Source organism: Aedes aegypti, chromosome 2, assembly GCF_002204515.2.
Source record: "Aedes aegypti strain LVP_AGWG chromosome 2, AaegL5.0 Primary Assembly, whole genome shotgun sequence".
Taxonomy (NCBI): Eukaryota; Metazoa; Arthropoda; class Insecta; order Diptera; family Culicidae; genus Aedes; species Aedes aegypti.
In genome coordinates, this window is record NC_035108.1 from 215,778,801 (window position 1) to 215,850,889 (window position 72,089).

Sequence of the window (72,089 nt, forward strand, 5' to 3'; positions counted from 1 at the left end):
ACTCAGCAATCACAGGAAAAGAAGACCGTCTTCGCGAGTCTCGTCTCAGGTATTGAAGTGCTTTTTATTGCAAAGTTTCAGACAATTCGTTGAATAAAAAAACTCCATGCTATAGTGAATCATGAAAGTGCCCAAGTAGTTCTTCGCTCTGGGTGGTTTATTAGTCCCTCTATTAGCAGCATTTCTTACCGCAATGATTATTCCAAATGCGGTAACTTTTTTGGTTTATCGTTATATTTGCACCTTTTTTCCCTAAATTCTCTTTAGTTTTAGGCTCTGTGTCGATTGATCATTGGTCATCTGGATCCGGAGATATTCCAAAATTCCTTAGGTACCGACGCGTAGCCATAACCCATAGTCAATTTCTCAGGCTATAGATTTTAATCGTGTTAGGATATTCACTCTTCAAAATAATATATTAGTGAGAGTATACTGTGAAAAAAGAAGCAATTTGGTGCAGCCGTCTTTGGTATTTAGGTTTCTGGTAACACGGTAACCAAATAAAGATCTTGAAAACTTCAAAAAACATCATATCGATATTCCCAAGAATATTCATCCAACTTTTTTAGAAGAGCTCCTTATTACCTGGCACTGTACAGTCCAGATTATATTGACTTCGGAATTTTGTAAGTAAAATCATACAATTCTCGTTGCTCTGTTCTTCAATTCAACCCAACCAACTCAGCTGCTTGATGTCAGTTTTTTCCGACCTTTAAAAATGCACTGGCAAGGTCAAAAGGAGTTTTCAGCTGTTGAAATGAATCGTACTACTGTGACAGATGTTGAACGTTACAAATAAACACTAAAAACTCACAAAATTTATTTACTTCAATTATTTTTAAAATAGCTATGAAGTTCACGAGTATATAAATTCAGAGATTCATTGGAAATCGAACGAACAGTCACAATCATCATATTTTTCCCAATGGAGCGTTCTACTCTTCGCCTCCTACTAACAGCAAACTCTTCAACGGCCCGATCTCAGTATTGGTACGTAATATGAAAAACTCTCCGGATGTGGATAACAATAGAACTTCCGTTCTTCAGAATGGCACTGACTTGGTAAAAATGCAAACGTTGATTAGCCAGCGCACTGATGAAAGCAAGCATGTACAAGCGCATAAGTGACTTTTTCCCCACATTTAAACTCAAACCGATCGTGATACTGACGTCGATTTGACAAGATCACCTCCCATAAGAGACAAACACACAAAGTGCAATTTTCCTCCCACTCGCGAGCGCTTGTGATGGGAGGGAAATCGCTACCAGAACGATCTCACGGGTAAATATTGACCAATACACGCAGGGGACTTTTTGTTATACATGCAAACAGAAGTGAAAATCACGCATGTAGCAAGCGTAACAGAACGCTCCACGACTAACAAAAAATAAAACCTTTATACGATTCTATGGCATGAAAAATTCGCTCTTTCATTTCACCAAATAATTAAATATGGAAAAACGCATTATAGGTAGAATATTGTCGATTTAGTAATCCAGTATTTCACGAGAACTCCGACTGGACAGACACGAGCATGTTCGGTTCGAAATTCTGGATCCCTCTCGGTAGTTTTGGGAAAATGTGGTGAAACTAAATGGATTGTGGCCCAGCAGAGCACACAGCTCAGTGAAATAACACAAGTTTTGCAATAACTAGGAAGCCAAACCGATCTGAATAACAGTGCTCGAGCTTACATCATACAAGGTGTTATACAAGCGGTGGAGTTCCTAGTAGTGCCTTGAAAATAACGGTTGTGAAAATGGATACGAATTATATTATCAAGTGACAAATAGAAGAAACCAAGATCCTACAGAGGATTGTGATATTTGGAGCGCAACTCGTGAAATAAAGAAGATTCGAATATCAATTGAGGAAGTGATCTCTACATAGGAGACCATTTGCAGTTTGTGTTGTGGGGGAATTTATAAAAAAAAGTGAAAAGGAGAAATACCACAAAATATAAAAAAGTAAGTAAAAATTAAGATACTATATTATGTAGTTCTAACCCTGCGCGTGTAGGGACGTTCTTCCGAAATTTAAAATTTATGTTCGGTAATCTAAACTACTAGCTACTACGTTGCAAAAATGTGTGTTGCTGTAGAAAAAAAAGTGAACATGAACTAACATTTCAGCAAGATTAAGCCTTTGAAACCAAGTAGTCCTAACTTAAGTTTTATGAAAAAAGATAAAAGTTTATTCACGAATTGCACTCAAACACGATCATTATACACATATATCCATATTTTTTCAATCAAACGTAAAGCTATGAAGGACTTCCACCCTCCTTTATCCTGCACAATGAGCATCTAGGTTTTCTTTTGTCTGTGTAATGAGTTCATTTTAAGACATGACACATTCTACATAAGGAAAATATTGAAGTTTCGGTAGATAGAAATTCCAATGCCGGCCAATTTCAGCCTGGACATTGACACGGGATATAAGAATTTCCTACAGTCTCCCCAAGAATCCCCTAATATAGATTCCACCAGTATTTCTTGCAGCAATAATTCCCGAATTTCTCTAGGCATTCTGCAAATAGTTATTCAAAGTATTCCTCTAAAGAAACCGAAAGAAATTTTCTTAGTAGTTTATTTCGAGATTCCTGGAGATATTTCCCTCCGGGTACTTTCGAGGAGTTCTTCCAGAAACTCCTCAATGTATTCTATGAAACGCATTCCATTGATAAAACAACTCATGCAACAGTATAAAACAAGTTACTAACATTTGTTGCAAAGAATCCGCTAACTACTCCGAAGGTTTCCCAAGTGTTTTCATGGATTCCGTTAACTATTTCCTAAAAGTTAAACTAATGAAACATCCATTTTTTAACAGGTAGCTTCAAATGTTTTCTCATGAGCTCCATCAGAAATTTCTCTTGAAAATCCACTAAGTATCGTAATAGTGATACTTTTTTTTTCAGGAATCAATTCAAATTTATTTTGAAAAATTCCTACAAGTCTAATGTTTGTATTCAGGTTTCTTCGAATATTTGTAATACATTTTCCATGATTCCACTAAGAATTCTTTCATTGCTGAGGCATTTCTTTGAGATTCTTAATGGTATTCAAGGATAGATTATTCTAAAAAAATCATTTTTTTTAATGTTTTTTTTTTAGAAGTTCACTTTGATCCTCAACTACTCCGAGAACCTAAGAATTCCTTTCAGATCACCAAAGTTCCTACATTAGAAAATATGAGAGTATCTGCACAAGCTCTTTTAGAAGCTCCCGTAAAACAGTAGTAATAAATTACTAAAAAGTTCTTTTTGGGAGACCATCAAGCATAATTTTAAGAACTCCTTCACAATTTCATCCAAGGGTTTAATTAAAATCTTGGTTTATTTTCTGAAGGTATTCACGAAATCTGTATAAGGATCATTTTGAGTCCCTAAGAGGAATCCTTAAGAGAGTAACCCAAAAAGAATGCTTGAAGAAATATAAAGAAAATTGATTCTTCACATTATGAGAATGTTATCTAAAAACTAATGACCGTGTTATAGTATACGAAAAATGATGCTTTTCACCAGTCTTCAAATTTGCCTTTGCTTTTCGTTGATTTGATTCATAAAACAACGAGAAAGAGAATGCACGATCCTTATTTTTCAATCCAACAAGGCTTTGATTTGATCCTATCATTTCTGTGAAAATACTGCATCATTTTTCTGAATCATTTGTGACTCATTCAACAAGGTAGACTAAGCTGCAGAGGGATAACAAGCTTTGCTGGTAGGCCTAGCAACGCACACTGTTTTCTTTTCATCGCGAATTCACGAAGTGCGCGTCAATGGTTAAGGCTAAGTAGCCCGTCATTCGTTTTGGCAACAATGATGACTTTTCAGCTTGCATTTCAAAGTGATAACACTCAGTCTTGATAGTTTATATTGACTTGAAAAAGTATCACTGTACGCGGTCACATGCATAAAGTATGCTGATACTTTTTCAGCTGTGTCAGTGCAAAACGAACTGATTTTCTTTGATTCGAAATCGTGAGATGAACTAGCAACAATCATCAACGACGCGTACAAATTTCAATGACGGCCTACTTCGCCTTAACAAGTGATAGTATTTATCAAAATGGTACACGATGTTGTGTGTACAGAGTTATTCAGAAATCAAGTCATCTATGGATGTTGCTCTACGCACTACTATACCTGTTATTGAGTATCAGTTGAATTTGCTCAAGTATTCTATATAAACGTTAATGCCATCATCTTTTTATTACAGCCACAATCAGTTTCCTTAGTCCTACGAAAATGGCATGATATTTTATCATTGGCACTGGCATTGGCGTCATGATCGAACAGGAACACCACCACTGTAGCGCTGTGGGAGGCATGGATCATTTCACGGAGCCCAACTATTATTGCACCGTTCAGAACAGGGCTATGTTATACGGACCCTGATCTTCAACACTCTGTTATGCTATGTTATGTTATGTTACTTCACAATATTTTATCCTATGTTTTGTGGCAATAAAAATGTTCTTGGAATGTCTGAAAAAGATCTACCAAATGAAAATATCATGGAAAAAATTGTTTATACATATAATACGGGCCTCTATTCTCACACTCAATTGAAAAAAACGTATCAAAAGTTCCCCTTTCTAAGCCCATTTAACCCAACAAACAAATTCCGTTATGCCCGGATGGTCAAGTTTGACCATTAACGTTTTTAACATATGAATTTTACATTTTGCAAACTTTTTTTTCATAGATATAGCATATATTTAAACGATTTCTGGTACTCAAAGAAATTATTAGTTTTCACCCAGGCATACTTTTGATCGAAAATCGATTTGCATTCCCGTTTACGCCAGCAAAATCAGATGGGACATGGATTCGAACGAATAAGATTCAATACGCCGTAAACAAGAATAAGGGTGATAATCTATGGGAGATATTATATCCCCAGGGACGTCAAGGAAATCAACAGGATGTTTGAAACCAGCCACCTTCAGCTGAAAACCGTTATTCTACACAGCAATTTTTTCTATGCTAGCTATGGTCTGTCTAGAGTATGCAGTTTGCTTTGCAATGATTTGAATCAATGATGCATTATTTTTGATCAAGTGAGTACAGGAGCAATTGAATTGAAAAGGCGCGAATCCTACGCGAAGCATTGATATTTTCAAAGCATGCTTTTCAAAAAATCTGTGCAGCAATGATGATCCTTGAAGACTGACTTTTCACTACTGATAACAAGCGAGCTAGCTATATTCGCCTTGCGTATCTTGCCGTGAATCGCAAGTCAGTCCAATCTGCATTTTCGTCAAAATTGAGTTGAGTTCATTTTTCATCATATTTTTCTATGCTCTTTCAGCTGTACTAATGAGATAAAATGATTTTTCGGAAAAATAATTGAAAAAAAAACAGTAAGTCAGATTGTCCCATACTGAAAAGTAACCGCATATCAGTTCCATTACTGATTTCCGCACCATGCAACACAACACAGTTTTCTAGGGAAGATATCGTGGTGAAAAGCAAAGTGTGAAAGTTTCATTATTATTTGAACATGTTTCAATCCTCTACAATGTTTTTAATACTCGTATGGAAAACGACTTTGGAAACTCCACCGCCCATTTCCTCAATGCCTACTTTTTACAGATGGGACTGACTTGCGATTCACGGCAGAATACTCAGTACACAATAGGTTTGGAAAGTTGCAGAGACCTTTACATCGTCTCACAAGAACATCACGGGGAAATGAATATTGTTATTTGAAAGGCTAACTCTATATGAGTAAACGTTTTATTTTTTTTTTGTTTTGTGTAAGAGACGGAATGGGATTGAACTCGTGATCTTCTGTTCAATCAGAAAAAACGTTACTCATTACACTGCTCTAGATGCCATTCTTTAATTGGATGCTCACTGGGTGCACGAGAAGAGGGCTATACTCTGATTAAAAATCAATTAAAGTAAAAAACATCGAATCCACTTCAATATATAACGTAAGGAGTGTGTCGATGGAAAATTATTCACTACCGTCGAAGGGGGTGACAATGCACATTGGTCCCATAATCATATCCAGGAAGACAAAAAGGTTTGCGCCTAAACGGTCATTTCTAGATATATGGTGTCTCCGAGAAAGTTCCTCCTTATTTTTCAGTGATGTGGCATTAGGGTAGCCCGCATGGTTTAGGAGATCAAACTATAAACTTTTTGTTGGTGTGATTAGAATTGTAGAATGTTCAATAATGTTTTATAACAATGAATGTAGGTATCAGGTATCATAAGGCCGGCTCCAAAGGCACGTTCCCCGCCATTTGGGAGATTTGTGCCATCGCCATATTTGAGCCTATTTCATCATCTACCCGATGGGAGAGGAAAGGGAAGGGAAAGATGGGAGGAAATAGGAGTGGGGTCCCTGGAAGAGGGAAGATCGCATAAGCGAAATGAGAGCATGTAGCTTCATACCACAATGGGTTCGAACAGCGCCCTAAAAAGGGCACTGCAAAACGCATGAGCGTAAAGAGAGCCTATAGCTCATTACCACAGCGGGTTAAGAATAACAGAATGTCCTGATGATTCAGGCTTCTGAATTCAGTTTCACTTAATAAATGTTTACCAAATAATTGGAAACGCATTTGCGCATAAACTGGACAGTTGCATATCAGGTGATACGAAGTTCCATAATCGGAGTCACAACTATCACACACAAATGAGACAACACGCTGAATATTTGCCATGTGATAGTTGAGTCGGCAGTGACCTGTCAACGCTCTGACAAAGAGACTGCAATTCTGCTTTGACAGATTTGTTAAATACTTCGCCACCCTTGGAGATGGCTCAGTTATGTACAATTTTGTTTGACGACACGACTCCAAACTATTCCAATATTGCTTGTGCTGAGTTGCAGCTTTAGAATTAATCTGAAGCTTCACCCAGCACTTCGAAATTGGAATAGCCGGCTCAGGGCCAATGAAGTCATGCGATGCTCCATCGCGAGTTAGCTCATCAGCCAATTCATTTCCAGCGATGGAAGAATGGCCAGGTACCCATACAAGGTTTACAGAGTTGACTGAATTCAGTTCCTCAATTTGAGTTCGACATGCGCTAACAAGCTTCGACCTTGAGTTGGCCGAAGCAAGAGCTTTTATAGCAGCCTGACTATCTGACATACTTTACAAACAGCCAGACGTCCACTTCTCCTGTGAAGGGAGTTGTGTAGAAAATTTACCTATAAGCAAAGTGACAAGCAATTATGAGATCACTCGAAGCAAGGACAATTGTGTCCCAACTCACCGGAAGTGGAAACATCCGAAATACTAGGATTTCCAATGGACGGAGAGAATCCATGGAATTTGGTCACAACCAATTCCCAGTGTATGTAGCGATGATCAGATAATGATTCATCATCTGATACATGCCAATTCGTCAACTTGTGACTGATTCTGTTCGAGCAGAGTATCATGTCTAACACTTCTTCACTAGCAGATACCATGAAGGTTGGGCGATTCCCTAAAATAAGTAATCCAAGATTTGAACTACTTAATCACTTTATCAGACTGGAGCTTCTCAAATTGATAGCTGATCTTCTCCAGATGATGTGATGAGTATCAGCATCACTGCCCGCACGGAACAGAAGGCCTTTTCATAGGCAGTGAACAACTCGTTTGAAATCATCCATTGGGATGGTTCATCATGTGGTAAATACACTTCATAACGAAAGACGTATTTCCTATTGAGGTCACCAACAGAAACATCAATTGTGACAGCACATACATCTCTGGTTGTTAACTCAGAAATGAGTGTAGCAACGATAGCGCTATTTACGAGCACGCATGCACGAGGCATGGCACGCGAGTTTGCCATTTCATTTTTCTGAAAGTAGTAAAAACTGGGTCCACAAGGTTACCTAGATAAAAGTTCACAAAAGTAAGGTTTTTGAACTAGCGCCATTTGAGCTGTAGCATTTGCATGAGTCTACAAAGATTGATCATTGCTGATATTTTATGCTGAAGATTGGTCTAACAAAGCTATCCTAACCGTAGCCACTACCCAAACTAGGCAGGGTTAAGCTTTTCGCAATCTCAGAACGAAAAAGACCAGCAGCGAAAAAAACATATCGGTATCTCTTAAAAGTCGCCAAAGGCGAAAAGCACGGAACACACTGTGTAATACGCATAATGCGAAACCATAGAGGTGAAAATTTAAACTAAGTTACAACGTATTAATAACCCCACCCTTATTTAGCCTCAGGCTTGAGACTGAAGAAGGGCAGCCGATTATCTCGGAGAAACACAAGGTCACCTGCACCATTGCTCCGGGTAGCACAGGAAGGGCATAATACTGTAGAGGGCGCCCTGGTACTCCACAGGGTCCGTTTGCGGTTAGGTTTTATTTAGACCCCCCTAACCATTCATTCTTAGGCACGGTAAGCTTAAAGCCACATGAATTAGGGGTCACCTGTTAGGTGGACTTTTACCACCGGAACAGGCAGTCCGTAGTGTTAATTCTTAGCCAATTGAAACAACCGCTACCGACACTACGCGGCTATCTAGGCTGATCGGGAAAAGGAAGTTAACATTGATGATTAACTCCTGATGTGCCCAAACAGCTCCCCTGTCTCCGAGAAAGTTCCTCCTTATTTTTCAGTGATGTGGCATTAGGGTAGCCCGCATGGTTTAGGAGATCAAACTATAAACTTTTTGTTGGTGTGATTAGAATTGTAGAATGTTCAATAATGTTTTATAACAATGAATGTAGAGTAACTTTCCCGAAGAGTCGAAATTTCTATGGGTAGCAAGTTATGCTATTTTTAACAAATAGGTCGAAATGGTACTAAAAAACAGGTTTGTTTTCTCAATAACTTTTTTTACAAAGACTTCTCGAAAAATCTTTGGAGTTCTGTTTGATCCTTCGACCTTTACTCTTGCTCCTGTGGGGGCGGGCGATGAAGGCTGGATCAAACATGTAGCGCGTCATTCGCGTAGCACGGTAGAATAGTATCAGATCGCGTTAGTAGTGTTTAATCCTTTGATTTTGTTGCTTGTTTCTGTAGGGCGAGCGACGAACACTTTTTCGGCGTTCAATGCTTTTATCGAGTAATATCGCGAAATTAGGTGCATTCATTTGAAATTGTATATTTATCGTTTACCAAAACGAATCCTTCACCAAAACCTTTCCTATATCCAAACTCCCAGTGTCTACTTGTGGAAGTGCAAAAGACTCTTCGGCTTCCATAAAGCAAGTAACACGTCAACATTTCCCTAAATTGTCCTGCATTCGGACGCAGCCGGCACCGTTACTTTTTGTTATAATAATGAGAGCACCAGTACTTACACATTGAAGATGCTACTGATCCCGAGTAGTGTCTGTTGGTTTTCTGTGTAAGTACAGCTGTTCTTGCAATAACAGTAGCATCTGCGGGCCGTCAATCATGCTCATGCTCATGAAGACTTCTCGAAAAAACTTTGTTCCGAGCACTTTTAGAACTATTGGATGCGCAATTAGATTAGTTGGTATTCGTTGGCTACTTACACGGAGCCACAAATCAACCCAACTTTGACTTATTTTGACGCAATTCTTCTCTTCCGTGGGATAACCCAAATTTGGGTTAACTGACAAATACCTATCATTAGGTAGTTTTCGTTTGACAAAGCGAAAAAACCAACTCAGTGCAAAAAAAACTCTACCCAGCGTTAGCTTTCGAGGTTTCCGTAGTGGGTTAAAACAACTTAAAGTTAGGTTAACTTGGAAGAACCAAAATTTGGCTTACTCCATTTAACTTCGACGCTGGGTCGTTGCGTTTCTCTCTGTTTTTGACAACATTGCTGTTGCGGGAGTGGCAAACAACTCAACCGTGGGTAAAAACTAAATGCAGTTTACCCAAATTTGAGTTTAAAGAACTTGTTTTTTGAGTAGTCTGATTTATCCGTGTAGATAAGAGAGTTGCAGATCCAGGCCCGAATTTGGGGGGGTGCCAAGGGGGCAAGTGCCCCGGGTCCCCCGATAAGAAGGGCCCCCGAGGAACCAAAATTAAAAATAAAGAACATTCGAATATATGAGTACATTTTATTCGTTTCCTTACGTTTGAATCTCACAGTATGGTTTGTTCAATTATTATCCTTCAATGTGTTAAAAAAAATCTTGAATGTTAAGCCAAAAGCTTCAAAGTTCTTCTCGTCTTAGTTTTTTTTTTTAATCTTCTTCTTCTTTCTGGCATTACGTCCTCACTGGGACAGAGCCTGTGTTCTTATGAACACTTCCACAGTTATTAACTGAGAGCTTTCGTTGCCAAAGTTGCTATTTTCGCATTCGTATATCGTGTGGCAGGTACGATAATACTCTATGCCCAGGGAAGTCAAGGAAATTTTCATTACGAAAAGATCCTGGACCGACCGGGAATTGAACTCAGACACCTTCAGCATGGCTTTGATTTGTAGCCGAGGACTCTAACCACTCGGCTAAGGAAGGCCCATGTTTTTTTAAAATATTGAAATTAAAAATGCGCCTAACGTTTTTGCATAATTAAAAATAAATAAAAAAAAACTGCGCTATTCGAAGAGTTTATTAGTTTATTATCAGAATTATAAAATTTAAACATATTTGCACTGCTATCAGAAACTTTAAGTGTTATGGGAAGTCTTTTGTGACACGGTAATCAGTATTTTTGAGTACCTTTCTATTTTGTATGCCGTAATTGTTGAAGTTTTTTTTTTCGAATTCAGCAAAGGCTTGTGGTTAACTTTGATTATAATCCAGAGAATTTGGCAATCAGAATAAAACTGGAAACTTGAACTTAATAAAACTAATAGATTATTAAAGGTAATTTCATATTTTTTTATAAATAATAGATTCATATTGGCTCGGTCAGAAACGTTCCAGTAAAATGATTAAAAACTAGAAAGAAGAGCGAAGTTTGATCAATTGAGAATATAAAAATTTTGCTAATAATTCCAAGGACAGAATAACTTGTAAGAACTCTCTATAAATTTCAAAAGGATTCATAACAAATAACATTTTGAAACATTTGATGTTGCAATAATGATGAATGCCAGAAACTTTCTTGGATATGGAATGTCGTTTTTTAAAGTGATACTAAGAGAAAAGTAGCATTAGCCTGTATGAGACAAAATTGTGGAATTCTTGAAGCAACTTTTGCTCTCATAATTTTAAATTTTGATTAGAATAGGACTTAAAAAGCATGCCATGGACAATTTAAGATAACGTGTTTGTCAAAAGGATAAAGTGTTCAAAAATGCAAATCATAAAAATCCAAAACGAAAATTCATTGTTTTGCCAAAAAAAATAAATCATTGCCCAAAACGTGTTTAGGACGATTTTAGATAACTAATAATGAGATTTAGATCGAAAATAAAAATTTGGGTATTAGAGGGTTAACTTGGACGTCCTTTTGGCTTGCTACTTGCATTCAAAAATATTGAAATAACTTGTTTTTGATAATATGGTTGCAAAACCATTCACAGCTGAAAAATATTGATGAAATACGATGCAAACAAGATGAAAAGATATCTAAGATGTTTCACAAGTATGATAAACCCACTTAAAAGAACGATTATACCAAAAAATTGAAGAGCTATGAGAAAAAATATGTAAACACAACATTCATCGCCAAGTTTACATAAATTTTCTATTTTTTCCCTCGAATTGTCTTCAAAGTCTCATCCCCATTGCCTATTCAGTTTCCCCAAAGGTGTACTGAAACAGTGATTATTTTAATTCTTCAAAAAGTTAAATTTCGGAGCGACATTCCACGATCAATACATTTCAGGCAGATGTTGACGTCATAATCACGATATTTCAGTGTTCCAACTCATTTGTACTTTCAGGAGATGTTTCTATAATATGAAAACACTGATAAATAATTAAATTAAAAAAAAAACAATCCATTTTATAAAATTTTACGATGTTGCTGCGCACGAAACACAGTTGCTGGATTGAGAAGTTGTCAAAATGCGTTGCATTGTTATTCAATGTACGGAATCCTCAAGTAGACTAGTTTGATGTTTAAGAGATGCTGTATTTAGAAAGAATAAACACATCTTAATGAAAAAGAGAACTACCGGCACCGTAAAATGTCAAAAAAGTGGACTTGCAATTTCATTTACTGTCGTTCTTGCTTGACCCAATCTCACCCCCATTTTTGATGTATTAGACACCGTACCGAAAAAAATAAAATTTTTGTTGAAAAATCAAATAGATTCCGGAAAATACGTGTGAAGTGTAATGAAAAGACTTCAAACCTTCTACTAATATAACGGTAGAGGTTAAAGTACATGCGTGATACTTTGCACAGGAGAAATTTAATGTTGTAAATTTTGGTTGGTTGGTTTGACTTTATTAACGAGATTTTTAGCCCTGGGCTAGTTCATCTCGGGACCAACGGCTTTACTTCCCTTCCGAAGGAAGTCGTCACTATAACTTTTTACGTCATAAGTGACTATGTCGGGAATGGGATTCGATCCCAGGTCCTCGGCGTGAGAGGCGAGTGTTCAAACCACTACACCAGGTCCGTCCCCCCATTGTAAATTTTATCTAATTTCAACATACAAGTTTATTGATATAGTAAACAGAAACTACTATTTCTAAAAATGTATATTGTGATGAATTATGTGTAATAATATGCTCCCTAACATATGAATTATTAATTTTAGTAATATCACCGTTATTAGCTGAAATAATTCATAAATCATATTTTTCCGTTTTGACCCAATCTCACCCCCAGACCCATTGTCACCCCCATCGACGGTACCTTTGATCTCTGGAATTAGAAGTTAATTAAAGAGCACCGAGAACAGTTTGAAAACAATACATTTTCAAATTGCCCATTTTAGAGTGTAACAGAACATCACACCTTTAGATAGATGAATTCTATTTCCAAATTTCACATGAATGTCAATCATACAAGTTGTTATATATTAGTAACATCAACGATAATAAGAAGATTAATCTTCTGCTTTAATTCAAATGTGGGCCAATTCAATTTTGTTTGACAACCCGATGGTGTGAGGATGACTCATTTTCCAAACATCAGTGAAAAATAAACAAATTTCAAATATTTCTTCAACATTTACAAATGCATGACCCACGATCATATATCCATACTTGAAATAATTTTTCGAATTACGCGAGTTATACATGAACTGGACCTATGAGTAATGAGTAATTCGCTCAAACCAGGCCGCCATCGGCACTCATCGTTAGAATTCAAATTGTATGTCACTAATCGCAAGTATAAGCTAAAACTAAAGAGTGATCGTTTCGGTTTTCTGAAATTGATGGACTTCAAGTCTGCTAGCTAGCTAAACAGTTAGCAAAGTAGTCCTTTTTTGATAAATCTTAGTTATTTCTTCACATGATACGTATGTGTCATATTTTCCTTGGAACACATAGCAAACTTAGTGCCATTGTATATAGAGGAAGCACCTAGCTTTCATTTGAATTCAAAAAAGTTTTGTGCTCATTGACCAAAATCTTGAATTTCGACAGAAAACCCGTTTGTTTTTTCACCATTAGCGCACCGCTCGTTTTGAAATCTGAGATCATCATAAAATTGAGAAAAAATTTCGGCGTATGGCGAGTGCAATCAGTGTAAAAATAATATTTTGCACAACAAAGAGATAAGTTTTTAATCATTATATTTTTCTTCGAGTCAAAGAATAGGAGTATTATTATAACTGAAAAAAAATCTGACAGCCATCTTGGATATAGCTGCTTCTCAGCTTAAAGTTATTAAACCAGGGCATTAAATAGACATTTTCTTTTAAACAAAAACAATCTCTTTCGTGTTGGCATGACTTTCACATTGGGACAAAGTATGCTCTCGTCTGTTCAATTTCGCTACTTTTCACATGTATTGGAATTCCAACAATGTGTGCCGATGGCGGCCTGCTTTCAGCGACGCCCGACGACTGTACACTGTACAGTGAACACTTCTATGCAAAAGCTTGGGGTCACCATAGAAAAAACATATAGAAAAGTTTGGACAATATCTCTGAATAGTAAACCATGAAAATTTATAATGTTCGTTATATAATGTCAGTTTTGACATCTCTCTAACGAATAAGTGGGTTTAAGGGATTAATCAATGATTTCAATATGCTATTCTAATTCTAAAGGACAGCTGTTTATTGGGGATGCTGCTTGAAACCTAGGGATTCGACGTAAACTCCTGAGATTTATAGGATGATCTGTGAATCCCTAGCAGAATACTGTGGATTTCTAGTTACATCTAGTGTATTTCTAGCACGATATTGAAGATTCCGAATTTGGGGATTGCAAGCCTGGGAATGATATACTTCCGAAAATTTCCATAGGAGACTTGAGAATTTTTGACCCTGTTGATTCCTAACGAGATGCCTCAGAGTCCTAGCATGTTACTCTTACGAGCACTTGAAGCTCCCTATCGAGCTTTTGTAATTTTATTGCGAAATCCTGTAAATTTCTATTGATTTCATATTGAAAGTTTATTACTTTTACGTATGTACCTCATCTTCCAAAACACGTTTAAAACTCTTTTAAAATTGCATTGACATACAGCTTTTTTGTGTATTCTACGAAATTCCGGTCGCATTTATGGGTCATGAGGACCACATGCGGACCGACGAACAGGTTGAACATCACTGTTCTAACGCATTTTGAAATAATTTCTCATGAACTTCCTATCTAAATTTTTTGGAAAAATCTTATTAAACGCCTAGTCAACACTCTTTGTTGAAAAATACCATAATTTTTGTGTACAATAATTGCAACACATAATTCTTAGTAAAAATTCACAATTTAATTTGGTCGAACCTGATGCTATGGCTTAAAGGATCAACTGATTGTTGTACATAAATATGTCTTTGTAAGAATATAGAAATACGTTTTATTGTATTTCTGCCAAAAACGGAATCCCACTGTATTTCTTAACAATTATCTATCTGAGATGACTTGATGACATAAATGGTCAAAAAGATGCAAATTATTAGTTTTTACGAGATGAACATTGGCTTCATATAAGTAGAACAAACAAATGATAGAATTTCAAGCAAAATTCCTGTTCACGAGGAACTTACTGATAACAATTCATTGAAGATTTTGCAACATAGGTGAAAAACGAATTACTTTAAGCATTTATGAGCAAATCAGTGGAATAAATCGAGGGTTGTAGACAAAATTGTGCCGAAAATCGAATTTTAGAACATTCTGAAAGAAAAACTTGCCAAAATTCAAAATTAAAAACAAAGAAACTCAGGCTAACTTTATGGCAAAATTTCTCTTTTTTAATGTATTCGAATCCTGTGAACAGAATCTCAATATAGAAACTTAAAAGTAGATTGGAGTAAAGTACCCCGGGGCAAGTGGGACATAAAAAAACGATAGTTCAAACAGATTGTTCAACATAATTTAAAAATGTCAATATTTTGCAAATCCAACAACACGGTCACATTTTTCCAACATATTTGCTAGTGTGTGCATGAATTTGATCGAATAATTTCGGAATTGTGAAAACCTTAGAAGAAAGATGGACAACGAGCCATTAGACGCAATTACCTCGATAAACGGGGCAAGTGGAACACATCCAGTTTCATGCGTTAAACCACATCAGTAAGTTAACCAATTTAGCCTGGGACACGGTTATATGAAAAATTTAGATACTCGCTCCAGTCCACTTTTTAGATTGCATTTAGGTCCCATAACAACTGTGCAAAATTTCAGCTCGATCAGAGAAACTATATTTTAGCGCCAGCCGTTCAAAGTTTGTATGGGATTTACTATGGGAAAACTTACTTTTTCAAAGAAAAATCGCCAGAGATCGCCCATTGTCCTCTATAAAAATTAAAAACTCAGATCTCGATAGATATTTCTACGATTAACAACATTGCCGAAGACCGCAAAGCAATCCGATGCTTGTGAAAAAAGATATTAAGCATAGACTATTCGGAAATTTTGCCCGATTTTGTTATTATTGTTATTCCTTTACAACACGTAAACGTAAATTCCTTTACAACACGTAATCAACGTCGCCTTGCCAATTGGTTTTCATTGAATAACTTTTTTCACAAGTGTCGGATTGTTTTGCGGTCTTCGGCAATATTCTTCATCGTAAAAATACCTATCGGGGTCTATGTTCAGAATTTTTATAAAGGACAATGGGCGACCTCTGGCGATTTTTCTTTGTAAAAGTAAGTTTTCCCATAGTAAATCCCATACAAACTTTGAACGGCTGGCGCTAAAATATAGTTTCTCCGATCGAGCTGAAATTTTGCACAGTTGTTATAGGACCTAAATGCAATCCAAAAAGTGGACTGGAGCGAGAATCTAAATTTTGTCCCACACTATTAACCATTACAATAATAGGATTGATAAATCACAGATTTTCAATTTTGAGTACATATTTGATGTACATAAGAGAACAACCATAAAATATGTAACGTTTCAGAAAGAAAACGTAAATATAAGGTTATGTCACATCGCATTTGATTTTTACTGAAAATTCCTCACCAAAAGCGTAAAGAGGTATAAAACATATTCAAAATTTATCATTTAAAAGTTATCAATCGAGATGCAGCACGTAAACTTTCAAAAATTGACGATTTTTTAAATACTTTTTTATTATTTGTTATTCCTGTTATGGTTTTCCGTCATAAACCACTTAATGGGATGGAACTGTTTTCCGCAATTACTGTATTTGGTAGAAATATCAAATAAAGTTCAATTAAAATAGTAAAGTAATCGTTCTCATGATGTATTTTAAATTTTATCTCTGTCTTCGTTCAATTTTAAATTCATATTTTAAAAATAAAAACAGAAAAAAAATATTTAGAAGAATTTGTAATTTTTTCTCCCAATTTAACAATTACGTAATATAAGATTGATTTTGTTTTGATAAAAATCAGTCGTTTTAATGTTTTAGTGCTACTCTCTAGGAAAATGTTTGAAACTTGTTGGAAAAGTTTTGATTCTAGTGCTTGTTTCGATAGGTCCCACTTACCCCGGGTATAAAGATATTTTGGGGTAAGTTAGACTATAGAAATGTTCATATGAAATGAAAACAAAATACCTGTTTATCAGAGGCAGCATGTAAAAATACATAGAGTTGTAGCTTACCGATGGTAATTCGATTTATAGCACAATTATTTTTTGTGAGCCAATGCAGAACGTGAAACGTGTCAAAATTTATCCTGCAAGTTGAAAATGGTGCTGAGCTGACAACTGTTACATGGAGCACATGGTATTAAATAACAATAATTTTTGTACTAAATACTTTCCTTATCATTGTATCTTCAACTTTCTAGAAGAATAACCCCGTGAAAAACTTTTCCTAAACGAGCTATGACGGAATGTCCCACTATCCCCGGATTCTCACTTGCCCCGGGGTACCTTACCTTGTACCTTTTAATTCCGCCCTATCAGGTATCAGAAGGCCGGCTCCAAAGGCACGTTCCCCACCAGTTGGGAGATTTGTGCCATCGCCATATTTGAGCCTATTTCATCATCTACCCGATGGGAGAGGAAAGGGAAGGGAAAGATGGGAGGAAATAGGAGTGGGGTCCCTTGAAGAGGGAAGATCGCATAAGCGAAATGAGAGCATGTAGCTCCATACCACAATGGGTTCGAACAGCGCCCTAAAAAGGGCCCTGCAAAACGCATGAGCGTAAAGAGAGCCTATAGCTCATTACCACAGCGGGTTAAGAATAACAGAATGTCCTGAAGATTCAGGCTTCTGTATTCAGTTTCACTTAATAAGTGTTTACCAAGTAATTGGAATCGCATTTGCGCAAAAACTGGACAGTTACATATCAGGTGATACGAAGTTCCATAATCGGAGTCACAACTATCACACACAAATGAGTCAGCACGCTGAATATTTGCCATGTGATAGTTGAGTCGGCAGTGGCCTGTCAACGCTCTGACCAAGAGACTGCAATTCTGCTTTGACAGATTTGTTAAATACTTCGCCACCTTTGGAGATGGCTCAGTAATATACAATTTTGTTTGACGACACGACTCCAAACTATTCCAATATTGCTTGTGCTGAGTTGCCGCCCAAGAGTTTATCTGAAGCTTCACCCAGCACTTCGAAATTGGAATAGCCGGCTCAGGTCCAATGAAGTCATGCGATGCTCCATCGCGAGCTAGCTCATCAGCCAATTCATTTCCAGCGATGGAAGAATGGCCAGGTACCCATACAAGGTTTACAGAGTTGACTGAATTCAGTTCCTCAATTTGAGTTCGACATGCGATAACAAGCTTCGACCTTGAGTTGGCCGAAGCGAGAGCTTTTATAGCAGCCTGACTATCTGAACAGAAGTATATGACTTTACCCATTACGCGCTGTTGAAGTGCTGATTGCACTCCACACATAAGAGCAAATATTTCCGCCTGAAAAACGGTGCAGTTTCTACCAAGTGAGTAAAACTGATTCAGCCTTAGCTCACGAGAATATACTCCTGCACCAGCTCTACCTTCAAGAAGGGAGCCATCAGTGTAACATACTATATTGTTTGATATACTTCTTTCCAAATAGCCAGACGTCCACTCTTCCCGTGAAGGGAATTGTGTGGTAAATGTCCTGTAAGGAAAGTTACAAGCAATTGTGAGATCACTTGGAGCAAGGACAATTTTGTCCCAATTCACCAAAAGTGGAAACAACGAAGTGTGTGTAGATCTACGATTCACTGGATTTTTCTCCAGTAGATCCAGTACCCATAAACGGTAAGAGCAAGAAAGTGCTTCTTGTTTAAGATATATGTGTAGTGGCGCAACGTCGAAAAGGGCCTCGAGCGCTGCTGTGGGAGTTGTAGAGAACGCACCAGACATCGCCATCAAGCACATCCTTTGGAGATGGCCCAATTTTGATTGGATTGTTCTCACTTCGCCCTTTTGCCACCACACAAGACATCCATATGCTAATATTGGTCGAACAACTGTTGTGTAAATCCATTTGATATATTTGGGTTTGAGGCCCCAAGTTTTACCAAAGGTTCGCCGGCATTGACCGAAGGCCATACAAGCTTTTTTGACTCTGAAATCAATGTGAGCTGTCCATAACAGTTTGGAATCTAGAATGACTCCGACATACTTTACTTGATCAGTCACATTCATCTCAGTGCCAAAAAGACGTAAAGGTCGAATTCCATCGCGGTTTCGTCTTTCCGTAAAAAGAACAATAGATGTTTTATTCGGGTTTACCGAAAGGCCATATTGGCGACACCAACTCTCGACTACCTGAAGAGCACTTTGCAACAGGTCGAATAGGGTGCTTATGCACATACCAACTATCAGAGCTAGATAGTCGTCGGCAAATCCAAATGTTGGAAAACCGCAATTATTGAGTTGCCTCAATAGCGTATCTGCTACGAGATTCCACAAAAGTGGTGGCAAGACTCCCCCTTGGGGGCATCCGCAAACACTCAATTTTCGAATCGCTGCTTGACGCAATGTCGAGAAGAGATGTCGGTTTTTGAGCATTTGATGAATCCAATTGGTAATCATTGTAGGTAGCCCATGGTTTCGTGCTGCTTCCAATATGGCATCGAAAGACACGTTATCAAAGGCACCCTCAATATCCAAGAAAACACCCAAGCACGATTGCTTCTGAGCGAATGCTTTCTCGATATCGTATACAACTTTGTGTAAAAGAGTCACAGTGGACTTTCCAGATTGGTAAGCATGTTGATTGACATGAAGAGGCATGTTTGCCAAATAGACATCACGGATGTGATGATCGATAATGCGTTCCAGACATTTCAGAAGAAAAGAGGTCAGACTGATTGGTCTAAAACTCTTCGCTTCCTCATACGACGCACGTCCTCCTTTTGGGATAAACTTTACAGTAATATCACGCCAGGATTTGGGAATGTACCCGGTAGCAAAACTGCTTACAAGTAGCTTTTTCAAAACATGTTTGATAGACTCAAATCCCTTTTGGAGCAGAACAGGATAAATCCCATCCGCTCCTGGAGATTTGAAAGGAGCAAAACTATTAAGTGCCCATTGAATCGATTCAGTAGTTACGATACTGCGAGCCGAGGCCAGAGACTCGTAACTACATGAAAAGACATTTGGTTCATCCGTAGATGCTATGTCCACACATCCGGGGAAGTGTGTATTGAATAAACATTCTAAAACTTCTTCATCGGAAGAAGTAAAGTCACCATTAGGTAAGCGAATTTCGTTCACTTGGAAATCCTTAGATTTTGCAAGAATTTTGTTCAGCCGACTGACTTCACTCAAACTGGAAACATTTGTACAAAGGTTTTTCCAGCCGGATCGTTCAGCAGAACGAAGAGCCTTCTTGTAAGCCTTGCGAGCTGACTTGAACGACTCTGATCCAGCTGAACGGCGTCTGTTCCAACTCCTTCTACATTGTTTCCTGAGTCTAGTCAGATCGGAATTCCACCATGGGGTCCCTCTTGTAGTCTTTACAGACCGCAGAGGACATGCTTCTTCAAAAGCTTCCATAATGTAGGATGTTGTAGTATCAACGGCATCATCCAGATCACTTGGATTTTCAATGGACGGAGAATATCCATGAAATTTGGTCGCAACCAATTCAATGTAGAGTTCCCAGTTTGTTGACCGGGGATTCCTAAAACGCAAAGTCTGCGCAGTTACATTTGAATGTTCAAAGAAGATGTAGCGATGATCAGATAATGATTCCTCATCTGATACATGCCAGTTCGTCAACTCGTGACTGATTCTATTCGAGCAGAGCGTTATGTCTAACACTTCTTCTCTATTAGAAACCATGAAGGTTGGGCGATTGCCTATGTTAAGTAATCCAAGGTCTGTACTACTTAAGTATTCCATCAGACTGGAGCCTCTCAAATTGATATCCGAGCTGCCCCAGATGATGTGATGAGCATTGGCATCACTGCCCACAATCAGCGGAAGGCCTTTTGTTACGCAGTGTACGACAACTCGTTTGAAGTCATCCGTTGGGGATGGTTCATCATGTGGTAAATATACCGAACAATAGACGTATTTCCTGTTGAGGTCACCAACAGAAACATCGATTGTGACAGCACATACATCTCTGGTAGTTAACTCAGAAATGAGTGTAGCAACGATTGCTTTATTAACGAGCACGCATGCGCGAGGCATGGAGCGCGAGTTTGCCATTTCAAGCTTGCTAAAAGTAGCAAAAACTGGGTCCACAAGGTTACCTAGATAGAAGTTCCCTCTACGAAAGTAGGGTTCTTGAACTAGCGCCACTTGGGCTGCACCATTTTGCATGAGTCTGCAAAGATTGATCGTTGCTGTTCTTTTATGCTGAAGATTGATCTGAGCTAACCTAACCGTAGCCACTACCCAAACTAGGCAGGATTAAGCTTTTTGCAATCTCAGCACGAAAAAGACCAGCAACGAAAAAACCAGATCGGTATCTATTTAAAGTCGCCAAAGGCGAATGAGCACAGAATACACTGTGTAAAACGCATAATGCGAATCCATATAGGTGATAATTTAAATTAAATGTCAACATATTCATAATCCCACCCTTATTAAGCCTCAGAATAGAGACTGAAGAAGGGCAGCCGATTATCTCGGAGAAACACAAGGTCACCTGCACCATTGCTCCGGGTAGCACAGGAAGGACTCAATACTGTGGAGGGCGCCCTGGTACCCCACAGGCTCCGTTTGCGGTTAGGTTTTATTTAGACCCCCCTAACCATTCATTCTTAGGCACGGTACGCATCACACCATAAATTAGGGGTCACCTGTGAGGTGGACTTTTACCACCGGAACAGGCAGTCCGTAGTGTTGATTCTTAGCCAGTTGAAACAACCGCTACCGACACTACGCGGCTATCTAGGCTGCTCGGGAAAAGGAGGTTAATATTGATGATTAACTCCTGACGGGCCCAAGCAGCCTTACCGATGGTAATTCGATTTATAGCACAATTATTTTTTGTGAGCCAATGCAGAACGTGAAACGTGTCAAAATTTATCCTGCAAGTTGAAAATGGTGCTGAGCTGACAACTGTTACATGGAGCACATGGTATTAAATAACAATAATTTTTGTACTAAATACTTTCCTTATCATTGTATCTTCAACTTTCTAGAAGAATAACCCCGTGAAAAACTTTTCCTAAACGAGCTATGACGGAATGTCCCACTATCCCCGGATTCTCACTTGCCCCGGGGTACCTTACCTTGTACCTTTTAATTCCGCCCTAAATGTTTATCTTTGACAGCGTTTCTGTCAAAGATAAGCAAAATTTCTGTTGAATTAAATTCTTTCTCCCCAATAAATAATAATTATAGAACACAATTGATTATTGACGAAGTTGAGACAAGCCGAATTAGATGAATGTTTTGCATAAAGAATTAGAAGATGATTTCATGCATACTTAAAATATGTATTCTTCAAGTGAACGTTTCAAAGAATGAATTATTGAAAACAATCATATCACTCATTGGCGACTCGTAACCTCACGTTTTATCTAATCTACGACGCCGAAAATGACTAATTTTGCAAACAGTAAACAGTAAAAGATAGAAATCGCATATTTGTTACTGGAATTCATGAACAGGTGGATTTGACGTTAGGGAATAGCCATTGATATTACTATTGATAAATTATTATTGTCATACAATGTTCAAGCATTCATTATAGAAACGTGTTTTTCGTATAGAAATAGTTGACCAAAGTCATGTAAAAACAGTGTCAAGGCTTAACTAATGGGGAAATGTCTAGTTCATTTGTTGGAATTCCTAATGTAATTTCTGAAATGATTTCTAGCAATTTCTAGTATTCGCATTTTAAGTCATGAGCCAGTTACTGAAAAATACATTGATATTTTTGTTCTGATTTTGTTCTTTGGATGTTCTTCCAGAAGACAGAATAAGGATTCCTTCTTTAGCTGTACATTACTGCAGAAAGTTCACTAGTAATTTATTTAGCAGGTCTGTCAGATATTGGTGCTGGTTTTTGACGAAATTTATCAAAATATTTCGGACAAAAATAAATCCAATATCGTTTTCAAGTTTTGCCAAATCTTCTCCATAACTTATCCCAGAAAATTGTTACATTTTCCATTGGAAATGTCTACGATATATTCACCTGATTTCTTGCAGAAAGTTATTCCATATTTTTCTTGAGTCAAGAATCTTGAATCAGAACACGAAAAATGTGAATTTATTGACTATTTTTCTGAAAAAAAAAAAAGTGACTTTTTGTTGGAAATAGGCCGAAAAAAGTGACCAAGTCAATAAAAAGTGCTTGTTTGATTAATTATGATTCGTGTTTTACGTCTAACCAACCAAGTTGAAGTTTAACAACTACCGAAAAACTAGACATTACATATATTTTGCAATTTGATTAAATCCACAAATTTCACACCAATTTGTCCATTTAATCCAATTGCAAAATATATGTAATGTATAGTTTTTCGGTTGTTGTTACACTAAAAAGTAACTTGCTACCAGCCCTGTTGGCGATGTATTGCAAGTTGGTGGATTCCTTACAAAACCTATGAACAATTCAAATTTAAGTTTTACGAAGGATTCGTACATTGTGTAGAATTTTGGTTTCAAAATCATTGGTTCAAGCGAACAATCAGCTTCGTTATACTAAACAATGTTCATCCAGTGCGAGTAGCGTTAGTGGAACATAAACGCGAAATTACGGAAACGCTCATCTACGAATTATGAGACATGTATTCTACAAAAATTCATAGAAGTGATTAAATGCGAGATTGCGATAAGTACAAATATTTCACATGGTGATCAAAAATGGCGTTCTATAAACGAAATGTTGGGTTAAGAAATGAATATTATATAAAATACAAAACAAAAAAAATCAGTGTCTCGAAACCAACCGAAGGAATGGCTAATTCTTTTTCGTTATAGGTGGCTATCTCGGGGTTGAGTTTCAATCCCTGGTTGAGTGGTCTATGGTGTGAGAGGCATGTGTTAGAATACACCAGGGACGTTTCTAATTATAGACTCTTGATTTGCAACACTCTTCGATAAAAACCGAAGCTATTAAGGTTTCTTAAAATTTGCTATACACAAGAATAAAATATGGTTATAACATTGTTATTTGCATACTTATATTCAGTAATGAATACACTCCCGTGCGAAAGTTTGGGTTTGCCCCCTAAAAAATATACAAAAGTATTTTGTCCATATATCTGTGATTACACTCCAATTGAACCTCTCTATGGCGTATTCGAGAGGCAATGAGTTATTCTTACTTCGTAGGATTTTTTTCCAAAAACATTTTTTAAATTTTGTGTACTAAATTTTTACTTAAAGTTGAGACATTTTTACTTGAATAAGCGTTTCATTCATCACTTCACACAATCTAACGCTCATCACCGTTCCCTATTAAATTATTAGAAACGTGGAATAAAAAGCCATCATGTTTGAAAAATCTAATCTATCGGACGAAATCTAAATACACATCCAATTTAATAATGACACCACAAATATTTTCCCACACGAATACTTCCCTATTACGGTAACAATAAGCCCAACGCATTTATGTATTCATAGAAAATTGTTAATGAAGTAATTACAATGGCAAACTTGATGTCAACTAATTATTCATAGACAAATTTCGGTTCACAAAACACCACACGCGATTCATATAACACTCGACAAAGCTTCTGCCTCAGACAAAGAACATTACGCCAGGTGCCATACGACAACATAATCATGCTTTCGGTGGTCTGCCCAACCTGATACCTGGGCGCTTTTGACCTCAATCAGCGGTAAATCACCATTCGTCTCCTTCAACAAATCACGTACAATTGTAGATATATAAAAGAGAAAAAAAAAACATCAATACGCAAAATAAAAACGTGCCACGGTTTTCAGAACCATCGAATCATGCCTCGACAGACAGATCCAGCTTCATATACCACTACTGAACTGACCAAAGCCCAAACCAGAAAGAGTGGCTACACTGGAATCTCAATTTACGAACTAGATCGGGGGTTTGTAGATTGAACTTGTTAGTAAATTGAACCTGTTCGTAAAACGAGTTTTACCAATGTTTTTGGTCCTCCAAGCACTTCATGGAATATAGGCCTTAAGATCTACAAACGTAAGCAGTTGTGTATTGATGATTTTAAATACCGGGACAGACGTCTAATCTTTTATATAACAAAACGAAGTATTGCAATGATTTGTATATTTTTTTTCGTCTTACAAGGAATCCATTGAACATAAGTCTGAGGATCTACAAGCGTAACAGTGGTCGAAAGATAGAGTTCTTAGTTATGGTACAGACCCTAAGTCATTTCCATAAGTAAACGGAGTTTTGTTTTGATTTATACCGATGTTCTCGACACTACTAAGCCTCCATTGTTATAGAAACTCTTATCATTACGATATTTAATTTTTCGGGGGTTGCCCTTTCCACATAAGATCGTTTGGTATTAGGACGTTTCACATAAAACAGTTTCATACAAGATCAGGTAGAATCATAAGGAAGGCATATCATTCTCATTATGCCAAATGTCCCTATACGAAATGTCCCACCTCCTAATTTCCCATTGAATCGTTGTAACTCAATTAACGAACTTCGTAAAAGAACAGTTACCTGGATTGAGATTACGTACAAAATAAATCTTCCTAAAACGAGGTTTCAGTGTACTTCGGAGTGATATAATTATATTCTATTTAAACCCAGCAGCACGCATTCTTTTGCCATCGCATCGGGCGGGTGAAAAACCACAAAGCGTAACAAATCTACTGTTCCAATCAGCGGAAGTTGGTTCCGGTTCTTCTCTCTCCGTGTCTATCTCTTTGTGGCTTATTCCCTTCAAAATTGAAGGCTCCGCATTGAATGCTTCGGAATTGGCCACCGCTTCGACCACCACACGGCACTGTCTGGTCACAGCGGGAAGCTTATTCCATTACGGTGCTCTTGAGTTGGGTGGGAACGTGCTATGTTGGGAGATGCTTTTTGCCGAAATTTTTGCATGACGCGTTCATTTTCGGCGATTGCATATCTGCCAGTGTTCTAAACAACATGAGCGAATCTAAATATTTACCTACGAGTGGGTGATGGATGTCCGACATTTTGCACATCCTGTGTTGCTTTATTCCATACATAATAACCAGCAATTTTGTTTGCAAATTTAGGTTAATGCAAGTATCGCTTAGAGGTACTTTGCACGGCAAGGTAAATTATTGATATAATAGAACCTGATTTCTCCTGCGCAGTGAAGTCGCAGTAACTTCAAATTTGTTAATGCTTACTGTACTGTACTATGTCATCCACAAATATATTTTTTTATATTCAAATGTATAAATAGTGTACAGTTTTGGTCCTGCATGATTCCAGAAGCAACATTTGCTCTTAGAAGAAATTTATAAGATTGGGAGTTCTGATATTTACTCTGAAGTGTATGATCTGTCCGATTACCTTGAATTATTCTAACAGTTTTTTAACGACATTAGTTTCTTTTGTTTTAATCCAACCTGTATGCCAAGTACTATCAAATACTTTTGCTATGTTTAGAACAGCAAGACCAGAGAAGTATCAGATTTGTCGAAATTTTTAAACTATTAATAAGCAATCAATTAACTATTGAAAAACAAACAAAAAATGTAAACTGGTCTCAAAAGAATTAGCCTGTTTACAACATTGTTCAAGAACTTTATAAAAAAAGCCTTTTTTTCGTAAACAAATAGTCGATCAAATTCGTCGGGAAGACAGAGTTAAAACTGGAAGAGAGGCACAGATATTGCACACGAAATATGAAACAAATTGCAAGATAACTCCAACTTGTCACCGAAAATCAAGGCAGGCTTGGTGATAATCGCTATTTCTCTTTTGTTGTGTGCCTTCGATCTTACCGGACAAACATGGGAAAGGGGCCAAAGTTTTCTTTAAATTTAAAAGTCATTTCTATTGGAAAGAGTAAAAAGATGTATATTTCAATACTTTATATTCAATCAAGAAAAAAATGTGCTCTTGTATGTAACGTTACTTTCAAATATGCTTTAATTGATTCTTATTCGAATTGTTTCACCTTTGATGAAATGTAAAAATATGTTTTGATCAATTACGCACTTTTATAGTGTTTGTCCATTGTTTAACCTTAGTAAGGACCTTGGGTCTTTTAAACCTATTTTAAAATTCAAATCAATGTAACTTTTGATTCAAATAAAATAAGTTACTGCAATTTAAAATTTGTTGACAATTATTTTATGTGAGATTTTTTATTTTTGCGGAAACACAAGTTTTGAATGACCCCAAGGGGGGCTTCATGAAAAAAGTTTAAAATTATGATTTAGTCGTTTTCGACCAGAAAATTCAAACAGCTCGCTAATATATTTTGGCATAAAATTTTTCTGTAATAAGGAACCAATTACCGGAGCACATACCCTGAAAAATTCGGTCCAGCTTAGTCCATGCGGAACCGGTTCCTGTTTGGATGTATTTTGCGAAAAGGACGAATGCATGGTCATTCTGGAACTTTCGGAGCACCCGAATGGAACCACTAAGTTTCAGCACCAAAACATGGCATGCGACGGCTCGATTGTCTGACATTTCCCCGAATGAACTGCTTCGCCGAATGTACTGTTTCCACGAAAGCTTTTTCCAAAGACATTTCCATTCATTTTTTTATTTTTAATTATCGGTATAATAGACTATATTAAGCAAATTTGATAATCGTTTCAAACGAATGATTCTGTTATAAACGATTTGAATCGAAAAAATGTGACATTTTCATTGGAAATCGATGACAATTTTACTGGCATGTCACTGGAAGATCCGGAACATCCGTAAAAATAATCTAATCGTTAAAAATGACTTGGAAAGCCGCGGTTTTTTTTTTGCAATCTCACTAGTTTTCAACATACATAGACATAAACAATGCTTTGAGTGCATAAGAACCTGGGGGCTCACCGGAGGATCCGGATATTTTTTTGAAGAATGCCCTTAGACCTCCAGGATATTATCCGGTGACTTCCGTTTAAAACGTGAAATATACAACCAGAGACTATTCCAGATGTCTCCATGGATTTCTCAGGATTTTCTACAAAATTTTCCTTCAGAATTTATTTAGGATTTTAACTATAAATTTCTCTAAGGCATCCAGAGATTGTTCCTTAGATTTCTTGGAGAAACCTTCCAATAAATCTAAGAGATTTCTCGAGGAAGTTTTCAAAAATAAAAAAAATCAAGCATTCTTCCAGGAATTTTCCATGTATTTTTTCAAGGAAATGCGAATTTAATATTCTAATAAGCTAAGAACACTGTTGAGAAAAAAATTGTGACACATTCCTAAAGCAAATCTTAGGATAACTTCTGTAAAAACTTGTATAAGTTCTTAAGTCTCCCTTGATGAATAAAGATTTCTAGAGAGGAAATTTTACAAGATTGTCTAAATTATTGCTAAAATAATTGAAAAAAAAAAATGAATAAATCAATGGAATCTCTGGTAAATATCCTGCAGGATTTTGTGAAGGAACTCCTGGAAAAACATAGGACGAAACCCTTGAAAAATGTGTAGGAATGATCGGAGGATTTCTTGTAAAAACTACCGAAGTGTTAACTGGTGTGGAAACCTTAAATGAACTTTTGAATATTCCGTGGGGATTTTATGAGCGATTCAATAAAAAATGCTTAGAAGAACTTCAGTATTCTTTGGATGACATGCTGGGGAAATTCCAAGAAAAAAATCTAGCATAACTCAATAATGAAACACAGATCAAACTTAAAAAACTGTTTGAAATGTTCCTAATAGATTTACTCGAATGCCCCCTCGAGGAGTTTTTGAGCAATTCTTTGGGATAACCGTAGATGAAATGGCGTAGAAACTCTTACGTTTCTTAAAAAAATCCTTGGACGAATTTTACCAAAAACTCAGGAATGAACCTTTGCGGGCTTTCTTGGAAAAAAACGGTGAAAATCTATGGAAGATCTTTTAGAGAAACGACTGGAAAAATCAGTTGAAAAGTTAGTGTAAAAATGTATTCCTAGGATAGTCTTTAGAAAATTGTTCATCCCTGAGATAATTATTGGTGGTAGTAACGCTGAAGTACTCAAGGATTCCCTGATGCAAATTCTGGAAAAATTCCTTCAAGAATCCTTTGAAAAATTACTGAAAGAATTTATAAGGAAATTTCTGATTGTATTTTAGATGAAATCTCTGGAGAAACCACTAGGATAATTCCTGGAGCTGTTCCTTAGAAATATGATGAAAAAAATTACTTCATAATTATCTGCAAGCAAGATAAGGAAAAAAGAGACTTTAGAGACCACTTTGGTTAGAATAGAGATTTCAGAGACCTTTCATCAGAAATTCTCTGAATCCATATTCTGAATCCAGGTAAAAAAAAACAAAAATCAATATTTCGAAATTTTTCGTGCCCTGGAACTATTTGAAAAACGCGTTTTATATTAGTGTGAAAATCTCTTTTGAATCACCCTTCGACAAATTTTACTACTGGACGAGCTGTCATTTTATTGTTTGCGTATTCTGTCTTATAATAATAGCGAAATCGCAAGTACGTTAAAATTGCCTCAATTCCACGAAAACGTCCAGGCTTCGAGACTTTGGACTTCCAACAATGTCTAATAGTACAATTTTTACGATGATTATCAATATTTCTTTATTTCTTTATTTGGAGTAGGCAAAAGCTCATTTGAGTAGATCAACATTAGCGTCTTTCTCAAATGGGCGCAAAACCTTCTCTTCTTTTCGTATCAACAGAATTTACATGGTTTCCAAATGATACAATTTTGGCTTACATCTATAATTACATCTAAAATACAATCCTAAGCTATCTGACAAAGATTAACTACTTCGACTAACTGAGGCTGCAAGTATTTGGCTATATTTTTTACGGAGGGTGTAACGAGAGAGATGGAAATCGAATTCAGACGAACAACGGTTGAAGATTCGACACATGCTAATAAACGGTTCGTTGTGTCCATAATTAGTGCGAGCACTCTGAAGAAACAGAAATGTGCAGGATCGAAGACGACGGTATGGAATATTGAAGGTAAGTTGTGATTACTCCAAGGGAGATGGCGCAGTCCGAAGCGCAGAAATTTATGCTGTATCGACTCGATTCGAAGAATACTATTTTGGTAATAAGCTGAGACGAGACTCGTGAAGACGGTCTTCTTTTTCTGTGATTGCTGAGTTTTTTTCTCATTCCACTTTGTGTTTATACCAATTATGCGCATGCTGTTCAAATCCTCACATGAACCTCTCAGCAAAAAATTATTGAGTTTGCATCACATCGAATCATAAATAGCCGTTTGAGCGAAATTTCATGCCAGCAAACGTAGTAGACATCAGAAATAATTAATCTTCTGCTTAGATTTATCAGCAACTTTGGAAAAAACCTGCTCTGCCGACTGAGGTTTTCAATAACAGTTTACTTTGAACACAATACTTTTCACTTTTTCAGCCATAAAAACGGTGGGCTGCATTTGACGTTACGTGAGAGGGGAATCTGGGCTGCATATGACGTTGATATTTTTCCTCTTCGCGAGTCTCTCTCAGGTAATAAGGGGACCAGACAACTGAAGAGCATTCTAATATTGATCTCACTAGTGTACAGTAAAGAGACTTAAGGCACTGAATATTTTTAAAGTGTTTTGCGACACGGAAAATAAAGCCGAGTGTTCTAGAGGCTTTAGATGTTATGTAACTAATATGCTCTTTGAAAGTGAGTTTAATGTCTAGTAACACTCCTAAGTCCTTAACAACCGACTCTCTCTTAAGAGTAGTAGACCTGATTCTATAGTCGAAATGAAACGTTGACTGTTTGCGGGAAAATGAAATCACCGAACATTTACTTGCATTCAGATCCATTCGGTTAGTGTCGCACCACTCAGTGAACACATCGAGCTGATTTTGAAGAAATTGTGCATCTTTATCATCTTTGACAGCCCAGTACAACTTGAAGTCATCAGCAAATGAGAGCTTTAGGGATTTGAGTTGTAAATGAACATCGTTGAGATATACTAAAAAAATTAGAGGCCCCAAGTGACTACCTTGAGGCACTCCGGAGGTTGCTGGGAAGAAGTTAGATGTAGTGTCTCCAATTTTGACGGCCATTTCACGACAACTCAGGTAAGATTGAAGCCAGCTGAGCAATGATCCAGAAAAACCGAGCCGATTGAATTTAGCAACAGCAATACGATGGTTAATTTTATCAAATGCAGCCGAGAAGTCCGTATAAATCGAGTCTACCTGATGACCTTTCTGCAGTGTTTGAGCGATAAACGAAGTGTAGAGAACCAAACTGATATTCGTTGAGCATTTCGGCATAAAACCATGTTGATGCTCGGAGATGAAAAGTTTGCAGTTGTGGAATAAGAAATCATACACCACTTTCTCAAATAATTTTGAGATGGCACAGAGAGCGGCAATACCACGATAATTGCTTACTTCCTGCTTATTTCCTTTCTTGAAAACAGGGAAAATGTATGCTTTTTTCCAATGGTTAGGGAAGGTTCCAACTTGTAACGATAGATTGAAGAGACGAGAAAGAGGTAAAGAAAGACTACTGGAGCACTTTTTCAAAATGAAAGCAGGCACACCATCAGGACCGGAGCTTGTTGAAGCTTTCAAGGAAGAGCAAACATCTGCGACTGTGTCTGCATCGATGATAGGGTGATCACCAACGGGAGCGTGAACAGGAATAGCACTAGCAGCTTCATTGATCTGGTGTTCTTGCAAAGATTCATTCGTAAACACACTAGAAAATTGATTTAAAAACAAATCACAAATGCCTTCTGTAGATGAACATTCAACATTTCCCTTGAACATGACCGTAGGAAGACCGGATTCCTTACGTTGCTCGTTGACATAATTCCAGAATCCTTTAGGATTATGTCTTAATTTCTGTTGAACTGCTCGTTGGTGTGAAAGAAATAAATTCTTATTCAAGGTTTTGTAACGAGAATTGGCAGCATGATAATTTTGTTTAGCACGGGGAGTTTTTAACTTTGAGTATTTGCGTAAGAGAGATCGTTTTAGCCTCTTTAATTGTTTTAAGCGATTGTTGCTCCATGGTGGCTGAGGTGACGATTTGCGAGATCTTTTTGGGACAAATTGATCGATTGCATATAATATATTCTATGACATAATCACTGGAACTGAACTCATAATACAGGGATAGATAGGGTAGGTGCACCAATTATAAATGCAATATGTCAACAGTGTGGATTAAAAGCAGATTTTAGCTGTGTATCTGAAGCGTAAGCATGACTTGTTGATGTTAATTACTAGTTTGAAGACTTGCAAAACGGATTATATGAAATTTTAGTATGAAATTGACTTAAAGCTTCTAAACATTGTTTTGTTTTAATCGTTATTTTTGTACCGATTATGGCAAAAGTGTTCCTGGCATTCACCAAAAAAATGTTCCAATTATGGACAGTCGATTACTTGTATAAAACAAATGTAAACAAAACCGCCTCTATGGTATTGCCATAATTGGGTTCTCATATACTCTTTGTACCAGATATCGTCATAGTAGATATAACATGATTTACAACTTGAAACGGTAAATTTGATTGCTCACCTTCTAAATTTCTTCATTTGAAGACATTAACTATCCATCGGTTTCAGTAGTAGACGAAAACATAAATTTCGACACGTATACAGGTGCGTGATGTAATGTTCCGAAATTTTCGTTTTTCGAAGAGTATTGCACGAATAGGGTCCTAAGGGCCTGTCCCAATTTTAGTGTCAAACGCTTAAGTTTTGGCCAAAAATACATGTTTACTCAATTTTTTAATGTTTTTCTTTTGTTTAAGTCCAAAAAACATTTTTTTAGATTTTGTCACACTCCTTGGCCTAAACTCAAATTTTGAGTGTATTTTGCTTTCCGTGTCCCTTCCGAAATGTCAGATAGGAACAACCCCAGTGTTAAAACTAAAAACCCTGTGGTGTTTTTGTCGATTAAGCAAACGTCAAACATGGTCAAAAGTGTCAAGGTTGATTTATGGACCCAATTTTTAAAGTAAAGTTTATATATTATGCAGCCGTTATTTGAGCGGGAAAAATTACTAAAATAGTTGCAGTAACATGCTCTTTCGTGTCATTAAATAACAACAAGATTTCAAAATGTCCACCATGCAAACCGTCTTCGACCTTTTGTCTTCCGACCTTTTGTCCTCTAACTCCTCTTTCCCCATAAATATTCTTAAACATGTTTTGTTCTACACTCAAGAAAATGGGTCCCTTGAATTCATGTGGATTTGCACATACGTTGCTCAAATTTCCAAAATCATTAGTTTTATTTGTGCCATATACTCACAATGATAGTATTAAATACCTTCTATTTGCAGCACATATACACCATTTGAAACATATTCAAAGTATGTGCAATGTATACATTCTTCTGAAGCACATTGTGCAAACATATGGCATCCGTATATAGTTTTCGTGGTAGTGATCGTAATAAGCTGCATTTGTCCAGCGATACTTTGTTAGCATCGGAAGGTAATTATGACTGGAAATCACCGCTATGACATTGTTTTAACTTAATCTACTTTTATGCAGAGGAAGAAATCGAATTTCATCAGAAGCAATAAATGATAATCGACTGATGAACTATCCACCTCGCTGTCCACAGAGATGTGACGTAGAATTATAACCAATACGAGTTGCCTCAACAAGTTGCCAATTTTTAGTTCGTCTGCTTCTACCGTTTATTATAATTAATTGTTATATCATACCACATATACTGTGGCCGTTGCAATGTGTCTATCAATCTATATAATAAACTATTTTTCTTCATTTTTGCTCATTATTGGATATAACAAGGAAACCCAAAAACGTCCATTAATATGATTTGTCTGATCAATATACTCCATTGAAGCCGCCCATGTAATGTATGTGTCTGGGTTATGAATCGGATATAAAGTAATCATACTTTAAATGGAAATAAAGATTGGCGACACCTCATTGATTTCGCACATACCTTCCATGTGCAAACCCCCATTGCAAAAATCCATATGGGTTGGCACATGCATCAAATGAGGACATTATCGTGAGTGTATGATGATCCATTTCGCCCCATAGTGTAATTTGCAATTTTCGATGTATAACATTATTTTATGAATTTTTAAATGTTTAAGCAGATGATAGTAAAATAATAAATTCATCTTGTCCATTTAGAAAACGGCCTTTGAAAGTCGAATTTGAGCCAAGTGTAAGTATGAAACAAAAACGGTACATTCAATACTGAGTAATAATAACAATCGAATACAAAGAATCAAAAACAGTACAGTTTCGACCCAATTCTTCCCCCATGCTTAGCCGATTCGTTACACATGAACGATGATCAGTGGCTTGCGGTGTGCCACACGCCCCTACTGTTCACACCGTGGCCTGCAATAACGACAATAATAGCTTCCTTTGCACTGACTGCGATCGATGATCAATCATTGTAATAGCTTTTCGTCAGGTTACGCCACAGTCAGTCAGTTGTTAAATCACCACGCAATGCCCAAAAAATTACTGCTGCTAGCCTACGTTTTCGACTTGGTACAACTCAACAAGCCTATCAGAAGCCGCTCTAATCTGCGATCAACAATTTATTAATTCGTCTTCTCTACTCATCTTCTCCCCATTTACAGGTCGCTCACGCAGAGAATCCATGAGATGGTGAAATGGTCCAAATCCGTGATGAACTATTTGAACTTTGGCTAACAAACGATCAAAAGCGATAAAAACCGCCCATCAATTGATGGGAGTATGAGGTTATTATTAAGTTCAGAGCCAATAATACGTAAAAGAGGGTCAGAATAAGAGATAAAAAAAATCAAAATGCGTAAGAGACAGAAGCTACTTCCGGGGATGTCCGACATCGCCGTTATAGTAATATTAGCTAGATTAGTGTTAGTATTAGGTCAAACCACCTGCAACAATGGTCAGGGTCGGGTACTTTACGAAAGACTGCCAAATCAACAGTTGCAAGGCTTCGATGACGACGTGGTCCGAGATTCGGCGCCACCGTTCCGAGTGCTGGAGAAATGCCAAGACCTCTGCCTGCGAGACCGCACAGCGTCCAACAACTTGGGACGAGCTTGTACAAGCTTTGACTTCCAACCCGGAAGTAGGATAGCCTCCTTCAGCGGCAGCGCCGAATACGAAGAATCCACTTGCTACCTTACAAGGGAGCAAGCTGCTCCGGAGGGTATAGGAAATCTCATGCTCGTGCCGAACAGTGTCCATTTCACCGAAGTGTGTCTGTCTTGTAAGGAAATCTGTAATCCAATACAATAAGCAAAATCGTCTCATACTCTTCCATCTTACAGCTAGTCGACCGGATCGCGAATGTCCCAGCCGGCGCTATGTGTTCGAAAGACACCCGAGGAAGAAACTCAAACTGCCAGTGTCCGATATCAAGGAAGTGACTGCCGCCAATCGTTCGGATTGCGAGGACAAGTGCCTCAATGAGTTTTCCTTCGTTTGCCGATCGGCAAACTACGATTCCACTTTGCGCAGTTGTTCCATGAGCCGATTCACCCGGCGGACCCATCCGGAACTGCTGGAAGATGATCCGAACTCGGATTATTTGGAGAACACCTGTCTGAATGCGGAACGGCGCTGCGATGGCTTGGTGGTGTACGTAAAAGAGGAGAACAAACGGCTGGGCGGTCCCTTCGAGGTGGAGATTTTCAACAACATGACCCTGGAGGAATGCCAGTCGCTCTGTCTGAGGGCTGAAAAGTAAGTGGATTATGATCAATGAATTCTGTTGAATTCAGGCTTTAAAAGGAACACCTTTAATATGATAATTTTCACAAAAAGGTTGTTGGGTTTACGGTTTAAAAAATCCACGTAAAGAGCAACTGGAAAGATCAGTGTCCTGTATACAATACATATTTTGTAATTATTTTTATACCGCAATACTTCAGCTTTGCCTGTAACATTGATCTAGTGTTGTTTAAACAGGTACCGAACTACACATATTCTAGCACAATTTCAAATTTTCCACAACTCAACATCACTTCACTATCAAATTTATCACTTCCGTCATGTTAGTTCAATCCTCATGATCTCTCTCTCTCTCTTAGCTTCGTAGTCACTTCGGATGATAAAGATATCAATGTGCAGTGTTCAACAGCAGATTCTAAAACGGATTGCCCTGTTTGAATCTGTTGAAAGTTTCAAAAAAAATCTTATCTACTAGTTGTCATTTTGACAGAGATATAGCATTGCACGGATCAATTCAATCAGGTTAGCCGTAAAACCATGTTATATTATAATTTGTTATCATTCATTTATCTCTGCATCGTTCGCATTGAAAACAATAAGAATATTGTGTATGTGCAAGATTATTTCAAAGCATTTCAAAATTTTCGAAGGTCTACTCAAGGATTGCACACCTCAGAGTTTATCCAACTTGTACCGAGGCTTGATAGCAACTCCTCTGCGATGCAAAGATGAGGCGATTTTGCCGTTTTTATGAGGAGAAAAATTGAACTCAAAATTTTCAACACAGATCCACAAGCAATTCGAGTGAGAGTGCAAAAAAATGCGAGGATTTTTTCTAGTATTCTCTCTCTCTTGTTGCGATGCTCACCCGCCAGACAGTCCTCGGGGAGTTGTGATGGAATTTTACCCTGGTGTGTTTTGTGCTGCATCTTCCTCGCTCAATTTTCGTTGCCTCTCTGTTTAGCATTTTTTCGCTCCCTCGCTAAGAGGCAAAGGCAGCACGCTGCTCTAGAGTATGTTACTGAACTCCGATGATATTGAGGAGTATTATGGAGCCTGCTCGTGCCTCATGCATTTTTTTGTTTTCTATCGCAGTGCATTGCTCTGGTCATCAGCGAATTGCTTGGTGATTGCTATGAGTTAAGGTTTCACAGACATGCCAGTTCATATTTATATTCAATGCGGGTCTACAGGAGGTGACGTCATTTATGGACTGCCTTCCCTACGGTAGATGCTCATAGTTCCAAAATAGGATATTTGGTTAAGGGGGAAATCTGCAATCAGATCCCTTAGAAGCTATTTCCGGGGCTTAGCTTAGCTTAGCTTAGCTTAGACTGACTACACATATCAATGGTTGCTATTCCGTGATTGACCGAAGTCAGTGAAAATGCTCAAAGAATCAACTAGAAGTTCAGCTGGGATTGGCCAAAATCTTCTTCAGTGTGCATAATTCAGTGCCTCTATTTATACAAGGTCAATAACGGCGCCGGCCACGTCCTTGCAGTCAGGTGGGATTGAGGGAAGGAATGTTAGTGTGTAACCTTTGCTATTTGGAGACCGTGTTTGCCTCTGCATCTCCACAAAGGTTACTGGGAGGGATGTTTGTTAATGGAGAGGATCGTTGGGTCAAAGGATTCACTTTGATAAGCGATTAGACCATGATAAACAATGATTTGTGAGATATATACATGCTTATACGTAAATATAATTGTTCATATAATTTCTATGTAGAGGAAAATTATGCCGACACTTGAGGTGACGAACCATTCAAAGTTTGTTGAACAAATACCTAAATGTAACATTCCTACAGCTGTCAGTACGAATAACACATATTATATTTTACTCATTTGAAAAGAAACAAAAGACTCAATTGGTTGGGACATCATAGAACACTCTTATTCTTATGCCGACACTTACAGTGGCGAACCATCCAAAGTTTGTTGAATAAAGTGAACCTTTCGCAAGTCTACACTTGTAGTGTCGTACCATTCAAAGTTTTTTTAATTACAAAAATAAAAGTATATAAGGGGTGTTCTGAAAAAAAAAAAAAAATGTTAAACATAAATAAATCATGAATCAGAGTTTGTGTCGACACTCACAGAGACGAACCATCCATAGTTTGTTGAAACATCATATTTACATCCCACCATTGTAACGATTGAATGTGCAGTCATACATATTTTATAGATTAGAAATAGAAGCATGAAACGAGCTCACCAATTGATCCGTTATCCTTGACTGAGCAACCACAATCCACTTTCAGCTTCACTCGTTTGCTCGGCTAGCACTCAGAAAAAAAATAGGCGCGCGACCCGAAAAAAAACACGGACGACAGCTCGGGCTTTCTTGACGCACTGCCCAGGACCAAGCGTCAAGGTCGTCGAAAGATCAAAAAGAACGAACCGATCGCGGCACTTTTTAACTTACTCCAACCGAACTCCCCGATCACGCCACTTTTTCACTTACGAGATCGACGCGCGACATGTTTGATCCTGCCCTCGTCGCTCGCTCCGGCAAAAGCAAGCGTCAAGGTCGAAAGATCAAACAGAACTAACCGATCGCGGCACTTTTTCACTTACTCCAACCGAACTCCCCGATCACGACACTTTTTCACTTACGAGACCGACGCGCGACATGATCCTGCCCTCGTCGCTCGCTCCGGCAAAAGCAAGCGTCAAGGTCGAAAGATCAAACAGAACTCAGTATAACTAAACCATAGATAACAGACAAAAAAATGAGGTGTGAATCAATTTCTTCAGAATGAAACGCAAGTCCTTTAGAAGCTGTTTCCGGGGCCCACTAAAACTAGCTCATGCTCTGAGATGTACAAAATGCACAGAAATTGCCCTTAGCTTCAGACCCTTTTCTCCCCAGAATCACCTTACGATATTTCTTCGGGGAGGAAGCAGTGCACATAGCACTTAACACTTTTAGCAGAAGTAGCCTAGGCAAACTGCTTCTCCTAGCCGACTTAAACAATGTTACAAGAGACCAGCCTCGCACGCATTCTCTTTACACGCTATGCGAACTCTTCCGGTACCTCTCTGATTAAAGCTTTGAACATCTTCCTTGATGATAAGTCCGATGGGCGTCATCCCGGCTATGATGCACACATGACACATTCCACGCACATATACGCCAGGATATCAAAAATTCAAACTCTGAAATATTTCCAAAGCTATGCAGAACATGAAAGACAATATGTTGAATTGTATAAAAAACATAAATTTGATTGAAAATACAGTGAAAAACATACCTAAAAAGTTATATAAAGTTTATATAATTTATTGGTGAGAAATTGAGACATTAAACAACTTTTTTCATAATAGCCCTGTATCATAGTTTATCAAGTGTAATATGATTGTCTTATCCGTTAACTAGAAGGGTATTAGATGACATTATTATGTGCGGGTTTAATTTTTTCAAACAAAATATTGGTTCTTTGAAAACGTATTTTTTTCAAAAAGTCATATTATTATGGTGTCGCGTTACGAAAATAGCCTTATTTTTGACATTGTAAAATAAATACTTCTTATAGAACTCTTATATTTTGGATTCTCTTCCTACTCGTCAAGATACGTGTGTCCATAAAAAAAAGATTTAAAATCGGACCATTCTGCGAAAAGTTACACTAGGTGCAAAGTTTTGGTGTCGCGTTACGTTAATTTTCACCGTAAATTTTCAGGATGAAACTACAAATTTCAAAATGCTCGTTCTCAGCAATGCTACAACCGATTTTCGAAATTTTTGATTTTTAGTAGATGGAAACAGTAATACTAGCTTTCAGCGTTGGTGCCCAGTGCTGGGAATGGTAATAGTAGTAGGCTTGAATTTTCGCGAAAATCACGTGGCTCTCCAGTACAGTAGTTCAAAAACGTGAATCTCATCAAGTAACCTATGATGGGTGCATGAATTTTCTAAATCGTTAGTGTCATTGAAGGCTCTAAATGCGGGAAATGCAGCGGGAAATCGAACATTTTTCTACAGTAATTCTGGGTTGCCCTTAGCAACGGGTGTTTTTCTATTTTCAAGGTTTTTGCCTACGGCAGCGATGGGCGTGAGTTTCACTGGCTTTGCTGACTGTGATTGGCTTTGCTTAGCTACTGTAGAGTGAATTTCATGATTTTTCCCAACCCTGTTGGTGCCACCCCACTAAAACCCTTCCCGTTTTTGTAAAATGTGGGTATGTTAGTTTTCTCTTGTTTTTCACTCAAATCTGCACACTAAGCTCTTACGGTGAATTTCACCGTAATCTCAACAGCTGAACAGTTCGGTGAAATAAAACACCGTAATTCCGTCGAAATATTACGGATTCCGGTGATTTTTCACCGAATACTGTAAAAATTTACCGTACTCCGTTAATTTATTTCACCGAACTGTTCAGCTGTTGAGATTTTTACAGGAATCCGTAAAATAATTTAAGTGTGTGATCAAGTAGCTCTGGTTTTTAATGGCTAGTGACCCAAATCTTATCAGACAGGTGCCTTTTAGTGCAGGAATAGTCTCTTACATGTTGTGGAATACTTGGCTTCGATGGTAAACAACGTGGTTCTCCAGCGGATAATCCGGAATATCCGTAAAAATGGTCAATTCATGAAAATAATCCAAGACAGTTTTTTGCAAACACACCAGAACTCCTTATTATAAAACGCAATAGATTATTTGAATTGTTGATGGACCTAGGTGGTCACAATAATGACCTCCGGAAGATCCGGAACATCCGTAAACATGGTCATTTCGTGAAAATCATCCTGGATCACTGCGCTTTTTTTTCAAAACATATGTGGGCTTCGTGGCCGTGCGGTTAGCGGCGTCAGTCGTTTAGGCGTATTGAGTCACGAGGTGTGGGTTCGATTCCCGCTCCAGACGGTGGAAACTTTTCGTCAAACGAAAAATTCATCACTGGGCTGCTGGGTGTTCCGTGTTGTCCGTTGCCTAATGTTAGTGATCGTTCAGTCTGTGCAGCCTTTGGCTAAAGACGGTGTAATTGTCTTTTTATATCAGAAATCAATTACTAAACATAACGGATGATTGAGATTGTTCTTGGATAATGGTGGCCATTATAAAGCTCTTGAGAGGATCTGCAGCAACCGTAAAAAAGGTCATCTCGTAAAAATCAACTTAGACGAGTAGTTTTTTTTTTCAAATCTTCTGGATGTCTTGTCATGACATTTATCTATGTTGACATTCATCCTTTACGTTGTATAATAATTAATTTGATTAATTTTGCAATAAACTTCGGTGATCAAGGTGGTGTTTAATTTCAATACAAATTATACTTCTTCTTCTTCCTGGCGTTGCGTCCTCACTGGGACAGAGCCTGCTTCTCAGTTTAGTGTTCTTATGATACTTCCACAGTTGTTAACTGAGAGCTTTCTTTGCCAAAGTTGTAATTTTCACATTCGTATATCGTGTGGCAGGTACAATTATACTCTATGCACAGGGAAGTCAAGTAAATTTGCTTCACGAAAAGATCCTGGATCGACCGGGAATCGAACCCAGACATGACTTTGCTTTGTAGCCGCGGGCTCTAACCACTCGGCTAAGAAATGCGCCCAATTATACGTGTATTACAAATTTTATATGTTCTAAAACTATGATTTTTTACGTATTAAAAACACGCGCAGTGGTCTAGGATGATTTTTACGACCAGTTTTGTGGATTTTACAAAGGGAGTTGTAGTGGCCCATGGCAGCCCTGATTGGATGATTTTATAAATTGATAATTTTTATGAATATTAACCAATCATTCTTAAAACCAGTCCTAAAACCAGAGCTTTGTGCAGAAAAGAAAAAAAGAAACATAGGGAAAGTGTACCAGTTCTGGTCATAGTAGTTCCCTATATGGCCATATGTAAAATTTTAACAACTATCACATTTTAAATCTTTTTGAATGTTTTTACATCAAGATATATGTTAAATCTAACTACTACAACACTACAAAATACTACATGGCTACGTTGAAATTTTATTGGCCCAATATCTGGTTCAATTACACCCCTGTGCCACAAAATTCTGTATCCTTCAGACAACCATTAGTAAATCATTAACACTTGCACACGGTATGTCTGAACCAGCAGATTATAAAAATCGAATGTACATCGGATATTCTCATCATCTTCAAAAGAGATCAAAGGAACGGTTAAAAAGTTTAACCCAAAAAAAGTGCAATTACCCCACTGTACAGCAGCTCTACATATTTTTCGTCCCATCATTGGGAAGCTTTTATGGTTGTCTACACATTTCTGAAACAATATTCTCAAAATAATTTATTGAATCTTTTTGATAATTTTACCCATTTATCAGATCCATTAACTCCACTGTATTATTGAATATCGGACAGTTCCGACAATCATAAATGTTTGCTTGTCGTCTTTGCCGAAAGCATACTTTTAAAAGTACATCGTTTAAAGGTTTACATAATTTTATTTTACAATCAAATTCAATTATTCTAACATGTATCAAATCTCAAGATTATTCGCGCCGCCATCCGAAAGCACTGTACCGGAAACATTCTTAAAAAATCACAGAAATATCTTAACATTATTGCAAAAAATTTAGTCAAATTTATATGGTGACCACACGTGCCATCTACGCTTTAACAAAGCACGATTTTCTCAAAAGGTTTCACAGAAACATTAAATTAATTTTAACCAGTGTCGGATCAAATTACCCCACTGTGAGGCAGAATGTCGAATGTATTAAACAAATAACAATACTAGATATACATTTTTTCTGAAACCCAAAAGCAACATTACCGATTTTATCAATAAAAATAAAAAATGCTTTTTGCGTAACGCGACACCATTTGCAGAACCCTGTTGGAAGATAAACGTAACGCGGCGCTCATAAAATGCAATCAATGATTTCTGCAATCATTCAATATTTCCATCCAGTTTGAAGTCACACTCTGATACTTATCAATACATAGAAGGATTGCCTAGAACAAACCCGGATTGTAAAAATTATAGCAGAGCAGATATAGGCGATTATAGAGTGACGTTTAAAAAAGTGCATTTCAGCGATGGTGTCGCGTTACGGAATGCAACTGCTTTTAATTACCATATATGCAGTGTTATGTTTCAAAATGAATGTCTCAACATCAAGTACATTTAATATGCATGATATAAAACCTGTTTTATCACATGGTCACAATGCATATTTCCAAGAACATGCCTAATTTGATAATGAAAGTCGGTTCCTCGTGGTATCGCGTTACGCTGGAATGTGTCACATACCGTTCTATGATTTAGAAACCGTTTGGTATGCGCTAGCTACTCCTTGAGCCTATACGTGCTTTCTAACCGCTTTAGGCCTCTGTCCGTTCTCAGCGCTTTTGATCAGATTGGTCCTCCATACCTTAGTATGGATAGCGCCACGCCTGCCAGGAGCTTGCGTTTACTGGCAATTACTGTCGAATCCTACCATCAAAACAGCTTTCTAGAAGCTTACACATCTGCACCGGTACCTTGAGGCCATGAAGTGCGTTTTATCGCTTCCCAGCTTGCGCTGTTGAACGCATTTTTCACATCCACAGTGACAACCAAGTAGTAACGGATGCCGCTCCTTTTATGCTCGATGGCCACCTAAGCTGTCTGAACGACCGACTGGATAGCGTCCAGAGTAGATTTACCTTATTGAATCCAAACTGGTTGTTGGGCAGGCCGACCGCACCTTCCGTATACGGTAATAACCTGTTGAAGATCAATCTCTCCAGCAACTTGCTTGTCGTATCTAGTAGACAGATAGGTCGTTGCGCTGACGGGTCACATGGTGGTTTCCCCGCCTTTGGTGATAGCATTTCTGTCGCTTCCATACTTTCGGAAAGAGTCCTTGATCTATGCAGCGTCTTAGTCAATACCACCCTGTAGGCGTCACCCCCAGATCGCTGGAAGATTTTCGATTGATTCGCACCACCAGTACACCGGCGGCTTGTTCTCTCTAGGAGGGGCTTTTCTCGGTATGGAAGCATCACACGCTCGTGATATCACAGCGACTAGCTCTTCACTGTTTAGGTCTAGAGTGTTTCGTTCACGCCTCAGGGCTTCGGTGAATATTTTACCTTCAAATCGCGCTGTTTTCCAACCTCAGCATTGTGATGAGCCAGTCCTAGTTTCCTAGAAAATAGGGGTTTATAATCTACGATACGTAGATTAGCTTTATAGTAACAATTGGTCGATGCATATTTCAGACTTTCTTTCATGATTCGTCTGTGGAAACGTAGAGAAAACGTCCAAAATATTTCAATACATTACAATGGTTAAAGCAAATAGTTCGATCTTTATTTTTTCCTAATTTCCACATAGGTATTTCTGCCGCTCGATCGAATTCGACGATCAAACGAAGCAGTGCATCCTCTCGGAGGAAGATTCGGTCTCGCAGAAAGATGACCTCAGCATCAGCTCTAGTCCCACCCACCATTTCTACGACTTGGTGTGCCTGGATAATCGTAAGTATCCATTCGGAATCACGCTTTCGCTTTCAATTCGATGCATTAGTGAATGTCACTCTCCCCCTTCATCCAAAGAACCCCCCGGGTCGTCAGAAGAACTTCATTCATCCTACAATTCATTCGACCGATTTTCCGCACAAAGTAGATTCAAAGCAATTTCGCACGCTAACTTTACGGTTAAGTGAACGCTACGAGCACGCTAGACAAAATTTGCTTTTTGCCTTAACTATGATTTTCTCTAGAACCATGTCCGTTGGTATCCTGAGACGGGTCCGAGAGCTTGGGAGCCGAGGTACTCGTGTTTGATCTAGAGACTCACTCCCTCCTGACTTGCACATTGTGTTAGACCCCTTCCTACATGGAATCTCCACCTCTTCTGACGATTCTTAACCCGTTGAATTGTGTTGTTTAACTCATCCTTTGCACAAGTGTTGTGAGAGTTGTTGGAAACACTCCCGGGGGGTTCGGGGAGCGGAAGTTGCCGTGTTCTGTTTTGTAATGCACTGCCTTGTTATTGTCATAACCCAGAACGCGGAACCGATTATCCGGAAAATTCCGTTACATCACACTTGTTCGCTAGCGGCAGACGTCCAGATACCGCCTTTCAGAGGTATCGTAACTCTAGACTAGGTGGAGAGTTTCATTCAGAAATTACGGGAAGGTCGTTGAGTGAGTGTCTGGACGAGTGTCTCCGGCAGACCAGCTTCCAGTGCCGTTCAGCGGTCTATAGCGATCGCTTTCGAACCTGCCGTCTCAGTCGATACAATCAACGGGATGGAATGCGCATCATCTACGATGCTGACTATGATTACTATGAAAACCTAATGCGTAAGTATCATGTAGTTGGGCTAGTCTCTAAATGAGGTACATTTTTATTAAACTATTTAAAGCACATTTAGTGGGCGGAGATTCCGATTCGACCAACGGCAGACCAGATCCGACAGATTGGAGACCACCCTACGGAGGTAAAAGATGATGATGGTTACTCCATGATTGTGAATTCGTGCTAACATTCTTCTTTACAGACCGTGATCGTGATCGCATACCAGACGACAGAGCTCCAGGTCGGTTTCCACCGGGAGAACGTTATCCTCCTGGATTACGACCGGACTATGGTGGTAAGTGTATTTCCGTGTTTCACTATGGGGGTAAATGTGAAAAAGTTATAACATAAATCGTACATGTGAAGTAATAGTTTTACACAAGAACACCTCTGCAAAAAGAAAAAAAGCACTAAAAGTCGTGCCGATCATGTTGAGCACCTTGCATTCGTCACACTTACAAGTAAAACCTTTCCAGGTGGTTATCCATCAACAGACAGATATCCTGGACCAACGGATCGTTATCCAATGGGCCCGGGAACAGATCGTTATCCAGCGGATTTCGATGGAAGATATCCACCGGTGTACGACAATCGGTTTCCAGGGGATCGCTACGGACCAACAGATCGGTATCCGGATCGTGAACCCGACCTCTATCCTGGAATACCTCCCATGCGTTACCCTCCACCCGACTCAAGATATCCTCCAGACACAAGATACCCCCCAACTCCGGACACGCGCTATCCAACGGATTCGCGATATCCTCCTGACTCTAGGTATCCAGTTGATAATAGATATCCTAAGGATCCGCGTTACCCCACAGACCCTCGATATCCCACTGATTCACGATATCCACCGCCCACTCCCGACTCAAGGTATCCGCCAATGCGACCAGAAACTCGCTACCCTCTAGCACCGACTGGAACCCGTTATCCTCCTCCATACATGCCACAGATGTATCCTAACTATCAGTCAGGTTATCCACCGCCACCTAGAACTCCTCCAGATCGTGGATTCACCACTGATCGCTACCCACCTCCCTTGAGACCAGTCGACAATAACCGTTACCCAGCACCCGATTCGCGATACCCCATGGAACCGATTCCGGCACAGGGTCGTTACCCAACGTCACAACATCAGATCCCACTGCTTCCGCACAAATACAACGATGGTAATCAAATGTTTCATTTTTCTTATGATAATCCATGTTACATGTTATGTGTTGCTATACATCAGTATAAATGTGAAAATTTGGAACAGTAATCCCTTCATCTAGGGCACTTTTTGCCAACGTGAGAAAGAAAAATGCGTGAATTAAGTCCTGGAACTTATGGAAATTCGCTTCCAACACTCCAGCAGATGTCAAGCATCTAAAAAATTTGGTTTAAGTAGTCGCCTGCTGCCGTACCATACAACTCGAAATTCTCAAAAAAAAATCTTCAGATAGTTTGAAATCTTTGCTGATAGTGAAAAATTGACCAGAACGTATTTCGTCTTTGTAAATCTAGACTACCTTACGACCGTTTTTCATTATGGGACAAATCGGCATGTGAACAATAGAACATTTTTCGCTTGAGGAAAAGTTATCGTCGACTGATCAATGCGAATCATCACTTCATACACCTAATCGACTGACGGAGCTAAACGCTACGAACCCAGAATGTGGACTTGACAGCAGCAAAGTAGAAGATCAAGATTGATATTAACCTACTATTGATGTGGATGTAGCTCATTTCCCAGCGAGTCTAACCCCAGAATATCTCATGCTTCGGGTTAGAATAAACGCGGCTGTAACCTGAATAACTTTTATCTTCTTTGCTTTTTATTAACGAATATCTTAATAAAAAGCAAAGAAGATAAGCGTTTTAGATCAATGGATTACTGTAGTTTACAAGTACAAGTTTGCTATTTATCGCTCAATCTCATAAATAGATGGCAGTAGTATTAAAATGTTAACAAATTCACGTTTCCTTAGGTTATGATCCGTACGAACGTGGATACGGAGATAATCGTGGCTACGGTCCGTACTATCCACCATCGGGAGTGGGAAGAATACCACCCCCAATGCCACTGCCGGCATTCCCAGATCGAGACCGTGGCTACCGGCGTCCAGGAATGCCCGATGGAGGAGGTTATCCGTTTGAAATACCTTACGGGCCTTCCAGTTCCGGATACGATAACACTCTCGGGGGTGGAGACGGTTTCGGAGGGTTCGGACCACAACGGCCGTATGAAACTCGGTGCGATGGCTACGACAGCTTCAAACAGATGGCTTCCAAGCGCAAGATGCGGAAACAATTCATAAGGCGAGTAATCAATGCACCATCGCTGGGAGTTTGTCAGCAGGAGTGTGTCGCAGCTAGAGATTTTATGTGCCGCAGCTTCAACTACAGGGAATCGGCTCCCTATGAAACTGAAGGCAATTGCGAGTTGAGTGACCGGGATTCCAGAGATCTGGACATACCCAGCAGCCAGATGTTTGAAACCGACAACTCAGATTACTACGAAAGATCAATGGGACGGGGTCAAGGGGATGAATGCTTGGATGGTTAGTTGAGATTACTTTCTCGAAATCTTAACCAAAATTCATCAAGTTTTATTTTAGTTGGCCAGCTGTGTAACGAAGACGGTATGGAGTTCACTTTGAAGACACCGGAAGGATTTGTTGGAAGAATTTACGCATACGGTTTCTACGACCGTTGCTTCTTCCGAGGTAACGGTGGCACTGTAAACGTTCTTAGGATTAGCGGTCCTGGAGGATATCCAGAGTGTGGAACTCAAAGGGTAATTGTTTTCCATTATGCCGAATCCTCAACGAATTGAATTATATTTGTTTTTTTTTTAGTATGGAGACACAATGACCAACATCATCGTTGTTCAGTTCTCGGATAATGTTCAGACTGGCAGAGATAAGCGGTTTAACTTGACCTGTATGTTCCGAGGACCTGGTGAAGCAGTTGTTACCTCAGGATATATTGGAGCAGGGTAAGAGAGAACTACTGTACTAATCTTTACTTCACTGCATGTCTGTAGCCAACTCGATGCATGGAAAAACTTTAGATAACTGACAATAGAAATAGTAGCATAGCTACTAACCCATATCAAACAAAAGACCTTTGACTGTTTAATCTTGTACCGTCCCCGGCAACCTCCCCAGCCGATGGTACAAGATAAAATAAGACAAAGGACGTACGATTTCTTCGGTCTGAAACGTAGTTTTAATGAAATTGACAGATCAGGCAGTCCGATCCCGATCGAGTATCTACCGGCAGAAAATTCGATGAGCAACAAAGTGCGGCTTATGATTCTGTACCAGGGACGACCTACGACAACCATTGCCGTTGGTGACCCGTTGACATTCCGCTTGGAATCTCAGGATGGATACAGCCATGCTACAGATATCTTTGCAACAAATGTTGTAGCGCGGGATCCTTACTCTGGAAGAAGTGTTCAACTGATTGATAACTATGGGTGAGTTCAACATGTTTTTCTGTAGTTCTGTTGTGACACAAATCTTTCAATTCACAGCTGCCCAGTGGACAATTTGGTGTTCCCAGAACTTGGACGCTCAAGAGATAATGACGCTTTGGAAGCGAGATTCAACGCATTCAAAATTCCAGAGTCCAACTTCTTAGTTTTCGAAGCAACGGTCCGAACTTGTCGAGGAGGCTGTCAACCGGTGCGTATATCGAACGGTAGAGCTGAGTAATTTGTTCTATAACTACGAGTTTTTGCAGGCTTATTGTCCTGGGCCCAGTGGTCGATCGGAACCGTCATTCGGAAGGCGAAGGAGATCTGTATCCGAAAACCCGACAGACTTCGATGGAACAGCTGAGCCGCTGACTAGCAGTAATACGGATGACGATGATGATGAGGTTTCGATAGTCAATGGAACAGTTATACGCGACACAAAGGTGCTAAAGAATGGGACGAAGGATGGCGAGGACTCTACCGGAGATGATCTTGAAGCAAATGCAAGTGAAATGCCCGAGCAAGTGCGCGAGATGATTGAGGTAATTCAGAGCATTCGGAGTATCTTAGCTTCAATTCAAAAAGTAATTAAAAGTCTCGCGCTTTTCACACTTTACAGGTTTTCCAATCCCGTGAAGAGATGCAACAGGACACGGTTGCCAGGAAAATGGTTGCTCCACAAGAGACCGTCTGTTTGACACATTCGGAATACTACGGATTACTAAGTGCATTGATCCTGCTCATGATTCTTCTCATCAGCATAACGTTTGCCTCCGGGTTAGCTTATCGGAGGTATTGGAAAGTGTTCATGAAGAATCGGGCACTTGATCGAACGTCTCCGGTTAATTCTTTCACTCCGTCTGCATTGCATAACGTATCCGGAAGTCAATTCCATGCATCCGGCAGAGGAACCTCGTCATCTCGAGGCGAAGGAAACATACGTTCACCAGGATTATCACTCTTTGGAAACGGACTACAGAAAACTTTTGCCACCGGGTAAGTTACCTGCTATAATTAGGTTTTAGGATGCCAATCACAAAGAGATATTGGCCAGTTTGGTCAACAGAACAAAAGTTATTGAGATAAAAAAAAACCTAATCTATCTGCAGTCGCGCCAATGGCGCGAACTGATTTTTAGATAGTAGTTGTACTCAGTACAAGTTGTCTCGGCTCATCCGAACAATACGAATGAACAACTTGATGTGCACAAAATACGATCATATTGAAAAGGCAATTCTTATTTTAAGTACAAAAAACTATTCCTATTCAGACACATTCCGTCAGAAAAATAAATAAATTGTTTACCTATTGTAGGAACCTCTCCCGAATGTGTCAAATTCCTGTGATGAATCCAATTTCCAGGACCAACGGTAATAAAAGTGAATTTGATGACCCCAGCGAACCGATCTACACTGACCCTTCCCTCTTTGAACGATCAAGGTAAGCCCAACGAAATCCACAAATCTCTCCTCACCCGAAACCCGTTCTGGCTTTAAATGACTGTTCTAAAATGTTGCTACCTTCGCTTTTATAATTGCAGAATATAAACGCCTTTGAACCCTCTTTCAGATCACTGCGCAGCATCGCTGTTGACCAAACCGATGCCAACAATTCTTGAATCCAAAATGAGCTCTAGATTTAATTAGGATACACTCGTAACCATTCCGTTGACCGTAGCGATGGTTTTAGGCATAAGTTCAAAAATGAAAGCAAAAGTTTACGATTAACATGGCTACGTTCTACATACATAAATTTAAGCATGTGATGTAAAGGAGCATACATCCTATGATATGCCAGATGAAAGCTCATACATTTAAGTTCTGTGATGGCTAAAGATAGCAGCGGACCGTAAATGGCCGCAAAAGGATTCTTTATTTTATAAACCGAAAATGTGAATACACTTTTCCTTTGCCCTTGGAGGAACATTGTTTTACACTGAAACTGTTGTCTACCAAAGTTTGATAACATACTGGGGTGGATAATGCGATGAGGTCTGTATAGTCGTCGAATCTCTTCTTAATTTATTCGTATAATGATAAGTAGCATAGGCAATAATTCATTTATAAAACTATACATTCCGGAAAAGAGACACCTAAATGTACGAAAGATAAATCAATAAAAATTGAAATCTGCAATGAAAATCACTCATCCACTTCTATTGAAATGCGTTTCGCGACTATTATTCATATTTGCAAAACACACGCCGAACATTTCTCGGATTGTAGACATTATCTCACAATGGTCTCTTAATGTCAAAATATATGTATTTTAATTAGCTTACATTTTATAATAAATATTAACTGCAAATGAATAACCTACTTTTATTTGAGAAAGAAAACTTGTAACATAATCGAGCAATACATGGATTACATTTTTAATATATTTTAGAAACTTTACCAAAGTCTTTCCCTTAAGGCTAAGTAGCCTCATTTGTTTTGGCAACAATGATGACTTTTCAGCTTGCATTTTAAAGTGATAAAACTCAGTCTTGATAGTTTATATTGACTTGAAAAGGTATCACTGTCCGCGCTAACATGTATAAAGTATGCTGATACTTTTTCAGCTGTGTCAGTGCAAAACCAACTGATTTTCTTTGATTCGCAATCGTGAGATGAATTAGCAACAATCATTACCCACGCGTACAAATTTCAATGACGGCCTACTTCGCCTTAAGAGTTTATGAAGCAATCAAACGCCTTTTTCTTACTCATGATTCTATTCGTCATCAAACGTCAACATCCCACCGCAAAATCGCTAGTGTTTGGAGGGGATTTTAACCTCCAAATTGCCAAATAACCTCCAAATCATCACCTCCAAGTTAGTTCTAATACACTCCGTTATATGAAATATGGTGGCGCATCGATGGTTGCAAGTTTATCGTTAAACAGTCAATAGGAGTATATGCACGAAGCTTCCAAACCCGAAACGGAAAGGAAATTTTTCGGGTTTGAAAGGTTACAAACTATCCAGTCGGGTTTTGAACAGAGCAACAATATGAAAGCTTTCTTGTTCGTTAGAAACGATGATTTTTTTTTTTTTACCTTGGTGGTTTATTCAGGTTTTTCTTACTTTTTTTGAGAATCGGATCGGGTTCGGGTTTAGTATTAAATTATCTTTTCGGTTTCGGGTCAGGCCCAGTTGAAGACACCTTCGTAATAATGAAGAAGGAGACATTGAGGATACAAATATTTATCCATTGATGTTACCAAAACAGAGTACATGGTTGCAGGTAAATATAGAGTTGACCTATTAATATTTTTAAAACTGTCTGGAAATCTCTGATTTTTCATGTTAAAATAGACTTCTGGTCAAAATTTCAGTCAATTTGGAGAAAATTCAGGTGTGCTTCAAATCAATTTTGTGGTTTTGGGCTAATTTTAAGCTTTAAAAATTCATAAGTAGCGAACGGAACACCAAAAAATATCGGAAATACTTCTAAATAGTAGTTGATTCAATTCTAAAAACTGTCGAACACGATTTTATGGTAGGAGCAAGGTTTTATTAAATTCTCCAGTGAAAAACCAGGTTTTGTTGAAAATGAAAAAGGATGTTTATTGACCGAATACACTTGACAGATGGACAAAAAAAAATTCCTACGTCTACTATGTTTTCGTATCTACTAACGATCTTGCAATTCATATCAGCAACACTCCTCCTCAAAAACGGAAAACCTACATAGGGTAGGTGTACCAGTTATGGACATAGTGGTTCCCTATTTCGCCATACGTGATTACTTTAATGCCTTCAAATTTTGAAAATTTTTGTGTGTTGTAGAAGTTAGATTTAAGATATATCTTGATGTTAAGACATTCAAAAAGATTTAAAAAGTAGAAGTTGCTAGAATTTTACATATGGCCAAATAGGGAACCACTATGGCCATAACTGGTACACTTTCCCTACTTGATTTAGACTGAATTCTACAAATTCAATCTGTAAAGTTCTACCTTCCTTCCTTCCTACAACAATAGTATTGCCGCCCTTTATTATATAACATTTGTTAGTTTTAAAAACAATAAAATTAATGATTGCTGGCAAAGAAACAAGATTTGATAACAACCCTGGCACAACTATCACGTCCTTTAGTAACACCGGAACGGTACATCCTCTCCCATTGTCTGCGGACACTACAGTTTCTCCTTTAGTATCGCACAACACCTTTCCGCAATTTGCCATATAACGTTTTTTTTTCATTTCCTCGATATTGTTCATCAAATCTGCACGGCTCGTCATGTGACTGGTAGCTCCTAAATCTACCAATCATCGGTTTTCTCTTCCTCAAACGCAGCAAAGCAAACATTTCCTTGAAATTCACTCTTCTATCGCAACTGCGGAACGCATTTTTAGCCTCGTCGTTGATCTGGATGAATCATTCCGAACCTTCTTCAGCAACTCACAATCACGCATTAGGTGATCAGCACTGTCGCAAGTATAGCACAAACGATTAACATCAGATTCCTTGGTCTGCCTTTGGATCACCTTAGCTGCAAGGGCTTTACGATCATTGAATTCATCATCTATTTCACGACGCCGTTCAAACTCTTCCAATAATTTTGTTTTCACGAAAATCATCGTAAAAATGTCCATCCTGCCTTGAATCGAGGCCACGATGCTTTCATATGATCGGGGTAAACTTGCCAGGATAAAAGCTGCCTTCATGTCCTCGTCCATCCTGCATCCAACGTTTTCAATCCTTTCAAATAGGTCATCAAATGTCACCGCCTAAGCTCCAGTTATAAGCTTTCAATTTTTGATCAAAGCAACCTTTCCCACCGAAGAGTCCTTCACATAATGGGGCTCTGCACAAAAATGTTCCTCTCCCTTTCACTCTTTTACGAAATTTGTAAACAACAAGGCCAGTAAATGTCAAAATCCCATGCAAAATCAAAACAGTGCAAAGGCCTATACTCCTTATTATCCTAGAGCAGCATCCATGTTTCTCTTGCTGTACCTGCATCTTTGATGATCTTCAGCAGGGCGTCTTCAATAAATGATCCAATAGTTTGAAGCGCTAACTCATCTTTCGTCTTACATTCAATCGCTCTTTTCTTATCCCTCGTTTCAGCGCAAACGTAGCTCCACAGACCTTCTTCTTCTTCTTGGCATTAACGTCCTCCTGGGACAGAGCCTGCTTCTCAGTTTAGTGTTCTTATGAGCACACAGTTATTAACTGAGAGCTTTCTTTGCCAATGTTGCCATTTTCGCATTCCACAGACCTTGACGAGCGAGAATCGTCCAGGTTTCATAGTTGTCGTAAGATAAACGCTTGATTTCCAGCTTCAAGAAATCCATTTCGTCCTCCACCTATACGATTACTTCGGCCAGAAACGAATCACTTTTAACTCAACCGGTTAACACAACTCAACAAAACACTGTCATCTGGGCCCATAACCTGTTGAATTCTCCAGTGAAAAACCAGGTTTTGTTGAAAATGAAAAAGAATGTTTATCGACCGAATACACTAACTCGAATGACAGATGGACAAAAACAAAATTCCTACGCCTACTATGTTTTCCCATCTACTAACGTTCTGGCAATTCATATATCCAACAGTTTCAACATAGTTTAGTGCTCCAAGTTTCATGTAAATCATTGTATTTTGATTATATTTTTTCATACTAGTATGAATGTTTCGGATTTTTCATTTCCAGGACATGATCACTATGCATATCTAAAATTCAATCCCGTTTAAAGTTACAAGTTACCTGACGAAAATAAAATGTAAAAAATAGGAAATTAGGAAGCAGATTTGTAAATCCGCTGTGGGTGAGCACCACCGTGAGCTTCGAAGAATGTTTTTTTAGGATCTTTCATTTCTTATATCTAGGTGTTCTGTGTTAGATAACACTATCATCCTAATTTGGTAAAAAAAAATTAAGGTTTTTTTTTTTTTTTTTTTTTTTTTTTTTTTTTTTTTTTTTTTTTTTTTTTTTTTTTTTTTTTATTAGTATCATTCCAAATATTACATTCATTTCTTATATCTAGGTGTTCTGTGTTATTTGACAACACTATCATCCTAATTTGGTAAAACAAATTTAAGATTTAATTAACATTTTGTTAACAACATATTACATTTCATTTGCCGTAGCAGTTCAGTTTTTTTTACAGGTGAGTTGATTTCACCTGCTTATAAGAGAAAAAAAAAAGTTTTTAATATACTTAACCTAACTTAACCTAAACATATAACGCATTAATCGTGGCAATAGAAGATTGTAACGATTTTTGCCTGAAATTATTAATGATTGTATTTGACATTTGTTCCAATGTTTCAACATTGGATATTCTATGTAACTCATTGGTACTATACCAGGGAGGAAGCCTCAGAATCATTTTCAAAATTTTATTTTGAATTCTCTGCAGAGCTTTCTTCCTGGTATTACAACAGCTAGTCCATATTGGTACAGCATACAACATGGCTGGCCTGAAAATTTGTTTGAATATCAACAGCTTGTTCTTAAGACAAAGTTTTGATTTTCTATTAATAAGGGGATAGAGACATTTTACATATTTATTACATTTGGCTTGAATGCCCTCAATGTGATTTTTGAAAGTTAAATTCTTATCTAGCATGAGCCCTAGATACTTAACTTCATCTGACCAATTTATTGGAACCCCTCTCATCGTGACAACATGTCTACTTGAAGGTTTCAAATAAAGAGCTTTTGGTTTATGTGGGAATATTATTAGTTGAGTTTTGGAAGCATTAGGAGAAATCTTCCATTTTTGCAAGTATGAAGAAAAAATATCCAAACTTTTTTTGCAATCGACTACAGATGACACGCAGGCTTCGTCCTTTGGCGGAGAGGCCTGTGTCATCCGCAAACAAAGATTTTTGACATCCCTGAGGTAGCTCAGGTAAGTCAGATGTGAAAATATTGTATAATATTGGTCCCAAAATGCTGCCTTGAGGAACACCAGCTCTTACAGGAAGTCTTTCAGATCTGGAGTTCTGATAATTAACCTGGAGTGTACGATTTGACAGATAACTTTGAATTATTCTAACAATGTATGTTGGAAAATTAAAGTTTTTTAATTTTACAATCAAACCTTCATGCCAAACACTGTCGAATGCTTTTTCTATGTCTAGAAGAGCAAAACCAGTAGAATAGCCTTCAGATTTGTTGGAACGGATCAAATTTGTTACACGTAAAAGTTGATGAGTGGTCGAATGTCCATGGCGGAATCCGAACTGTTCATTGGCAAAAATTGAATTTTCGTTGATGTGGGCCATCATTCTGTTCAAAATAACCTTTTCAAAAAGTTTACTGATGGAGGAAAGCAAACTGATTGGACGATAGCTAGAAGCTTCTGCAGGATTTTTGTCTGGTTTTAAAATTGGAAAAACCTTAGCATTTTTCCATTTGTCAGGAAAATATGCTAATTGAAAACATTTGTTAAATATATCAACTAAAAATGATAAGCTACTTTCTGGAAGTTTCTTGATGAGGATGTAGAAAATTCCATCATCGCCAGGAGCTTTCATGTTTTTGAATTTTTTAATAATAGTTCTCACTTCTTCCAAATCAGTCTCCCTGGCATTTTCGAAAACGTTCTCTTGATTGCGAATATTTTCGAACTCCTGAGTAACTTCATTTTCAATTGGACTAGTAAGTCCTAAATTAAAATTGTACGCACTTTCAAACTGCATAGCAAGTTTTTGAGCTTTTTCGCAATTAGTTAGTAATAATTTGTTTTCCTCTTTCAATGCCGGTATTGGCTTCTGAGGTTTTTTCAAGATTTTCGATAATTTCCAAAAGGGCTTAGAGCCAGGGTCCAATTGAGAAATTTTATTTTCAAAATTTTTGTTTCTTAATTGAGCAAAACGTTTCTTGATTTCTTTCTGCAAATCCTGCCATATAATTTTCATAGCAGGATCGCGAGTGCGTTGAAATTGCCTTCTCCTCACGTTTTTAAGACGGATCAAGAGTTTAAGATCATCGTCTATAATCACGGATTCAAATTTTACTTCACATTTTGGAATTGCAATGCTCCGGGCTTCAACAATGGAATTTGTTAAAGTTTCAAGAGCATTGTCAATATCCAGTTTAGTTTCTAAAGAAATGTTAACATCAAGATTGGAGTCAACATACGTTTTATATATATTCCAGTCGGCTCGTAAATAATTGAAAGTGGAGCTGATAGGTTTGAGAATCGCTTCTTGGGATATTTGAAATGTAACAGGGACATGATCAGAATCAAAATCAGCATGAGTAATCAGTTGGCTACAAAGATGACTAGAGTCGGTTAAGACCAAATCAATCGTAGATGGATTTCTAGAAGAGGAAAAACATGTGGGGCTATCAGGGTATTGAATTGAGAAATATCCTGAAGAGCACTCATCAAATAAAATTCTGCCGTTGGAATTACTTTGAGAATTATTCCATGACCGATGTTTGGCATTAAAGTCACCAATGACAAAAAATTTTGACTTATTGCGAGTCAATTTACGCAAGTCAGTTTGGAGCAAATTAACTTGCTGCCCAGAGCATTGAAAAGGCAAATAGGCAGCTATGAAAGTATATTTACCAAACTGTGTTTCAACAGAAACACCTAAAGTTTCAAAAACTTTAGTTTCAAATGACGAAAACAGTTGATGTTTTATACGCCTATGAATGATGATTGCAACTCCCCCACATGCCCCATCAAGTCGATCATTACGATAAACAAAAAAGTTAGGATCTCTTTTGAGTTTAGATCCAGGTTTTAAATACGTTTCGGTAATAACTGCTATATGCACGTTATTAACCGTAAGAAAATTAAACAGCTCGTCCTCTTTACCATTCAGAGAACGAGCATTCCAATTTAAAATATTTAAATTATTATTTGGATCCATTAGAAAAACGTAATCCAATAACAATTTGATTTGTAAATTTTACACCTACTTGGACTGCTTCAGTCATAGTGGTGGCTTTGAACATTGCATCAATCATTAGATTCAATTGTTCAGTTAGAAAATTAAAATCAGAGGCAGACATGTCATGTGATTTCCCATTGGAATTTCCGGTAGACGAAGAAGCGGAGTTACCTGTGGCGGTAGGGTTTTTTCCATTTGATTTGAAACAAGTAGAATGGGTACCCATGGATCGAACAGGGGAATTCGAATTTCCTGCTACGATATCGGCAAAGGATTTACCGTGGGTAGATACATTCGAAATAGAAAAATTCGAACGGCTACCCGACGGATTAAAATTAGTTTGTGAATGAGCATGATTATGATCTTCCTGATGGGTATGATTCATGATCAAGCGATCGTTAACTGAAAAATGAGCATTGTTCGATACTCTACCAGGCAAATTCCGGAAACGACCGTTATCGTAACGGATATTATCTTTCATCTGCCTGGCACGAGCCTCAATGACCTTTTTGCGTGAAGGACAATTCCAAAAATTGGACTTATGGTTAGCCCCGCAATTACAACATATGAATTTGGTGGTATCTTCCTTCACCGGACAGACGTCTTTGGCGTGAGAAGAACCTCCGCAAATCATGCATTTAGCATCCATGCGACAATTTTTTGTACCATGACCCCACTTTTGGCACCGACGGCACTGAGTGGGGTTCTGGTAATTTCCTCCAGGTTTCTGGAAATGTTCCCATGTCACACGGACATCAAACAAAAGTTTTGCTTTTTCTAAAGCTTTAATATTATTTAGTTCTTTTTTGTTAAAGTGAACTAAATAAAATTCTTGAGAAAGCCCTTTCCGAACAATGCCAGATTGGGTTCTCTTTTTCATAATGATTACTTGGACTGGGGAAAATCCAAGTAAATCATTTATTCCATTTTTGATCTCTTCAGGTGATTTATAGTCACTTGAGAGACCTTTCAAGACAACTTTGAACAAACGTTCAGTTTTGTCGTCATAAGTAAAAAATTTGTGCTTCTTCTCTTCAAGATGTTTGAGAAGAAGCTCACGATCTTTAAGAGTTTCCGGCAAAACGCGACAGTCTCCTTTCTTTGCGATTTGGAAGGAAACCTTGATTCCCCTAATGGAGTTCAAGATCTCCTGCCTAAATCCCCCAAATTCGGAACAACTGACCACGATAGGCGGCACTCTTTGCTTCCTCACTTGAATCAAAGAGCCTGGGCTAGAGGCTGCTTCGATTTGGTGTTCGGAAAATTTGTCTAGAGCATCGAACTGATTGCTCATTTCGATACAATTATTCATTTCACCCTTGGAAGAAAGTTCGCATTCCGGGGAAGCGTCCTTTCTTCCATTCTTGCCACGTGTAGTGACAGTTTTAAAACCCACTTTTTTGGAAGGAAGTAGTGAATTCAGAGATTCACCCTTCCTTTTGTTTGTTGTTGATACCATGTTTAATTAATAAACGAAAGAAGACGTGACCTTCGAAAGGTTTTTTCCCAAGACGGTGTCCAAGAAGGATTACCACCGCTAGCTTTCGCCAACGGGTCCAACGAAAAATCGAAGGCACGGGTCCAAACAAGGATCGTAAAGGGATCAATAGTAGTAAAAATAGTACTGAAAAGTACTGTTTTAGTAGCACTGAAAAGTACCGTTTTTAATTTTAGCACTGAAAAGTACTGTTTTTGTAGCACTGAAAAGTACTGTTTTATTGCTTTAGGTAGTTTTTAAGAAAACTTCCAAGAGCAGAGAGAATTCGTGTACGCACAGCACGAAGGTACGATGCGCACTGAAATTAAGGTTTTATTAACATTTTGTTAACAATATATTACATTTCATTTGCCGTAAAAGTTCTCAGAGAAAAAAAAACAAGCTTTAAATATACTTAACCTAAATATATAACGCATTAATCGTGGCAATAGAAGATTGTAACGAATTTTGCCTGAAATTATTTTTTTTTTTTTGACATTTGTTCCAATGTTTCAATATTGGATATTCTATGTAACTCATCGGTACTATACCAGGGAAGAAGCTTCAGAATCATTTTAAAAATTTTATTTTGAACTCTCTGCAGAGCTTTCTTCCTGGTATTACAACAGCTAGTCCATATTGGTACAGCATACAACATGGCTGGCCTGAAAATTTGTTTGAATATCAAAAGCTTGTTCTTAAGGCAAAGTTTTGATTTTCTATTAATAAGGGGATAGAGACATTTTACATATTTGTTACATTTGGCTTGAATGCCCTCAATGTGATTTTGAAAGTTAAATTCTTATCTAGCATGAGCCCTAGATACTTAACTTCATCTGACCAATTCATTGAAACCCCTCTCATCGTGACAACACACGTTAGCACTGCTTTTTCTCAGTCGATGATGATGATTGTTTTCAAAAAATGAAATGCGATCAAAACAATCATCGCTCGGAAAGAAAAAGCAATGCTAACTTGTTCAATTCATTCATTCGTCGGTACATGTGTCATGCGCGGTTTAACTATCATCAGGTTGCGATGCGGTGTTCGATTTTAGGGCATTTTTTGTAATTTATTGCCTAAACCAACATGTAAGCTGTTAATGGTTAATGAATTCATAGATTCATTATGTTTAATTCCCGTTGGATAGGGCCGAAAAAAATAATATCAATGCGTGTTTCTATACCATATATCCAGCGTGTGCTAGAATAAGGCATAAGTCGCATGTTCGATTTAACTTCATCGATCCTCTCTTCTGTTAATAAAGATGACAAGATGCAAGTTTGTTAGATTTTTTTCACCTCAGACCGCTTGGCAGCGATACAATCTTGCTTCTTGAGCACCTTTATTCACAGAAGAGAGGATCGATGAAGAGAAATCGATCATGCGACTTACGCCCTTGTTGAAGCACACGCTTGATATATTAACAAAAAACTGTGATTTCTGAGTAGAGCAAATTTCGATCAAAAAATGGTTAAACTCAATTTAATCTTATTAGCGTGTTCGACCAACTTTAACAGAATAGAATTAGCTTTCAAATAGTGGTAAAGGCGTGTGGTTTTTATTTTCAACATGCTAGTTATGATTTTTCAAACCTTGAAATTAGCCCAAAAACACATTTTTAACTTGAGGCATACTTCGTATCAAATGAGCTGAAAATTTGACCAGACATTGTTTTAGTATGAGAATTTAGAATACTGCTTGACCGGTAGATTTCCATGTTTTCAAATATGAACAGGTCTAATATAGAGGGATGCCTAGTAGTGATAGTGCTGCAATACAGTTTATTGGAGAAGTCCTTGAAGTTTTTGAAAAAAGATAACTTGGAATATTTTCAAAGCCATATAAATACAAGCATGAGCAAAATTCGTAAAAAAGCATTTTTGCAAATCCGTTGCATATCAGCCTACTGTTTATTAAAAGAATAGACCACATAACGGCCTACTTTTCCTACCAAATAAAACAATGCACTAAAAACGGGTCTACCACAAAAGGCCGAATCACAAAAGGCCGAATCACATAAGGCTGAGTCACAAAAGGCCGAAAGCACAAAAGGCCGAATCACAGAAGGCCGAATCACAGAAGGCCGAATCACAGAAGGCCGAATCACAAAAGGCCGAATCACAAAAGGCCGAATCACAAAAGGCCGAAATATTAAAATAAATTTTAGGGAAAGCCTCATTTTTCTACAATATTATGGACATTTTTACAGTAGGGTAAGCGGGACAAGATGCACAAGTAACATTACTAGATGAATCAGAGTGTATGGTTAGTGGTTTTTGGGTGTGTCAGCTGGTCTAGTCTTGGCTGACACATCCAAAAAAAAAAAAGTTCTATAATTGGAGCTTAAGTAGTCGTGCTGTTGTATTTTGTACAACATAAGTGTAAAAACCTGGCGAAAACTTGAAGGGTATACAGTGCCTGTTCGATTTTGGCAACATGCAAAAATGTTCATGTTACCTAAATTGAACCGTTCCAAAATTTAATGGTTGTTTTTTAAAACTTGTATCGACGTATTAAATTTACCTATTTTGAATATGGTAAGCCTTAAGAAGACCCACAGAATCATTGAGATTGACAGGATTTGTGACTGACCATGATCCATTTTTGTGTACATGGATTTCCGTGTTACCAAATACAAACCGAGTCAAAATCGAACAGGCACTGTACGATGAAAAGTATTCTTAGTAAACTTAGTATTCTTATGGTCACTAAAGATGATTATAAAACGAAGCCAAATTTTGAATTTTCAAGTGCACAAGACTGGAGAATCTGACAAGAGTTCGCGTTGAAAATCAATCAAATTGCTTGCTTGCTGGTAGTGAAAATGGGATAAAATTTCCGGAGCGCTATTTGGTTCTCAAGTCTTGTGCTCTTGAAAATTTGAGATGTGGCTTCGATCTATAATCACCTTAAATACTTGTTATACCCTATCGCAGCAATCATTCTCCTGCTTGTTGCGTAAAAGACTATGTTGGCATTATACCGGGCAAACGCTTGCTGTCCGAACTCGCTGTCGCTCGTCGGAAAAAATCAGGCCCATGGCACGGGACGACTTTTAGCGTAGTCAACATCTCCATGTGTTTACTCATTTTCGGGTGATTTGAATCGAGAGTGTAACCAGAATGCGAAGTTTTGTTTAATGTTTATGATCCATAATCGAGCAAGTTTCGCAATCAAATCACTGATTGCTTGCTTGGAGGCTTGCAGGATGCCTTTTAACGTTTGCTCTCCTTCCAAAACCATCGAAATGTTTAATGTGCTTCAACTTTTGGCACGTTATTAGCTGATTTAACAATATCAAAAATTGATAATCAAACCATAGCAAACAATTAAACAAAACAATGGTCTTTATTTTCACAGTTCTTACAACTGACAGTGGGCGATATTCACTTATCGCCCGGGACATCCTGGCTACGAAGAACACTGTGTATCGATATATGGTTGTCATGGGCCTGGAAAAAATGGAAAAACATCCTCTGCTTGGATTATACCGGGCAATCGCCTGGATTTGCTATTTGCATGACACCGAATAGATGCTATACACAACCTTCGGATATCGGAGACTTCGGCGGCCTTCTGCCGCCTCAGTTCCTCTATCCTCAATGCGGCTTCGCCCACTGGTTACTGACATTTAAATGTATTTAACAAAGCATGGACTTGTTCTTTTCATATCCAAGCTTTATTCTTTAGGTTTGTAACTCTAATTTGACCTTCTGTGATTCGGCTTTTTGTGATTCGGCCTTCTGTGATTCGACCTTTTGTGATTCGGCCTTCTGTGATTCGGCCTTCTGTGATTCGGCCTTCTGTGCATTCGGCCTTTTGTGGTAGGCTAGAATGTATTCGGCCTTTTGTGATTCGGCCTTCTGTGATTCTGCCTTTTGTGATTCGGCCTTTTGAGATAATCCCCTAAAAACGGTGCTGAAAAATAGCACTTTTCAGTTTTGTTTTTGAAGCTGCCAAACTTATATCTGAGCGCGTCCATAACACCATTCCTTAAATTTGTCTGGATTTCTCAATGCGTGCATCATCTAGCGATTCTGCACGGGAAAAAAATCTGTGGTAAAAATAACTATTTTAGCTGACTACGCCCATTCTTAAAACTACCATGGGAATTCAGACCGATTTACTATGTTTACGGTACACCCCACCGCATTACTGGTACATTTGACGGAAATAATTTACAACAATCTGATTCCAACTACAGACATGGTAAAATCAAGCGCATTTCTGGTCTGCTGAAAATTGCCGGTGCGAGCGCTTAAGTTAACCCCCTAAAATGGTAGTTTCTACCGCACATTTTTTTTGCGTGTGGTTTTACATCCGTGTGGTCGGATGATCCAAATCCGATTCAGATAAGGGATTCTGGCTTGGAATTGGATCATCTAGCAGAGGAGGCAATCGGTTTACTCTTTAAAAAGTCTTCATGCGGTCGTTCGTGTAAGCAGTTCGGTACATGAAGAATTAAATGAACAATAAAGTGTCAACTTTGTGTGGCGTCTTGCCTGGCTTGTCTTCGAATGTAAAATATAGACTAGCAATGAAGGCGTGAAAATTCGTGACAGTCATTCAACTGTATCACAGCCTACGTCATTGAAAAATATTAGGCTCTTACTACGCATAGACGTCCATGTGAATTCTCTTGAAAAATGTTTAGAAATAAACTAACTACAACGGCATTTTTAGTAATTGCAAAAAATTGCATGCAACTCGTTGCAAAACTCGATTTTTTCAGCACTCGACGTAATTATTCAACTCGACAAGCCTCGTTGCCTTCATCATTTTGCGACTTGTTGCTTAATAGTATTTTACGGAACAAGTAGCAGAATGATGATTTTTACAGCACGAGTCGTAAACCCGAGCAAAGTCGAATAACAACCGCATAACACAGTGTTAACAAGATGTACATCATGATTTCATTTTGTTATTTTTTGTTATCAATACGAAGACTCTTCCCAGTAAACACAAAATCGTATACGATAGCGCATAAGAGTACAAATGTGGAGGCGATATACGTACATGCGCCATAAGGCTCCATGCAAGATGTACGTATATCGCCTCCACATTTGTACTCTTATATCCCATCATATACGATCGTGTGTTTACTGGGTTGTTATCAACGAATTTTGAGCTATCAGATCGAGGATGCCACCGACGGGTAAATGACGTCAAATATTTGTTATCATAGTTCGATCTTCGTAACTAATTGATAACATATTGAGTTATCAATGAGGGAAATTGGCTGGATAACAAAACTTGTTATCAATGTGTATCCAATGATAACACAATGTTATCACGTTTGTTATGTTGCCTGCTTATTTAACCAAAATGAAAACAAACTATGTTATCAAATGCTTGTTATTGGATAACACAACTTGTTATCTTTTTGTTACCCAACTTTGCTCGGGAATTTATCCTACGAGGCTTGCCGAGTAAGATAATTACGACGAGTGCTGTAAAAATCGAGTTCTGCAACGAGTTATGTACAACATTTTTTGCGATTTCGTAGAAGACCACTTGGGGTCTTTTATAATCGTAATCTTTTATACTACTTCGCGACTACAAATGGGTGAACCAACGTGCGAAGTTCGATTTATGACCATCTTCGCCGTGTCGCGAGTCACTTCGCTATACAGTGCCCGGAATTCCTATAAGCGCATGACCATTTTTCACCGGCACATGTAGTATGAAAGTCCAATACTTCAATAAATCATCTCTGCTTTTAGGTATTCGGATAATATGATATTTCTACCATCTACTAAGACTTTTCTTTCAAACAGTTTGGAATGAAGAGGAAAAAACGGGATTTGAGTATTTTTTTTTTCTTCTAAGCAATGGGGGGATAATCTGCTCAACAGACACCGTGTGGGGTTAGGGACCATTTACTACATGCAAACAGTAAACAGGACTACACCCCCGACCCACTAAACCATTTCCATTGCCGCCAAACCCTTCGTCTCTCCGGGACCACCAAGAAGGCATTGCTTCGGAGAGGGGCTATTGCACATCGCATCCTCCAGGTTAGCTGCGTAGCCATGCAGCAACGAACATCGATGACACGCTTAGGGGGGTCCACCAAGGTAGCATGCTGGCGCTTTGCCAGCTTCCCAGGTGGTCCTCACCTCCCGTTGTCCGCTGAAAGCGGGCAGGGTCGACCACTACGCCCGCGCCCAGCTGCACCGCAGGTATCAAGAACTGATACTGCGGGCTTCGCAATTTGACCTACTGAAGGCTCAGGCCCTATCAGCTAGCACCAGCTGGGATTGCTGACGAAGGGGCCTCCACCTGCCCCGAACAACCAGAGGCTCGTATCCACCCAGTAGGCCGGCGCCACGACAGCAGCGCTACCAGGATGTTCTCCCCGCGGCCACTTAATCGCTGTAAGGGTCGATTTCGACCGTAGGGCACCGGTATGACCTACGTAGCCGACTGCGAACCCTTGGACCACCTGTTGTTTAGCGTCTGCACTAGCCACTCCTCGAGTCCACTCGCCACCTCCTTTGCAGTTCCGAGACGATGTGGGTGATAGCCGATGAAACGGCATTCCAGCCAAACTCGTCTTCACACATCCTCTGGACCAAATTGTCCGGAGTCGTGTCCCGACCGCATGTGGCTAACATGCGGTCACGCATTGTGCGGAAACGCGGGCACACGAACAAAACGTGTTCCGCCGTTTCCTCTAAACCTGCACAAACTGGACATTCGGGAGAACCCGCATGACCGAAACGGTGTAGATACTGTCTAAAGCAACCATGGCCCGAAAGGACCTGTGTCAGGTGGAATGTTAGTTCCCCATGGCGCCTATTGACCCAGATATCTAACCTCGGAATCAACCTGTGAGTCCACACTCCCTTGGTGGAACTGTCCCACGCACGCTGCCATTTGACCATGGAGGCCAGTCTGGCAGTCCTGCGTATGCCTCTTGTGCCGCGCATTTCGAAGCACTCTATGTCTTCCATGATAAGGATACCAATAGGCACCATACCGGTGATGACGCAGAGTGCATCGTGTGACACGGTACGGTACGCGCTCGCAACCCTCAGGCACATTAGCCTATAAGTACTCTCTAGCTTGCTACGGTAGCTCTTGGTACTAAAGGCCGTGCCCCAAGCCGGGCCACCATACCTCAGTATGGACGAGGCGACACTGGCCAGAAGCTTTCGCTTGCTGGCGTACACCGCAGAGCTATTGGACATCATCCGGGACAGTGCCACAATAGCTGTGGAGGCTCTCTTGCAGGCATAATCGACGTGGCTACCGAAGGTAAGCTTATCGTCGATCATCACCCCCAAGTGTTTGACGGAGCGCTTCGAAGTGATCGTGCAGTCGCCTACACTGATCACCGCTTGCTGCACCGACTTTCGGTTGTTGACAACAACCGCCTCAGTTTTGTGGTGAGCCAATTCCAGTTTCCTGGAGCTCATCCACTCCTCCACAATTGCGATCGAGTGGGCTGCAGTCAATTCCACTTCTTCGATCGATTCACCGTAGACCTCCAGCGTAATATCGTCGGCAAAGCCAACGATGACCACACCCGCCGGGAATTTTAATCTCAACACCTCGTCATACATGACATTCCATAACACCGGGCCCAGGATGGAACCTTGCGGGACTCCTGAGGTTATGTGAAAGCACTTCCGACCCACCTCTGTGTCATAGACTAATACCCGATTCTGGAAGTAACTTCCGAGAATCTTGTACAGGTACTCGGGTATCCCCAGACGCAGGAGCGCATCGGCAATAGCCGCCCAACTGGCACTATTAAATGCGTTCCTTACATCCAGAGTCACTACTGCGCAGTAGCGAATCCCCCTCCTCTTACGCTGGAGTGCTATCTCAGCGGTTTTCTTAACCGTCAGAATAGCGTCTACGGTGGACTTCCTTTTCCGGAAGCCGAACTGGTTGCTTGAGAGACCATTTACACTCTCAGTGTACCTCAACAGTCTGTTGAGGATGATCTTCTCGAGCACCTTCCCCGCCGTGTCAATCAAGCATATTGGTCTATACGCCGACGGGTCACCAGGTGGTTTCCCCGCCTTTGGCAATAGTACCAGGCTCTGCCTCTTCCACGCATCTGGAAATACTCCCTCGTCCAGGCATATCTGCATAGCAGATCTGAACATACCGGGAGCCTCCAAGATTGCGACTTTGAGGGCCAGGTTTGGAACTCCGTCCGGACCTGGTGCCTTCCCCATGCTTAGGGATTTTGCAATCCCTACCCAGACAACCAAAATGTACGTATAACGAAATCACCTGGAGGCTCTATATGTGCAAAATTTCACTTATAAGATGTTGCGAAACGGCCTTCTACGTACAAAAGTGGAGGCGATATGCGTGCATATATTATGTGATGAATAATAACATACAATGCGAGTGTATAAATATTCTACCGAAGTAACATGCAATATTATGCGACTTAACTTATGATAACAAATGATGATTTGACAGCTGCTACGGATTGATCTGACTTACTTTGTACGTGTGTACGGGACGAAACAAAATGTACAAATGAACTCAGAAAAGAAGTGTTTTATGCGAGGAAACTCATCAATCTGACAAGTTTATCCACGGTGTTTAGCGAGTTTGATGTAATTAGTATGAATAAACGATTTGTAACGTGAACTTTCATGCGATTTCTGGTTGTCTGGGTACAAGTTCCTCATCGGTTACTCTATCCTCATCGCCAGCCCCAATCCCCGGCTGTCCTACAAAAGGAGGCCATGGGCTAGGGTTGTGGCGCGGAAAGAGCCCCTCGATGATCCCCTCCAGCATCTGTGGAGATTGCTCCGTAGGAGCAATTGCACCTCTTGTCTTCGCCATAACGATCCTGTAGGCATCACCCCACGGGTTCACGTTGGCACTCTGACAGAGTCTCTCAAAGCAGGCCTTTTTGCTTGCCCTTATCTCGGACTTCAGCGCGACTTTGGCAGCGGTGAACACCGCCCGTCGTTCTTCACGCTCCTGCTCGGTACGTGCTCGCTGCATCCGCCTCCTGGCCCGTAGGCAGGCGCGGCGCAGGTTCGCAATTGCTTGAGTCCACCAGTACGTCGGTGGTCTCCCATTTCTAGGGTGGACTTTCCTAGGCATGGTCGCATCGCACGCACGCGAAAGCACCGCTACCAGTTCGTCCCCACTTAGGCCGAGTAGGTTACGCTCACGGCGGAGCGCCTCCCTAAGTACTTCGTCATTGAAGTACGATGTCTTCCACCTACGAGGGCTTGGCCGTGACCTAGCCGCTTCCTCTACGCGCTGCCTGCTGTTGTTGTAGTCGATACTGTAGCGAACCGCCAGGTGGTCGCTGTGAGTGTAGGCATTGTCTACCCTCCAGTTCGAACTACTCGTTAGGTCAGGACTACAAAAAGTAACGTCGATAATCGACTCCGCTCCGTTTCGGCTGAAGGTACTTTTGGTACCAACATTAGCCAGATCGACATCTAGCACGGCCAGTGCCTCTACCAGGATTTGACCTCGCTGGTTCGTGATGCGGCTTCCCCATTCCACGGCCCAGGCATTGAAGTCACCCGCTATTACTACTGGCCTTCGCCCTGTCAACACGGTCGTCATGCAGTCCAGCATCTGCGTGAACCGCTCGGTAGACCAACTCGGAGGCGCATAGCAGCTACAAAAGAGGACCCCGTTTTCCTTGGCGATCACGAAGCCCTCGTAGGTAGTAGACACCAACTCCTGCACGGGGTATTTACCCGTCGTCCATATCGCCGCCATTTTTCCGGATCCATCCACGACCCAGTTGCCGTTGCCGGCGGGTACTCGGTATGGGTCCGATATGATGGCGATGTCCGTCCCCCACTCAGCAACTGCCTGGTACAGCAGTTGCTGAGCTGCGTCACAGTGGTTCAGGTTCAGCTGCGTTACCTGCACTGTGACTTTTCGTTAATGGCTCGTTTGAAGGTCGGGCACCTTGAGCCTCCCGTTGGATGATTGTTGTTCACGGACTTGCCGGAACAAATCAAGCACTTGGGAGGGTTCTTGCAGCCTAGTGCCTTATGACCTTCCTCACCACAACGCCTACACAACTTGGTCCTATCAGGGCCTTTACAGCCCCAGGACTTGTGTCCTGGTTCCCTACACCTAAAGCAGATCACCGGTTGCTCATGTATGTTCAGTGAGCATACTGACCAACCAACCTTGATCTTGCCTACCTTAGCGGACTTATTTGCGTCCGCCACAGGTAGGTGTACTAAGGCCACCTGAGTACCTGCCGGACCTTTCCGTAGCTGAACGGCAGCGGTGGGCACCTGAATCTCGCACTGTTGCCGCAGTGCTGTGACGAGCTCTTCTGCGTTGGTGATCTCGTCAAGGTTCATCACCTTCAGAGTCACTGACTGCGTCAGAGCCCTCACTTCGACACCCTCGCCAAGGACCTCTTCCGCCAAACTTTTGTAGGCGGCGCCCTTGCGCTCCTTGTCGCGCTTAAGCTCGAGAATCATTTCACCTGTACGAGTGCGTCTGACACTGCGTACGTCGGCTCCAAGATCTGCGAGCTTCGCGTCACTGCGCATCGCCTTCAGGACTTCCGAGTACTTGGACTCTTCCGTCTTGATGATGATCGCATCACCCTTTTCGCGCTTGGCACCTACCCTCCTACTTTTCTTAGGCCTGGTATCCCTGCGCTCCTGAACTTCCTGCTTCTCCTTCTTCTTCTTTCTCACTACTGTTGTCCAGGGGGCGTCCCCCCCCTGATCCGCCCTAACCTGTGGTGATTGAGGACCTCTCAAAGGTCGCAACCCCCTGTTCCCATCACTCCGTGAGGGGCCAGCCTTTTCGGGCCCACCCTTCTCGGCTTTCCGGGACGCCTGGCTGGGGTCCGATTTTCCGGCACTTCTGCCGGTTTTCGGGGTTAATATCCGCCTGGCCTTGCGAGCGCCGCCGGGTAGCTCCTCCCCTGACGGCTGCCTCGCGCGCTTCTGCGATTGCTTGTTGTAAGCATTCGCTTCCGCACTTTTGGGGCTACCCGCGAAGACGAAGGGCTCCGTCTGGGTAGACTTCGGCACCTTCAATTTCACGGGTTCTGCCGCAGCCACAGTCGCCATGGGTTCAGCATGGTTCTGCTTGGCCGCGAACATCGACTTACGAAGTCTGAACAGGGCCTGCTTGAGGTCCTTGCTGATGTTAGACTTCGAGGACGCAAAGTCAATTATGGAGTCGAGCTGCTGTGCAGCCACTTCCATCGCAGAGAGCCCATCTCTACTTTTATTGATGGCCCTCATCAACCACGCTCCATCCATAACCTCACCCGATGCGTTAGCCGGGGATGAAATATGGTTTCCAGCACTGGCACTACGTGCACTGCTGCCTCCTCCTGCTTCCGCTCTCCTCAACGGAGACCTAGCTAACCCACTTCTTGCGAAGGGGTTCGCTTCCCTACTACTGCTACTACCTGCACTACTACTATTATTTTGATTTTGGTTTAAGTTTGTATTCATGATTGGATCCCACGAGTAGCACGGGAAAAGAGGTCCACCACGCCAGAGCCCTGCATTAACGCGGTAAGGGACAAAATACTGTGAGGGGTGCCCAGGTGCCCCACAGGCTCCGTTAACGGCCGAACATCTTTTTCACCCCTTCGACCATTCATTCCTCAGCACGGTTTTTCGCATCACACCTTGAATTGGGGTTACCCCGTTTGGTGGACTCTTACCACCGGAACAGGTCGTCCGTAGTTCTATTCTATACGCCGGAACTACACGGCTACGGGATTTGAGTATGGAAATTCTTATAAGCGCACCTTTATTTTCAGATCATAAAAAATCATATCACAAGAACACAACAACTTTAGTACTTGGTTTGTTTACCATTTTTCAGAATTGTTTCATAAATTCGTTTCGGCATTGAATCGACGAGGTTCTGCAGCATTGTCAAAGGAATTTTACGCCACTCCTCTCTAACAGCTGCTTCCAGCTCTCGAACTGATCCGAACTGCCGTCCTCCACTGTAAACCCGTCTTGCGAGGATTCCCCAAAGATTTTCGATTGGGTTTAGGTCCGGACTCCGCACTGGCCAATCCATAACTGGGATGTCCCGCTCCAAAAACCATTGTTTGGAGGCCTTGCTGACATGGATCGCAGCGTTATCTTGTTGAAAAACAAATTCGTTTTCCATCACATCCTCCGTAAATGGGATCAAAACACTGTCCAGAAGCTCAACATAGTTTTCGGACTTCATTCTGGTTGTAATTGTTGCAATCGGGGTTTTACCTCTACGTGAAAATGCAGCCCAGACCATCAAACTTCCTCCACCGAAATTTCTGCTCAGCTTCACTTGCGGATCCTTCCGAAGATCGTGCCAATAATACGCGCAGCAGTCAGGACCATCAAGATTAAACTTCTTCTCGTCGGAAAAAATCACGTTGTTCCATTCCCGCTTCCAAGACATATGGTTTCTGGCAAAATCCAGTCTTGCCTGAACATGCCTCGGAGTAAGGTTGGGTTTTTTGGCCTTTTTCGTGTACACCATGTGTCCAGATCCACGTAGTATTTGAGATACTCGCCTTGTTGTGATGGAAAGACCCAATTCCTTCTTAATACCGGATGAATCCAGCTCCCCGGCTTCACCAAGCTGGATAATTCGGTTCCTCTCACGGTTGGTGATCTTGGAGTTGCCCTTGTTTTTCTTCCGGATGCCGTAATTCTCACCTTTCTTCAGGAAATTTCGCACGACCGTCTCTCCTCTACCGATCCTCTTGGCGATTGCACGGTTACTTTGGCCAACATCCTTCAATTCAAGGATTAATCTTCGCTCCGTTTCGTCCAAGAACTTTCCTTTCGGCATCTTTAAAACTGTCAACAAACAACACTGTGCACGAATCGCAAAACTTTCCGCACGCATCCGTTTACATCGGCAGCAAAAGAAAATGACAAGTTTTTGTAGTGTGAGTGAAGCAAACACAAATGGCGTTAGCTTGGACACTGTGCGCTTATAGGAATTTCCTGGCCAAAAAATGATATTTTTATTTCACAAAATCGAAAAATTATTAATTTTGACTGTCTTTCATACAACCAAGTGGAAATATAGTAAATATCATTTTAGTAACAGATCGTCAATGTTTTATGTAATAACTAGTCGCAAATGTTGAAAAATGCGTGTGCGCTTATAGGAATTTCGGCCACTGTAGTTCGCATCTATGCCCTCCACCGTGTGCATTATGCGCACTATTGAGAATCGAGTTGCGACACGGTGAAGTTGGTCGAAAATCAAACTTCGCACGTTGGTTATCCCATTTTTCAATGCGAAGCAGTATATTCTTTGAAGGGCGTCATCGTGCAAAAGTTTGGGTTCACCCCTCAGTATGATGTATCGTGCAAAATTTTGGGTTCACCTGAATTTTCTTTAAACACGAAAATTCTGTGAAATCTTATACTCATCACGTACGCGCTATTATTTTTGTTTGAAAAA

The 72,089-nt window shown here is 39.5% G+C and overlaps 1 protein-coding gene across 9 annotated transcripts; it reads left to right on the forward strand.

Moving 5' to 3' along the window:
• Positions 1-1,476: 1,476 nt before the first annotated feature.
• Positions 1,477-50,659, forward strand: LOC5570873. 9 transcript variants are annotated; one of them, XM_021843968.1, is made up of 17 exons: positions 1,477-1,968; positions 34,522-35,141; positions 35,203-35,617; positions 43,911-44,053; positions 44,585-44,884; positions 44,947-45,021; positions 45,082-45,174; positions 45,356-46,048; positions 46,853-47,425; positions 47,483-47,661; positions 47,723-47,862; positions 48,094-48,348; positions 48,406-48,556; positions 48,615-48,890; positions 48,944-49,344; positions 49,663-49,788; positions 49,889-50,659. In XM_021843968.1, the coding sequence occupies exons 2-17, from the start codon at positions 34,712-34,714 to the stop codon at positions 49,893-49,895; spliced, it is 4,257 nt and encodes a 1,418-aa protein (XP_021699660.1). In that variant the 5' UTR covers positions 1,477-1,968; positions 34,522-34,711; the 3' UTR covers positions 49,896-50,659. The 9 variants fall into 9 exon arrangements, with proteins under 9 accessions (XP_021699660.1, XP_021699655.1, XP_021699657.1 ...); XM_021843963.1 differs by having other exon boundaries at positions 49,918-50,659; XM_021843965.1 differs by having other exon boundaries at positions 48,112-48,348; positions 49,918-50,659.
• Positions 50,660-72,089: the final 21,430 nt, after the last annotated feature.

What these genes read in the sequence shown, in the direction of transcription:
- LOC5570873 (XM_021843963.1), top strand. Translation starts at nt 34,712, where the DNA reads ATGCGTAAGAGACAGAAGCTACTTCCGGGGATGTCCGACATCGCCGTT. An exon ending in ATTACGACCGGACTATGGTG is followed by an intron (nt 45,175 to 45,355) that starts GTAAGTGTATTT and finishes AAACCTTTCCAG; the next exon opens with GTGGTTATCCATCAACAGAC. An exon ending in TCAGGATATATTGGAGCAGG is followed by an intron (nt 47,863 to 48,093) that starts GTAAGAGAGAAC and finishes TCTGAAACGTAG; the next exon opens with TTTTAATGAAATTGACAGAT.